Source organism: Pocillopora verrucosa, chromosome 8 (genome assembly GCF_036669915.1).
Source record: "Pocillopora verrucosa isolate sample1 chromosome 8, ASM3666991v2, whole genome shotgun sequence".
Classification (NCBI taxonomy): Eukaryota; Metazoa; Cnidaria; class Anthozoa; order Scleractinia; family Pocilloporidae; genus Pocillopora; species Pocillopora verrucosa.
Genome location: NC_089319.1, coordinates 3,604,697 through 3,664,774, shown reverse-complemented (window position 1 = coordinate 3,664,774; position 60,078 = coordinate 3,604,697). Strand labels below are relative to the sequence as shown.

At 38.8% G+C, this 60,078-nt stretch overlaps 7 protein-coding genes across 7 annotated transcripts; all 7 read right to left on the bottom strand.

Annotated features, from left to right (window-relative positions):
• Positions 1-1,842: 1,842 nt before the first annotated feature.
• On the bottom strand, positions 1,843-7,506 carry LOC131791033 (uncharacterized). The gene is made up of 8 exons (XM_066171589.1): positions 7,340-7,506; positions 7,017-7,234; positions 6,136-6,226; positions 5,408-5,560; positions 3,980-4,070; positions 3,318-3,550; positions 3,001-3,150; positions 1,843-2,871 (listed from the first exon to the last, which is right to left on the bottom strand). The coding sequence occupies exons 1-8, from the start codon at positions 7,452-7,454 to the stop codon at positions 2,339-2,341; spliced, it is 1,584 nt and encodes a 527-aa protein (XP_066027686.1). The 5' UTR covers positions 7,455-7,506; the 3' UTR covers positions 1,843-2,338.
• A 1,405-nt stretch (positions 7,507-8,911) lies between these two features.
• On the bottom strand, positions 8,912-10,483 carry LOC131791004 (uncharacterized). The gene is made up of 3 exons (XM_066170823.1): positions 10,338-10,483; positions 9,954-10,060; positions 8,912-9,831 (listed from the first exon to the last, which is right to left on the bottom strand). The coding sequence occupies exons 1-3, from the start codon at positions 10,481-10,483 to the stop codon at positions 9,290-9,292; spliced, it is 795 nt and encodes a 264-aa protein (XP_066026920.1). The 3' UTR covers positions 8,912-9,289.
• A 3,432-nt stretch (positions 10,484-13,915) lies between these two features.
• Positions 13,916-15,873, bottom strand: LOC136283180 (fibrinogen C domain-containing protein 1-like). The gene is made up of 5 exons (XM_066171594.1): positions 15,759-15,873; positions 15,434-15,651; positions 14,929-15,019; positions 14,537-14,686; positions 13,916-14,454 (listed from the first exon to the last, which is right to left on the bottom strand). Exons 1-5 carry the CDS (start codon positions 15,871-15,873, stop codon positions 13,916-13,918), a joined length of 1,113 nt encoding a protein of 370 aa, XP_066027691.1.
• Positions 15,874-18,891: 3,018 nt separating this feature from the next.
• Positions 18,892-19,684, bottom strand: LOC131791005 (uncharacterized). The gene is made up of 2 exons (XM_059108307.2): positions 19,588-19,684; positions 18,892-19,433 (listed from the first exon to the last, which is right to left on the bottom strand). The coding sequence occupies exons 1-2, from the start codon at positions 19,682-19,684 to the stop codon at positions 18,892-18,894; spliced, it is 639 nt and encodes a 212-aa protein (XP_058964290.2).
• Positions 19,685-20,312: 628 nt separating this feature from the next.
• On the bottom strand, positions 20,313-22,314 carry LOC136283179 (uncharacterized). Its single transcript, XM_066171593.1, has 5 exons — positions 22,200-22,314; positions 21,879-22,096; positions 21,368-21,458; positions 20,974-21,123; positions 20,313-20,851 (listed from the first exon to the last, which is right to left on the bottom strand). The coding sequence occupies exons 1-5, from the start codon at positions 22,312-22,314 to the stop codon at positions 20,313-20,315; spliced, it is 1,113 nt and encodes a 370-aa protein (XP_066027690.1).
• Positions 22,315-32,204: 9,890 nt separating this feature from the next.
• LOC131791032 (uncharacterized) lies at positions 32,205-38,046 on the bottom strand. Its single transcript, XM_059108337.2, has 8 exons — positions 37,891-38,046; positions 37,568-37,785; positions 36,835-36,925; positions 36,110-36,262; positions 34,481-34,571; positions 33,692-33,924; positions 33,375-33,524; positions 32,205-33,243 (listed from the first exon to the last, which is right to left on the bottom strand). Exons 1-8 carry the CDS (start codon positions 38,003-38,005, stop codon positions 32,711-32,713), a joined length of 1,584 nt encoding a protein of 527 aa, XP_058964320.2. The 5' UTR covers positions 38,006-38,046; the 3' UTR covers positions 32,205-32,710.
• A 6,941-nt stretch (positions 38,047-44,987) lies between these two features.
• On the bottom strand, positions 44,988-50,980 carry LOC136283175 (uncharacterized). The gene is made up of 8 exons (XM_066171590.1): positions 50,811-50,980; positions 50,488-50,705; positions 49,607-49,697; positions 48,862-49,014; positions 47,231-47,321; positions 46,475-46,707; positions 46,158-46,307; positions 44,988-46,026 (listed from the first exon to the last, which is right to left on the bottom strand). The coding sequence occupies exons 1-8, from the start codon at positions 50,923-50,925 to the stop codon at positions 45,494-45,496; spliced, it is 1,584 nt and encodes a 527-aa protein (XP_066027687.1). The 5' UTR covers positions 50,926-50,980; the 3' UTR covers positions 44,988-45,493.
• Between the last annotated feature and the right edge of the window lie 9,098 nt (positions 50,981-60,078).

Below are 60,078 nucleotides of genomic sequence, written 5' to 3'. Positions count from 1 at the left end.
CCGATTACTTAGGCCCCCTCGCTGACGACTTGGGCCAGCTTGCCGACATCCAATGCTAGGCCAGCTCGCTAACAACCCAAAGAAATTCACCGACAACCTCGGGCGGATGCCAGTGGTTTCGTGCCCAGCTAAGACCATTCGCACACAGTTAGTTAAGTCGTTCCGTACCCATACTAATGAAGTTTGGGTACGGAACGGGAATGAAAAGGTTGTGTGTGTCTGTGCGCATAATCACCTACATGTCAAATATTTACAAATAAATTGATTTAAAATCACTTTAGAAATAGTTTTACCTTGAGCTTTTTAAATATCAAAATGTACTGAAATTTATTATTTTTAAAATTTCATGTGTGAAATGGCTACGTCAACCCTGCTGTAATGTGTTTTTTTAACAATGTTATTGCTACTTACAACTACTAGTTTCAGTAGTGTTATTAGCTGCGAGGATCTTCTAATTTCATCTTTCCACCGCAGTGCAAATATGTGAATTTTCATATATCTAAATCTTCATTCACTCGGATGTTTATTTGTACCCAATTCATTGACCAGCTCCCAGTTGGCTTGTTAGCTCAATTGGTAGAGCGCTGCACCGGTATCGCAGAGGTCATGGGTTCAAATCCCGTACGGGCCTGAAATTTTTTTCAGGTCCTACTTACAACTACTAGTTTCAGTAGTGTTATTAGCTGCGAGGATCTTCTAATTTCATCTTTCCACCGCAGTGCAAATATGTGAATTTTCATATATCTAAATCTTCATTCACTCGGATGTTTATTTGTACCCAATTCATTGACCAGCTCCCAGTTGGCTTGTTAGCTCAATTGGTAGAGCGCTGCACCGGTATCGCAGAGGTCATGGGTTCAAATCCCGTACGGGCCTGAAATTTTTTTCAGGTCCTACTTACAACTACTAGTTTCAGTAGTGTTATTAGCTGCGAGGATCTTCTAATTTCATCTTTCCACCGCAGTGCAAATATGTGAATTTTCATATATCTAAATCTTCATTCACTCGGATGTTTATTTGTACCCAATTCATTGACCAGCTCCCAGTTGGCTTGTTAGCTCAATTGGTAGAGCGCTGCACCGGTATCGCAGAGGTCATGGGTTCAAATCCCGTACGGGCCTGAAATTTTTTTTCAGGTCCTACTTACAACTACTAGTTTCAGTAGTGTTATTAGCTGCGAGGATCTTCTAATTTCATCTTTCCACCGCAGTGCAAATATGTGAATTTTCATATATCTAAATCTTCAATGTTACTACATCTTCTAACAAATTTGTCTCAGCATTTCTATTCCAAGTTTTCCTAATGAAATTTGCATTTCTAAGTGAACTATTGTTATGAAATAACTTCGAACAACCAATTTGTCTAAAAGCAACGGTTGTAAAAACAAACTCAAACTAGCAAACCAACTGCAAACCAAAACAGAGCGATAAATTGAAATAGTCTTTAAGTTCTCCCTGAATGATTGTAGTAGGAGATTTTAAGGAGGCTTAACTCAACGTCAAAGCAAAGGTACCTCCAAGTGTTTTAAAGACTCGCTTGTCCGTACAAAGGGACCAATCATTTCTTATCTCCAGAAGGGGGAGGAGGGTTGGGGTAGAGATCGGTCGGAGGATTTTACAACACAATCTACTTAGTCCCCTAAGGCTCCGTAGTATATGAATACTTCCCCCCCCCTCCATCATTTGCAAACGATTATCTACAGTCCTTCCTTTATATATTATGTTACCAAAGACTAATATCATCTCAGGTTCGCCTGAAAACCATGCGATTCCCCAAAAATCCTCCGAACAGCCCCGCCTGACACCCTCCCTCCCCCCTCCTCCTTCGCGGCAATAAAATAATGACTTCCCGAAAAAAAGTAAAGGAAAAAAAACAGATAGATGAACAAATCTTTTGGGTCGGGTTCTTGAAAGATAAAAAGATTTTAACTCTTAACACCCTATCATCAGTATGGATGTTCACCATTCTGTTCTCTATACATTTCCTATAGTGCTGCCGAGGAGAATTTGTTTGACAGTTATGGACTTCCTAGGCTGGTGATCATTTCCTTTATTCCTATGACCACAATATTTAATTCAAGGGTGATACTGTATGGAGAAGTTATAAGTTAGTCACTATTATGGTATTTAAGAGGTGAAATACCGACTCCTCCGTGACGTTCAGGCCACAAACTAACACACGAAATATAAAAACGAAAACCTCGCAAATTGTTCGAATGATAAAAAACAAATAAAAAAAGTTTGAAAGCTCTTTACAGTTATCCGATGATCATCACGTCTTACTTTGCAGAGAAAAGTTTTACAGGAAAAGAGGAAGCGGATGTAGGTGTTTCCAGGCCTTAACGAACAAAGACTTTCCAGAAATCGCCAGAGGACAACGCAAAAAATCCGTCATAAATATAGTCGTCACACTCCCATCTTTGATTTCCAGGAGTCAACAACCAGTGATATTTTATAGGGACAAAAAAGGCGTGGTCGGTCAATGTCTCTTTTGCCGACGGTGAGTGACCCCACTGCTGGCCTTGCCATTGGTGGCAGACTCCAGCTATATTGGAGTTATCATCTTTCATTCTATTAAACGAGCCACACGCCAAAGGTCGATCATCCGTCTGACCGCTGAAGTACCGGACTACAGCTTTACCAGAGCTGTTTGCAGCTGTGGTCACGTGGATCATTCGTCCTTTTTGTTTGTTGCAGTGGAATCTCAGCTGAGTGAAAGACAAGTGTGTTCTCAGTTCTTTCATGGCATTTTCTGTGATGAACAACCTTTTGTTCCAGTGGCAGTTGCTGATTTCACGGTATGATGACGCAATCCAAAGCTGTCGCGAGGACGGGTCGTCTACCACAACGTTGGAAACAAGAAGCCAGCCTCCTGTGCAAAACAAAGCCAACATCAACCAACATGAACTAAATGTTTCAAACATCATGAAGTAGAATTCCAGAAACTCAAATCCAATTCAGTTCCTTTACTTTTTAACATGGTCGAGCATTTTCGTCTTACCTCCGTCAGTTGTCATGTCACAGTAGACCTTTAAAGGATTTCTGTTCTTCTCAGGGTCGATCCAGTACTCCCCATCTCCAACGGAATATCCGGAGTCCCGGATGTCCTTGCAGGAATGGCCAGGCTGATTGTAATATAAGCCTTTGATAGCTACAGGAGAAAATGTGGTTTTGTCTTGTTAATCAACACACACCGATATGAGTGCACGAGAGCCTGAAAATGCTTAGTCAATGCGTGGCTGGCTCGCTATGATGGGCCCGTTCACTTATTTAAAAGCTGAAATTCCGCTATAGGGTATCAATAGAACGAAGATATACCTTCTGATGATGGGATTGTCAGAGATATCTCACTGGGTCCCCTTTCTCGCTTGGCATTTTGTTGTGCAATCCAAGATGGTCTATTCACACCGGCGAATCCCACCAAAGCAAAAGATGCTCTGAACTCTGTCAGATTGAGTAGGTCATCGGTGGCGCCAACTCTTTTTAGAGCTTCAATCGCTGGTGATATGTGTGTCGAGCCTTGATCTTGAATGGCGACCAGAACGATTTTTCTGCAATTGGAACAAACATGATTTTTCCGTGAGAATGGCAAACAAATGCATTTTATTACAAATTACGAAAAAAGTGCAATAACGAAAACCTCTATGAGGCATTAATGTGCTAATATTTTGAAATAAGTTCCCCACGGAATTAACCGAATCTCGTTTTGTGAGTATATTTCTGATTCAGTTTCGGATAGGAGTTATTGCGACAAATTTTCATGCGTTTGACATTGGAAACAATCCCGAACGGTCGTTAGAAAGAGAAAAATATGTATCTTTTAAGAGATTATGAATTCTTTATATATATATATATATATATCTTCCAACCCTCCTTAGAGGGTTGGATGATCATTTCCTTCCTTTACATTTGTTTTATATCAGCTTTCGTTTTTTTTTGTTCTATGAACATATATAAAAGCACGTCAATGTGGCACATACTCTCCTTTGATTCCGTTAAGGTAATCTCTCAGGTGAATACCAGCGGAACTATTCGCATGAGTGTCAAATCCTTTGGCTCCTAGTACAGTACCTGCAAATGAAGAATGGTAACAAACGTTTCCCTTCCACTACAATCAAGCTTATAATGAAGACGTACATCTTCCAGATGACTGGTAGCTTAAAGAGATTATGATCATTCGAGCTGGAGCTAACCCCGCAGACTTTAAACTGAGCACATCGTTCTATTAAATAAAGACCATGGAGTCGATAGGGAGACAGCGGTGTTACCTTCTGGCGTATTCGCGGAAAACAAAAGCCCACACCGGTTTGCCTTTTTCGGGAAAGTCGTCAGAAGTAAGGTTTTACTACCTGCTTTTATTTCGCCCCAGATAAGCAACCCTTCATGATGATTTTGGGGTGCTCCAGCTGCTTCCTAAGTGCTTTACAACAGAATAGAGCACAGTCAAGGCTTCGCTATTTGTTTTATAAAAAAGAATCCTTTAAGTTTCCCACGCATTACTTTCAATTTTCAAAACAAACCTTGATTTCAAAGCAAACATCAATGTCGTCAGCATGCTCTATACTCTCATAAGCATGCTACAATAAGCCAATCAGAATCCTTGTTAGAATGGTTCAAATAATTTGATTGGTTGAACAAGACAAAAGCCGTCAAAAGTGTCAAACCCTCTCAGTTCACAATCTGCAATAGTTCATAACCTGAAATATTTCGGCAGGTCGAATTTAACACTTTCGCCAAAGGTTTCCAGTTTTAATACGGAATCTGAAAGTGAAATATTCAGTGAAATCCGGCCGAATTGTGGCTCATAAAAACCCGCAAGTTTTTTGTCATGACAATTAAAAAACAAACTTCTCAAGGCGTGTGTTTTACGTATGAAGGACAGCCGACTGATTCGCAGGAACATGAAGATTGCTCGAGATGACAGCGCCGTTAAACTCGGCTGCTGTGACTGATGTGGCCATCCACTCAATGCATCGGAAAGGATATCAGAGCAAGCTCTTAGTTGTTCACTCGAAGAGGGGCTGATGTAATTTCTGAGGCTTGCTTTACTGCGATGATCGGAGATCGCCATGATGAGCTAGCTGCGATGGACCTCAGCATGATTGCAATCGCTCTGAGACCGTCATGATTTGTATGAATTGTAACAGTTATGCCGATTTGGTTAATTTTTCATGGCATGGCATGGCATGTTTACAAACCTTTGCTTGGCTCTTCTGTTACTACTTGCCGGCTCGTTTGTTCCGAAATTTCACTTTAATTACCGAAAAAAAGCAAGAGAAAAGTACGGGAAATGGTGGAACATAGTACAAAGTAGTGGATGGCGTAACTCAACTCTATCTTTTGTACCCTGATAGAGCGCTCTTTCAACAAATGACAGCGCGCTTTATCTCCGATCTTGATTATAATACCTGTCATAGCGTTGATAACAACCACGTTATGGCCTCTGATGTGCGGAGAATAATCTTTTCCATTCACTTTGATGTAAGCAATGCCACAAGTGTTTGCTGTGATTCCCGGATCCTCGCAACCTTCACTGCGGATGAATACTCTCACCACGGGAGCTTATTATTAAAATCATGAAACAAAAATGAAAGCTAATTTTCCTTTTTTCAACCATAAATATAAATGAACTTATTATAAAGAACAGGAGTCTTAGTTTCACTCTGCTACAACATACAGTGAGTAGGAGTAATTTTTGTAATGTTACTTTATCGCCCAGTATTATTCATAATATTTATTTCTATATCTAGGTGGATATAAGGGCATGTCCGAGAAAAAAAATGTTTTGCCTAAAGGTGAAATATTTTGGTGACAGAGTTAATTTTGGATACTTTTGGAGTCGCAAATGTGTAATACTTTAATTAAACATCCAGCCGGCCGGACCGCAACAGAACAGTTTTATGCTTCACATACGCCTCCGTTTGTGAGATTCTGCTTGTGTTCTCTCGCCACTTTATGTTTTGTTTAAGTTTGTTCTAAACAAGTTCCGCTAACGTCATGACTCATTTATAACAAAGTCAGTAACATTATCCTAAGCCTCGAGCTGTCGAAAGGAGGCAACCAGCAATGATTATGCAGTTTAAATTTGTCTAAAAAGGTGTGAATACGTAACAGGCAAAATCTTCTGACCACTTACGCATTTGGCACCGTGTTCCTTGGTATCCCGGATGACACTGAGCGCTCTTAGTGGGTCGCCTTTGCTCACGAGAAATATCCATGCAGGAAGCCTGACACAATTAATACAAAAATAAGGAAAGTTGATTTGTTTCCCGTTGCTTTATTGACATTGCATCGAGACAAAAAGAAAATTTGCTTATCCATCTCATTCTTGGAGAATTTTTTCAATTGTGTCCTCTTTATACAGTACAAAGTGGATTACATCCATTTAGCTCTGGTCACGTTATAAACGTGAAAGTATTTTTGATGAAGAATAGCCGTTCAAAATAAAATATTTTTTCAAACTAAAGAACTAGTAAGGACGTTAATACAAATGCCGGGAACATACCAAAAACATTGTCAACCTAAGACTAACAGATGAAGGATACCTAATAATTTGAATCAGGCTCCAAAGTTATTATTAACAGGTGACATCATCAACTCGTGCTTCAACAAGTTATCTTCGCAGAAACACAGCGGTTATAGGTATATAACACATATGTTCAACTTATGTTCTACGTTACGTCTGTACAAATTAAGCAAATACTCTCTTGTTATTCTCAGCTCTCGGATAGATAAGGAGAATGAAAAAAACAATAAAGTTCTGAATTTCTCTGATTTGTAACATAAAAAAATAATCGAGAAGGTTTTATGCTCAAAACCGCAAGAAGAAATGAAGCTACTTATTTTTGTTTCGCCCTCAACAGCCAAATTCAATGGCTGTGTGAAATAAAGAGCTATGTTTTTTTTGCACTCAGGAGGCTAGAATTGTCATTCCAATCACGCTAAAAACTATTAATTTACCGAATATCTTCTGCATTTTGGCAATTAAATACGGTAAGCATAAAACTTAGTACCAACCTGAGCAGAGCTATAGTATGTAGATCCTTTCCTTTTTCTAAAATCTTCTGGCTTCATCTGCCGCGTTTTATTATTCAACTCACAGATACGTTGTCCAATGCTGTCACCGGGGTGAACATTGATCGACTTGCAACGGTTGTTTCCCATACATTTTAACTGACATTCAAACTCGTCCACAACAACAGTCGTATACACAACATGACCTGCTAATGCATGATCTGAAAGGCGAAGCAAAAGGACTAATGCTTTTTCGCCTGAATATATGTAAAACAACGCCTGATAATCAAGAAGGTCCTAATCGCTCAGTTTGAGTTTTAACTCACCCAGTTGAGTTTCGAAAACGCTTCCACAAAAGTCTCCTTTTGCCAGGGCAAACAGGATTCCGAGGACGATTTGAAGAGTCACAATGGAAAACTGGAGCAGCCATAAAACAGTCATTCTACTTTATTTCTGTATTATCGCTCTTCTTATCCAAGCGGAACTTCTTCACTTGAGAAACATGTTCTGCATTTAAATCAGCCTCCCTTGATTCGTCTTAATTTGTTTCCCTGTACAAATAGGGCCCCTCCTTATCGGACGACAATTTAAATTAAAAATAAGCATTATTTATTATTAAAAGCTGTTTTTCATTTTAGTTTAAGTCCTTTAATTGCTTTTGAGGGCTTATTTTCTCTCTTTTTAAAAAAAGGTGGCTTTTTTTCCATAAAATAAAATTGTGAGCTTTGAAGGAGTTAGCACACTTATCGAAATTTTCACATTTTGAAACAACCTTAATGGTTGGAAAAGTCCAAAGTATTTGATTGGCTATCGAGAAAACAGCTGTCAATCACAAAGTGAACTTCACCCATAATATCAATTTTAATTGGCTTTTGGAGTGGAGATCCTCTAATTTATAGTTCGTTTTTAATTAAAAGTTAAAAATTACGAAACTTAATGTCTCTTGTCCGGTGGCATGGAATCCAGCCAAGTTTTGGCTCGCGAAAACGTACACTTTTTTTGGTAAACAATTACGAAACAAAGAGCTAAAGACTTGCGGATGAAAAATGCAGCAAGTTTGACTGAACTTGCGACAAGTGGGAAGATTTGAAAGCTGCCTCCCTTATTTTAACTCGAGTACAATTGGAAATGTTAGAGCGACCCTTCAGTTGATAACTCGTTAGAAATTCAACTTGACAACATATGTAGATAATCCATAATTTATGACCATGATATAAAATTCATTAGGTATGACATATTGGCTATTTTGTAATAAGTTCAAACACAAATGATAAATGTGGCTTCCCGTGAAAACAATTTTTTCGGAGTAGAAAATGTTAGGAGAATCTTGTGCAGGACCAGTGGGGCTTCGACGTGAATGTGTTTAAAATTATGCTTGATGACAAATTCAGTGTATCAAGATATATGTTCCCGCAAGGTTAATTTTTCTTTTTCTTTCTGTTTTCTGAAAAATAATACATTGTTGCTTGTAGATATTGAATTTTCTTCTCGTGTTGAACTCGACATCTCACTCGTTCGCCGCGCTCGCTTGTGACCTATCGAGTTGAACACTCGAAGAGAAACTCCACATCTACGCGCTTATGTACTATTCGCTATATAACATTCATTTGAATTTTGGTCCTCTTTTACTTTCAGTCAGTATGATTGTGTTTTAGGCACAGACTAACTCTATAGCTATAATTCCGGCATACTATGAATTTGTGCCAGGGAAAATATGCACGTTGTACCTAAAACAGTACCACCAGCTCAGATGGTCTAAGTGGCTAAGTGTAGAGTAAATGAGATGTTGGACAACAGCTTTTAATTGATTTACCAACCGCAAAATAACCACAGTAAGTAACCTGGTGAACTCTACATGTTAAAGTTCAGGTTAATTTGTCAGTTATTGTAGCGTAAAAAAAAGACGCTATCCAAAGTCGAACTTAAAATGATAACAAACAATAATTCTTAACAGTAAACAGTTTGAGCCCCAAGGTGACATGTGATCGTGGTCGAACTGACTGTTGTTAATAGTAGTGACCGTCCTTCTCACTTATCTCCCCACTGGTAAGGTAATGAGCTAGACTGTAAATCTTCCAAAGAAAAGTGCAAGACATTTTCTAATGAAAAATGCCTTATTTGGGAAACACTGTTGATATTACAGATCTATAAATTTTAGTGTAATGCATGTAGATTTTCGAGAATATTTAACATTGCATAACTTCTCATGGTTAGCTAGTAGCTTAAAGGTTTGCAAGGCAGTGAAAGTAGGTGTAATTGACTGTCACCTTTAGGCCTTAGCGAACAAAGACTTTCCAAAAATCATCAGAGGACAGCGAAAAAAATTCTGTACGAGAGTTCTTCTTGAAGTCGTCGCACTCCCATCTTTGATCCCCATTTGGCAAATACCAGTGAGTAGCGCCCGGTAAATATAAAGGATGATCGTTTAACCTTTCCTGTACGACTTTTACTGATCCCCACTTCATGTCTTTCCATTGATGACAACTTGCAGTTGCTCTGGAGTTATCATCTTCCATTCTATTAAACGAGCCACAGCACAAGGGGCGGGAATCCGTCTGACCGCTGAAGAACTGGACGACAGCTTCACCAGAGCTGTTAGCAGCGGTAGTCACGTGGATTGTACGTCCATTTTGTTTATTGCGATGAAATCTCAGCTGAGTGAAGGACAAGTGTGTTCTCAGTTCTTTCATGGCATCCTTCGTGATGAACAGTGCCTTGTTGTCGTGATAGTTGCTGATTTCACGGTAAGAAGACTCAATCGAAAGCTGTCGCGAGGACGGGTCGTCCAGCACAACGTTGGAAACAAGAAGCCAACCTCCTGGAAAAAACGAATGAAATCTGGACATAAGACGCGATGCCTGTTCCAATTATTATTGCGGTATATACGTAACGTAACAACACCTTCATTGATTTTCTTTTATTTTCCAAAGTATTTTTTACCTCCGTCAGTTGTCATGTCACCGTAGACCTTTAGTGGCTTTCCGTTCTTCTCAGGGTCGATCCAGTACTCCCCGTCTTTTTGAAAGAAACCTGAGTCCCGGATGTCCCTTCAGGAATGACCAGGCTGATTGTAATATAGGCCTCTGGTAGCTGAAAGGAAATGAGGTCTGATCTTGATGGGTTTATTAATCTTCACACACCGGTTAAGACGCTGAAAAAAGTGGGAAAAAGCTACAGGGAAACTTGAACATGACTCTCTGCATTTATCTTCAGAAATTCGTTTTAAAAGAAGTCCCCAATTGAAAATTTAAACCATCTTCATAGCACTAGTCATGTATTTTGTTTGGCAACGTCTAAAATAGAACTTCTCTAGCACAGTCTCACCACTTACGTGTTTCACAATGTTTTCCGTTGTATCCTGGAATACAATGGCCGGTTTTGGTTGATTGTTTTCGCCCGCGGGAAACATCCATGAAGGAGGCCTGATTAGTGAAACAGAAAGGTGAACTTTTTTCTTCCTGTTCTGCCATCGATCGTTGTTAGACGCTTAATGTGCGATTTTTAAAAGGAAATTTGACGTTACCGTTACACTCTTGTCAACACTCAGAACATGCTATACAAGCAGAAATGAAACCATTTGGTTCGAGGGTTGTTGCAAAACAGGAATTGCAAAGTGATGGAGATAGTTAAGACTCGCTTGAAGAAACGTTTGCCCGAGATTTTTAACTGTCTGGTGTTCCGTTTACAAGGATGACGCCCACTTAAAAGCCAATAACAATTGATTCTCTCAGTTTTCCATTAGTATATAGCAGCAGTTCAATAAACATTGTTCTTGGCAGTGAATAAGATAGGAAAGTTATCAACAAATCTGTTTAACCCAAAACCCACCTGAACAGAGCTATAATATTTAGATCCTTTCTTCTTTTTAAAATGACCTGGCTTCATCTGCCGTGTTTTATTATTCAACTCACAGCTACGTTTTTCATTGCTATCACCGGGATGAACATTGATCGACTTACAGCTGTTATTTCCTATACATTTTAACTGGCATTCATTCATTCGTCTGGATAACATGACCTACTAAGGCATAGTCTTAAAGGCAAAAAAACGTTCTTTCTAGTGAGTATTAGCCGTAGAAAGAGAGTATAAGAATCGGTGTTTTCTTTTTTCTTTTTGTTTTTTTGAAGTATTTACTCACCAACTCGAGTTTCAAAAACACTTCCACAAAAGTCCTTGGTCGCCAGTACAAACAGGATTCCCAAAAGGATGTTTAGGCTAGCAATGAAAAAACTGGGTCAGCCCTAAAACGGCCACTCTAAAATTGGCCGTGTCATCTTTTCCAGGTGGAGCTCCTTAGTTTTCTTGTTGCATATCAGCTTTCTTATACTTGCCTTCCTCTGTAAGCAGAGCGCCATTGATTCACAATTGAAATACTTATTGTCTATAATTCATGATTCCTTTTTTTCATCGCTGTAATTGTTCTTCAGTTTGCATGAAAATTTCTTTTGCTCGTCGCAGTAATAGAAGAGTTTGTTTTTACTTTTATCATTGTCATTGATAATCTGATTCGCCAAATCAACTGGGTGGCTTTTGTTTTGAGGAATTTGCAATTAACGGGTCAACTTTGCTCACGAGAAACGTCCACACAGGAAGCCTGACGATACAATTTAAAAGAAAAGTGATTTTTTCGTTTTGTTTTTCTTGACATGACATCGAAAGGACAAAAACTCATCCATTTCATACTTTGAGTAACTTTTTTTCGCTTAATTAAGTACCAAGTGGATTACATCCGTTCAGCTCTGATCACCTTATATCGCGTGAAAGTTTTTATAATCACAAATAGCTGTTCAAAATAATAAACTCTTTTTTAACTAATAAGAACGTTAATATAGATGCCGAGAACATAAAACGTAATTATCTTGAGAGTTAGAGATAAAGCGAACCTACTAATTTGTATCAGGCTGCAAACTTTTTGTAAACAGGTGACATTACCAACTCTTTCAACACATTACTTTTGCAGAAACGAAGCGAATATATATAAATATATATGTATATGTATACATATACATATACATATATATACACATATGACACGTTAAAACGTTACGTCCGACCAAATGAACATTTTCTTTTTGTCATTCTTAGCTCTCAGATCGATAAATAGAAAACCGGTAAAGTTCCGGTTCCGAGAAATGGTCGGACAAGCGTTTTACCCCAACTTTATTATAAGAATTATTCACCTTCAAAACTGAAAATTATCCGAATATCTTCGGTATATTGGCAAGTACTTACGGTAACCATAAAACTTAGTATCAACCCGAGCAGACCTATAGCATGTAGATACTTTTCTTTGTTTAAAATCTTCTGGGTTCATCTACCGCGTTTTATTTTTCAACTCACTTTTACGTTGTCCGATACAGTCACCGGGAAGAACGTTGATCGCGGACTTGCAACGGTTAGTTCCCATACATTTTAACTGACATTCAAACTCGTCCATAGCAACAGTCGTATGCACAACATGACCTGCTAATGCATGTTCAGAAAGGTGAAAAAAAAAAAAGGATTAATGTTTTTTCACCTGAATATATATGAAACAAAGCATGAGATTTTGGTCCCTTTTTTTCAGTTTGAGTTTTAACTCACCCTCTTGAGTTTCGAAAACGCATCCACAAAAGCCTCTCTTTGCCAGGGCAAACAGGATTCCGAGGACGATTTGAAGAGCCCCTCCTCCATATTTTATGACCGTGATGAAAAATCCATCAGGTGTAATATATTGCCTGATTTTTTGTAGGTTCAAACACAAATGATAAATGTGGCCTCCCGTAAAATACGCATTACGGAGTAGAAAATGTAAGAAAAATCTTGTGCAGAATCAGGCTTCCTAGGAGCAGCTTGACGTGAATGTGTTTAAAAATATACCCGATGGCTACTATATTTTTTGGTAAAGCAAATTCAGTGTATCAAAATATATCTTCCCGCAAGGTTACTTTTTCTTTCTTTTTTTTCTGATCTGTAATGCTTGTTCAAAATAGTGGTAATGTCTGTACTTGAGCCATTTGAGCTAATCCCAGTTTCTGTCCCCTAACACTGTAGTTTATATGATAAGATCCGAGAACATTCCGACAAACGACTTTGGACTGAGAATGGTGAAGACTTTGCTGTTCATTCATCAACAAGTGACGTGAAAGGCGAGTGACGTGTCAGCAGCTGATTGGTTATATCAAACACACCTGAAAAATATCGTATTTTTCTACGTGTGTCGTTAGAGCTTTTCTCAGGGCGGGAAATCTTTTTATAACACCACAGTTTATATACGATAAAAGTATGCATCCACCAAAACTTTTGTCATATTATTTTTTTGAGTGTTTTTTTCTTTTGCACAGAATGGTAGGTACAAGTTTTCACACGTTTTCACGACTTGTCGTTTAATAAATTGTTGATGAAGTAAACGGTGCAAACTTTAGTTGTAGAGTAAATATGATGTTGTACAACAGCTTTAAATAAATTTGCCAATCACAAACTAACCACAGCAAGTAACTTGGTGAACTCTACATGTTCATGTTCATGTTAATTTTTCAATTATTGCAGCGTAAAAAAAAGACGCCATCCAAGGTCGAATTTGCAATGATAATGGACAATAGTTTGAGCCCGAGATGACAGAGTATCGTGGTCGTACTGACAGTTGTCAGTTGTAGTGACTGTCCTTCTCAGTTATCTCAACACTGGTAAGGTTGACTGTAGACTGTATTTCTCCCAAAGAAAACTGCAAGAGATTTTTTTCTACTAATGAAAACTGCCTATTATACGACCTACTTCAAATATTACAGATTTATAAATTTTAGTCTGGTGCAAGTAGATTTTTTGATAATATTAAGCATTTGATAACTTCTTATAGTAAGCTAGTAGCTAAAAGTTTTTCAAGGCTGTGAAAGTACACGTATTTGACTGTCGCAGTTTAGGCCTTAGCGAACAAAGACTTTCCAAAAATCATCAGATGACAGCGCAAAAAATTCTGAACCAGACTCCAGGTAGTCGTCGCACTCCCATCTTTGATTCCCATTTGTCAAAACCCAGTGATAATGTCCTGGTACAAATAAAAGAGGATCGTTTAACCTTTCCCGTGTGTTATAGAGGAATCCCCACTTCATATGGTACCATTGATGACAACTTGCCGTTGCTCTGGAGTTATCATTTTCCATTCTATTAAACGAGCCACAGCTCAAGGGGCGGGAATCCGTCTGACCACTGAAATACTGGACTACAGCTTCACCAGAGCTGTTAGCAGCGGTAGTCACGTGGATTGTACGTCCTTTTTGTTTACTGCAATGAAATCTCAGCTGAGTGAAGGACAAGTGTGTTCTCAGTTCTTTCATGGCATCCTTCGTGATGAACAGCGTCTTGTTGTCGTGACAGTTGCTGATTTCACGGTAAGAAGACTCAATCGAAAGCTGTCGCGAGGACGGGTCGTCTACCACAACGTTGGAAACAAGAAGCCAACCTCCTGGAAAAAATTATTATTGCAGTATATACTTAACGTAACAACAACTTCATTGATTTGCTTTTATTTTCCAAAGTATTTTTACCTCCGTCAGTTGTCATGTCACAGTAGACCTTTAGTGGTTTTCCGTTCTTCTCAGGGTCGATCCAGTACTCCCCGTCTTTTTGAAAGAAACCTGAGTCTCGGATTTCCTTACAGGAATGACCAGGCTGATTGTAATATAAGCCTCTGGTAGCTGAAAAGGAAATGAGGTCTGATCTTGATGGGTTTATTAATCTTCACACACCAGGTAAGACGCTGAAAAAAGTAAAAGCTATATGCAAACTTAAACACGACTGTCCGCATTCATCTTCAGAAATGGGTTATAAAAGGGTTTCTCAATTGAAAATTCCCAGCATCCTCATAGCACTTAATAGTCACGTATTTTGTTTGGCAACGTCTAAGACAGAACTTTTCTAGAACAGTCACACCGCTTACGTGTTTCACAATGTTTTCCTTTGTATCTTGGATGACACTGGCCGCTTTTGGTTGTTCGTTTTCGCCCGCGAGAAACATCCATGCAGGAGGCCTGAATAGTAAAACAGAAAGGTGAACTTTTTTCCTCCTGTTCTGCCATCAATCGTTGTTCAGAGTGAACAAAGCTTGTTTTCTTGTTTTCAGTATTCAGACGCTTAATGTACGATTTTTAAAAGGAAATTTGACGTTACCCTTACACTCTTGTCAACACTCAGAATACGCTATACAAGCAGAAATGAAACCTTTTGGTTCGAAGGTTGTTGCAAAACGGGAATTGCACAGTGATGGAGATAGTTAATACACGCATGGAGAAACGTTTGCCCGAGACTTTTAACAGCCCGATGTAAGTCAATAGCGAATGATTCTCTCAGTTTCCATTATTATACAGCAGTAGTTCCGAAACATTGTTCTTGGCGGTGAATAAGATAGAAAAGTTATCAACAAACCTGCTTAACCCAAAACCCACCTGAACAGAACTATAGTATGTAGATCCTTTCTTCTTTTTAAAATGACCTGGCTTCATCTGCCGTGTTGTATTATTCAACTCACAGCAACGTTTTCCATTGCTGTCACCGGGATGAACATTGATCGACATACAGCTGTTATTTCCCATACATTTTAACTGGCATTCAAACTCGTCCACAACAACAGTGGTCCGGATAACATGACCCACCAAGGCATGTTCTTAAAGGAAAAAAAACGTTCTTTCTAGTGAGTATTAGCCGTAGAAAGAGAGTGTGAGAATGGGTGTTTTCTTTTTTCTTTTTTTTTTTTTTTAACTATTTACTCACCGACTCGAGTTTCAAAAACGCTTCCACAAAAGTCTTTGTTTGCCAGGACAAACAGGATTCCCAAAAGGATGTTTAGTATAACAATGGCAAACTGGGTCAGCCATAAAACAGCCATACTAAAATTGGCCGTTTTATCTTTCTCAAATGGAGCTCCTTAGTTTTCTTGTTGTATGTCAGCTTTCTGATATTTGCCTTCCTCTGTAAGCAGAACGTCATTGACTCACAATTGAAATACTTATTATCTCTAATTCATGATTCCTTTTTATTCATCGCTATAATTGTTCTTCAGTTTGCATGAAAATTTCTTTTGTTCGTCGCAGTAAGAGAAGAGTTTGTTTGCCTACTTTATCATTACCATTGATAATCTAATTCGCCAAATCAACAGGGTGGCTTTTGTTTAGAGGAATTTCCAATTAACGTCCGTCCAAATTAACATTTTGTTTAGTCATTCTCAGCTCTCGGATCGATCAATCGAAAAAACCGGTAAAGTTCCGAATTTCTCTACCTAGTAACCTATAAAATTAACAAGATCGTTTTAAGCTCAATAAGAAAGGCAAAATGAAGACCCCCTATTTTTGCTTCGCCAAATTAGTCAGAGCCATATTTTTTTAGCGCTCAAGAACTAGAATTCCTTTCAGCCTCGCCATGAGCAACTCCTACGCTCTTCTCGGGAACGCATCTGTTGAATCATACTTAACAAATGGAGAAGCCTCGACTGTGCTCTGTTTTGTTGTAAAGCTCGCAGGAAGCGGCTAGAGCACGAGAGAAGTGGGGAGAAACACGAGACTTAGACAAGTGTTTCTCCCCACTTCTTGAGTGCTCTGGCCGCTTCCTAAGTTCTTTACAACAGCACACAGCACAATCGAGACTTCTCTATTTGTTTTATATATAAGGAATCCGTTAAATTCCCGATACATTACTTTCAATTTTCAAAACAAAATGTATTGCCAAAGCAAAGAACAGTGTCGTCGGCATGCTCCGTACTCTCATAATGCGCGCCACAATAAGTTGATAGGAATACTTGTTATAATGGTTCAAATAATCTGATTGGCTGAAAAAGACTAAAGCTGTCAAAAGTGTTAAGCCATCAAAGTTCACAATCCGCAGTAGGTCTGATCTGATCAAGGTTGAAGAACGGGGAATTCATTTTCCTGTTGTTGTTGTTGTTGTTTCATTTTAGAATGCAAATTATAAGCAGGTGGTCATAACAGCCTACTCCCCGAAAACTTATTACATAATATCTTTTGTCAATTAGGTCCGCGCTTTTTAAACAATAGCTTTGGATGAATCAATTTTAATAAAGTTGTCCGAGTTCCTACTTGAAGGAAACTGGTGTCAATTTTCTACTTACGGGCACTATTGCCAATTTAATAAATCGACGGCGGTTCAGGGTGGCCTCAACTCTTACTCACGAAGCGCAGCAAATAAAACGATTCTTTCAGTGCGTGACCGCCGAGATTGTGACACGCTGACTCGAGTAGCGTTAACTGTACTCTTATTAACAACGGCAATTTACCCAATCAGATTGCGACATTACTGCCAATTGTGGTAAAATTCCTTATTTACTTCCTAGTCAAACTTTTTTTTACTCATTTCCGTAGGCGGACGCTCGCGTGGGCGAACGTGAACACTTTTGGACTTTTGTTTTGTTTACACTCTCTCGTTAGCAGACATCCTATGGATAGTAATTGACTCTTAGCGATAAAATCTGTCTTAAATTTGCAATCAACAAAGTATGGTATCTTACAGGGCAAAAGAAAAGGGGGGATAGATTTTGCCAAATCTTCATTTGTCCACGGGAAAGCAAGCTCTCCGTTCGTTTGACTTGAATAAGAGTTAAACATAACGCTCTCCCGTAAGGGACATCGTCCTTTTTTTCTTCTTTAGTATCCGCGTCGGGGAATGATTCTCTTTGGCAGACACATCTACTGACGAACACCTTTTCCAATTCCCCGAGGGTATCCGTTTACGAGAGAGTTGACCGTATTCCTGCAAAGTTATGCTCTTGTTTCCTTTTTTCTAATCTGTAATGCTGCTTCAAAGAACGTAGTTATGTCTGTACTCGAGTCATGTGACCATTCCAGCCGGAGCCTCTCCCGGTTTCTGTCCTCTACCCTCCCCTCCCTCTTTCCATAGCATTTCCTCAAGCTTTACTGACAATTCACTTTTACCCATTTATACTCCTGGATGGAGAGAAGGCATGGTGAGAGTAAAGTGTCTTGCCTGGGAACAAAAAATACTAACCGGGCCAGTTCTTGAGCCCAGAGCTCCCGATCCACAATCGAGCGCGCTCATCGCTTATCAGGCCACAGCGCCTACAGTTTCAAAGCCACTATACATTAAATGGGTAATGCGAGGCCTTTTCCTTGTTGCAAGGTCAAACAGTGGCGGAATTATGTGTATTGAGTTAGTCTGTGCCCGAAAAATGGATACACGATGATCATTTGGCTGAAGCGGACCAAAAGAGGACCAAAATCACATGAATTTTACAAGAATGTAGCCGGAACAATATTCGTTGAATGATTTTTCGGAGCGTTTTTATGATGGTGCAAAGAATGGCAGGTACACACTTCCACACGTTTTCACAACTTGCTGTTTTATAAATTGTGATTCAAACGTACATAGCTACAAGCTTAAGATGTAGGCTAATTGAGATGTTGGACAGCAGGTTTAAATAAAAACTCCTGCTATGAGGTTACCAAGCCGCAAACTAACAAACATCGTGCGACCTGGTGAGCTCTACATGTTCATGTTCATGTTAATTTTTCAATTATAGCAGTCAAAAAAAAAAAAAAAGAAGACGCAGTCCTTGGTCAAAATTGTAATGTTCAAAAACAATAGTTCTTTTGTTTTTTAATCTCAACACTGGCAAGCTTATGAGCTTAGACAAGAGAATAGAAAAGTTTGTATTCTCTTTCCTTAGCGGTGTTTTTTACAGGGAAGAGTGCCCGTCATTTTCTACTGATGAAGGACGCCTCATTCAACACTCGGCACTAATATTATTAATCTGTAAATTTTAGTCTACTTTAAATAAACATTCAAGAACATTTAGCATCGCATAACGTTTGAGCCAGTAATTTCAAGTTTTTCAGGACCAAGTAAGCAGATGTAGGTGATTTGTCGCTCTTATTTCCTAACGAACAAAGACTCTCCAGAAATCATCAGAGGACAGCGCAAAAAATTCTGTATGAGAGTTCTTCTTGAAGTCGTCGCACTCCCATCTTTGATTCCCATTTGGCAAATACCAGTGATTAGCGCGTGGTAAATAAAAAGGATGATCGTTTAACCTTTCCTGTGCGACCTTTCTTGATCCCCACTTCATATCTTTCCATTCATGACAACTTGCAGTTGTTATGGAGTTATCATCTTTCATTCTTTTAAACGAGCCACAGCCCAAAGGGCGCGAATCCGTCTGACCGCTGAAGAACTGGACTACAGCTTCACCAGAGCTGTTAGCAGCGGTAGTCACGTGGATTGTACGTCCTTTTTGTTTACTGCAATGAAATCTCAGCTGAGTGAATGACAAGTGTGTTCTCAGTTCTTTCATGGCATCCTTCGTAATAAAGAGCGCCTTGTTGTCGGGAAAGTTGCTGATTTCACGGTAAGAAGACTCAATCGAAAGCTGTCGAGAGGACGGGTCGTCCACCACAACATTGGAAACAAGAAGCCAACCTCCTGAAACAAATTTATAATTTAAAATATCTTATAAAGAATATAAAGGTAAAGACTTTGCTGTTCATTCATCAACAAGTGACGTGAAAGGCGAGTGACGTGTCAGCAGCTGATTGGCTATATCAAACACACCTGAAAAAATATCGTATTTTTCTACGTGTGTCGTTAGAGCTTTTCTCAGGGCGGGATATCTTTTTATAACACCATAGTTTATATATGATAAAAGTATGCATCCACCAAAACTTTTGTCGCATTATTTTTTTGAGTGTTTTTTTCTTTTGCACAGAATGGTAGGTACAAGTTTCCACACGTTTTCACGACTTGTCGTTTAATAAATTGTTGATGAAGTAAACGGTGCAAACTTTAGGTGTAGAGTAAATATGATGTTGGACAACAGCTTTAAATAAATTTGCCAATCGCAAACTATCCACAGCAAGTAACTTGGTGAACTCTACATAATCATGTTCATGTTAATTTTTCAATTATTGCAGCGTAAAAAAAAGACGCTATCCAAGGTCGAATTTTCAATGAGAACAAACAATAGTTCTTAACAGTAAACGGTTTGAGTCCGGGATGACAGGTGATCGTGGTCGTACTGACAGTTGTCAGTTGTAGTGACTGTCCTTCTCAGCTATCTCAACACTGGTAAGGTTGACTGTAGACTGTATTTCTCCCAAAGAAAACTGCAAGAGATCTTTTTCTACTAATGAAAACTGCCTATTATACGACCTACTGCAAATATTACAGATTTATAAATTTTAGTCTGGTGCAAGTAGATTTTTTGATAATATTAAGCATTTGATAACTTCTTATAGTAAGCTAGTAGCTAAACGTTTTTCAAGGCTGTGAAAGTACACGTATTTGACTCTCGCAGTTTAGGCCTTAGCGAACAAAGACTTTCCAAAAATCATCAGATGACAGCGCAAAAAATTCTGAACCAGACTGCAGGTGGTCGTCGCACTCCCATCTTTGATTCCCATCTGTCAAAACCCAGTGATAATGTCCTGGTACATAAAAAAGATGATCGTTTAACCTTTCCCGTGTGTCATAGAGAGATCCCCACTTCATATCGTACCATTGATGACAACTTGCAGTTGCTCTGGAGTTATCATTTTCCATTCTATTAAACGAGCCGCAGCTCAAGGGGCGGGAATCCGTCTGACCACTGAAATACTGGACTACAGCTTCACCAGAGCTGTTAGCAGCGGTAGTCACGTGGATTGTACGTCCTTTTTGTTTACTGCAATGAAATCTCAGCTGAGTGAAGGACAAGTGTGTTCTCAGTTCTTTCATGGCATCCTTCGTGATGAACAGCGTCTTGTTGTCGTGACAGTTGCTGATTTCACGGTAAGAAGACTCAATCGAAAGCTGTCGCGAGGACGGGTCGTCTACCACAACGTTAGAAACAAGAAGCCAACCTCCTGGAAAAAACGAATAAAATTTGGATATAAGACGCGATGCCTGTTCCAATTATTATTGCGGTATATACGTAACGTAACAACAACTTCATTGATTTTCTTTTATTTTCCAAAGTATTTTTTACCTCCGTCGGTTGTCATGTCACAGTAGACCTTTAGTGGTTTTCCGTTCTTCTCAGGGTCGATCCAGTACTCCCCGTCTTTTTGAAAGAAACCTGAGTCTCGGATTTCCTTACAGGAATGACCAGGCTGATCGTAATATAAGCCTCTGGTAGCTGAAAAGGAAATGAGGTCTGATCTTGATGGGTTTATTAATCCTCACACACCGGTTAAGACGCTGAAAAAAAGGTAAAAGCTATACGCAAACTTAAACACGACTGTCCGCATTTGTCTTCAGAAATGGGTTTTAAAAGGGTTTCCCAATTGAAAATTCCCAGCATCCTCATAGCACTTAATAGTCATGTATTTTGTTTGGCAACGTCTAAGACAGAACTTTTCTAGAACAGTCACACTGCTTACGTGTTTCACAATGTTTTCCTTTGTATCTTGGATGACACTGGCCGCTTTCGGTTGTTTGTTTACGCCCGCGAGAAACATCCATGCAGGAGGCCTGAATAGTAAAACAGAAAGATGAACTTTTTTCCTCCTGCTCTGCCATCAATCGTTGTTCAGAGTGAACAAAGCTTGTTTTCTTGTTTTCAGTATTCAGACGCTTAATGTACGATTTTTAAAAGGAAATTTGACGTCACCCTTACACTCTTGTCAACACTCAGAATACGCTATACAAGCAGAAATGAAACCTTTTGGTTCGAAGGTTGTTGCAAAACGGGAATTGCACAGTGATGGAGATAGTTAAGACTCGCTTGTAGAAACGTTTGCCCGAGACTTTTAACAGCCCGATGTAAGCCAATAGCAAATGATTCTCTCAGTTTCCATTATTATACAGCAGTAGTTCCGAAACATTAATATTGTTCTTGGCAGTGAATAAGATAGGAAAGTTATCAACAAACCTGCTTAACCCACAACCCACCTGAACAGAACTATAGTATGTAGATCCTTTCTTCTTTTTAAAATGACCTGGCTTCATCTGCCGTGTTGTATTATTCAACTCACAGCAACGTTTTCCATTGCTGTCACCGGGATGAACATTGATCGACATACAGCTGTTATTTCCCATACATTTTAACTGGCATTCAAACTCGTCCACAACAACAGTGGTCCGGATAACATGACCCACCAAGGCATGTTCTTAAAGGAAAAAAAACGTTTTTTCTCGTGAGTATTAGCCGTAGAAAGAGAGTGTAAGAATGGGTGTTTTCTTTTTTCATTTTTTTTAAAACTATTTACTCACCAACTCGAGTTTCAAAAACGCTTCCACAAAAGTCTTTGTTTGCCAGGACAAACAGGATTCCCAAAAGGACGTTTAGGATAACAATGGCAAACTGGGTCAGCCATGAAACAGCCATAATAAAAATGGCCGTTTTATCTTTCTCAAATGGAGCTCCTTAGTTTTCTTGTTGTATGTCAGCTTTCTGATATTTGCCTTCCTCTGTAAGCAGAGCGTCATTGACTCACAATTGAAATACTTATTATCTATAATTCATGATTCCTTTTTATTCATCGCTGTAATTGTTCTTCAGTTTGCATGAAAATTTCTTTTGTTCGTCGCAGTAATAGAAGAGTTTGTTTTTACTTCTATCATTATCATTGATAATCTAATTCGCCAAATCAACAGGGTGGCTTTTGTTTTGAGGAATTTCCAATTAACGTCCGTCCAAATTAACATTTGTTTTGTCATTCTCAGCTCTCGGATCGATAAATGGAAAAAAACCGGTAAAGTTCCGAATTTCTCTGCCTTGTAGCCTATAAAATTAACAAGATCGTTTTATGCTCAATAAGAAAGGCAAAATGAAGACCCCCTATTTTTGTTTCGCCAAATTAGTCAGAGCCATATTTTTTAAGCGCTCAAGAACTAGAATTCCTTTCAGCCACGCCTTGAGCAACTCCTACGCTCTTCTCGGGAACGCATCTGTTGAATCATACTTAACAAATGGAGAAGCCTCGACTGTGCTCTGTTTTGTTGTAAAGCACGCAGGAAGCGGCCAGAGCACGAGAGAAGTGGGGAGAAACACGAGACTTAGACAAGTGTTTCTCCCCACTTCTTGAGTGCTCTGGCCGCTTCCTTAGTTCTTTACAACAGCACAGAGCACAATCAAGGCTTCTCTATTTGTTTTATAAATAAAGAATCCGTTAAATTCCCGACACATTACTTTCAATTTTCAAAACAAAATGTATTGCCAAAGCAAAGAATAGTGTCGTCGGCATGCTCCGTGCTCTCATAATGCACGCCACAATAAGTTGATAGGAATACTTGTTATAATGGTTCAAATAATCTGATGGCTGAAAAAGACTAAAGCTGTCAAAAGTGTTAAACCATCAAAGTTCACAATCTGCAGTAGGTCTGATCTGATTGAGGTTGAAGAACGGGGACTTCATTTTCCTGTTGTTGTCGCTGTTTTTGTTTCATTTTAGAATGCAAATTATAAGCAGGTGGTCATAACAGCCTACTCCCCGCAAACTTAGTACATAATATCTTTTTTTGTTTTTTGGTTTTTTTTTTTTTTTTTTTTTCAGGTCCTATTTACAACTACTCGTTTCAGTAGTGTTCTTAGCTGCGAGGATCTCCTAATTTCATCTCTCCACCGCAGTGCAAATATGTGAAATTTTCATATATCTAAAATCTTCATTCACTTGGATGTTTATTTGTACCCAATTCATTGACCAGCTCCCAGTTGGCTTGTTAGCTCAATTGGTAGAGCGCTGCACCGGTATCGCAGAGGTCATGGGTTCAAATCCCGTACGGGCCCGAATTTATTTCAGGTCCTATTTACAACTACTCGTTTCAGTAGTGTTCTTAGCTGCGAGGATCTCCTAATTTCATCTTTTGTCATCGCGAGTTCCTCACCGTTAGAAAAACATTATTTTAGTCAGGTTTTGTGGATCAAGTCATGGAAAAAAATCGAAAAAAGCCGTACGCTTAAAGCAAAGTGGCCAACTGGCAAAGAATCAAATCAGAACCGTTTTGGTTTTGCAAAATCACTAATTAGTTAAGTTACTTTTGATGGCATTATTCGAGCATTTTTTACATTCTATTTTGTATTTGCTATAATACCCCACAAGGTAGCAATTATAGCTGACAGGCCTCACAATATGACATATTTACATCACAAGGGGTGTCACTGGTATTGCACAAACAGCAGGCATCTTGAATAACGGCACGGTTTCTTCGAATTCTTAGCTTGCGTCAAATTTGTCCTATTTCATCGAAAAGCTTAGACCTCGCCAAAGTGACCAAATCTCGACCATTTTAATCTGCAAAAATACTTTATCTTACGCTTCAAGCTGTAAAATTGCAGCAGATGAAATCTAGGTATTTTTTTTTTTGGAACGGTCTCTCAATAAACTTTGCTAGAATCCTCTCGCCATCCAGGTGTTTGATACTGTGTTTTATGTATCCCGGATGAAACTTACCGACATCCAGGCAGGCGACCTAACAAAATAAATACATCATATCAACAATAGTACATCAAATCATTTCCCGTTAATTCTTAGATCGACATTTTTTACATGTTTTCAAGCCTGATATAATAGGTCCTGTTCAAAGTTTATAGCGGCTCTGCTATAAAAATTCAGCCCCGACGACCTAGTCATAACATAACTTTTACACTACCCACTCCCCCAGTGCAGCAAAATTTTCACTCCGATAATTTTCTCGATCAGTTACGAGCTTTTCCGCCTCCCTTCGGCCAAAGTCCCTCAGGACTACCAATTACTCAGGACAGAAAATGTTATGAGAATCTTGTGCAGGACCAGTGAGGCTTCGACGTGAATGTGTTTAAAATTATGCCTGATGACAAATTCAGTGTATCAAGATGTATGTTCCCGCAAGGTTACTTTTTTCTTTTTCTCTCTGTTTTCTGATCTGTAATGCTTTTTCAAAAAGAGTGGTAATGTCTGTACTTGAGTCATGTAGCCAATCAGACTGGAGCTTATCCCAGTTTCTGTTCTGTCCTCCCCCCCCCCCCCCTCTCTTTGTGAGGCATCCCTGACAGTTTGTTGTTACCTGTTTTACTCCTGGATGGAGATAGGCACAAAGAAAGAACACAATAACCCGGCTAGTTCTTAAGCCCAGAGCCCTCGGCCCGGAATCCAATGCGTCAACTATTTTACCACCGCCTGTGCAGGTTCAAAGCCACTTAGACTATCTGAGCTGGTGGTACTGTTTCAGGTACAACGTGCATATTTTCCCTGGCACAAATTCATAGTATGCCGGAATTAGAGCTACAGAGTTAGTCCGTGCCTAAAACACAATCATACTGACTGAAAGTAAAAGAGGACCAAAATTCAAATGAATGTTATGTCACGAATAGTACATAAGTGCGTAGATGTAGAGTTTCTCTTCGAGTGTTCAACTCGATAGGTTACAAGTAAGCGCGGCGAACGAGTGAGATGTCGAGTTCAACACGAGAAGAGAAATTCAATATCTACAAGCAACAATGTATTATTTTGTTTATCATATAAACACAGTAGCTCTCTACTGACAAGAAAAGTTGACTTTATTAACGAATGGAAATAAAAGAATTGACAATCTCCGAATAAAAATCGTTAAGTGCGTTGGCGCTAACTCTTAAGATGGAAAAATGCGTTGAATCATGATTACAAAAACAACAATGGTCGTAATTTCAATTTAAAAAAATTCTCATTTATTGGCTTTGTCCTTACCGACAGATGAAGTCTTTCAGGTAAACGGCCAAAATCTGCCTGTGGTAAAACTTCCAGTTGTCGATTTTCATTGTCAGCCACGAAAAATGCCAACACCAAAGCCACTGAATGCGTAGATTTCGGTTTTTATTTTTGTATATCGGTTTTTTTTCCTCGTCTAGGGAAGTTTGAACCTCACTGTCTGTCAGCGGTACGGATTTTTTAGAGTTTTAGCTGCCTAATTCGAGAAAGTTCGAAAAAAATCGAAAATTGTGTTGGCGCTAAAGCTCAAGATGAAAGAATGCGTTGAATCTTTCTAAAAGCAAAATTGGGCGTAATTTTCAATTTACAAAATTCTCAGTTATTGCCCTTGTCCTTACCGACTGAAGAAATCTTTCAGGTACACAGCAAAAGTTGACAAGTCTTCCAACAATCGATTTTCGTTCTCAGCGGTGAGAAATGCAATTACCAAGGGCACTGAATACGTAACTTTCGCTTTTTTCTTTTGGTATTTTGGTTTACTTCCTCTTTTAGGAAAATTTGAATGTCACTGATACGATACGGATTTTTCAGTTTTTTAGCAGCCATAATCCGAGAACATTCCGAGAAACGACCTTGAATTGAGAATGGTGAAGACTCGCCGTTCATTCATCAACAACAGACGTGAAAGGCGATTGACGTGTCAGCAGCTGATTGGCTATATCAAACACACCTGAAAAAATATGGTATTTTTCTGCGTGTGTTGTTAGAGCTTTTCAAGGCTGTGAAAGTAGGTGTATTTGACTGTCGCTTTTAGGTCTTAGCGAACAAAGACTTCCCAAAAATCATCAGAGGACAGCGAAAAAAATTCTGTATGAGAGTTCTTCTTGAAGTCGTCGCACTCCCATCTTTGATCCCCATTTGGCAAATACTAGTGATTAGCGCTTGGTAAATATAAAGTAGAATCGTTTAACCTTTCCTGTACAACTTTTATTGATCCCCACTTCATGTCTTTCCATTGATGACAACTTGCGGTTGTTTTGGAGGAAAACGCAGCTGTGAGTTGAATAATAAAACACGGCAGATGAAGCCAGGTCGTCTTCAAAAGAAGAAAGGATCTAAATATTATAGCTCTGTTCAGGTGGGTTGTGGGTTAAGCAGGTTTGTTGATAACTTTCCTATCTTATTTACTGCCAAGAACAATTTTTCGGAACTACTGCTATATACTAATGAAAACTGAGAGAATCATTTGTTATTCGCTTACATCAGACAGTTTAAAATCTCGGGCAAACATTTTTCAAGCGAGTCTTAACTATCTCCATCAATTTGCAATTCCTGTTTTGCAACAACCTTCGAACCAAAAGGTTTCATTTCCGCTTGTATAGCATGTTCTGAGTGTTGACAAGAGTGTAAAGGTAACGTCAAATTTGCTTTTAAAAATCGCACATTAAGCGTCTGAATACTGATAAAGAGAAAACAAGCTTTGTTTACTCTGAACAACAATCGATGGCAGAACGGGAAGAAAAAAGTTCACCTTTCTGTTTTACTAATCAGGCCTCCTGCATGGATGTTTCTCGCGGGCGAAAACAAACAACTAAAAACGGCCAGTGTCATCCAGGATACAAAGGAAAACATTGTGAAACACGTAAGCGATGAGACTGTTATAGAAAAGTTATATTGTAGACGTTGTCAAACAAAAAACATGACTATTAAGTGCAATGAGGATGGTGGAAATTTTCAATTGGCTCCTTTTTAAAACGCATTTCTGAAGATAAATGTGGACCGTCGTGTTCAAGTTTGCGTATAGCTTTCTCCCCTTTTTTCAGCGTCTTACCTGGTGTGTTAAGATTAATAAACCCATCATGATCAAACCTCATTTCTTTTTCAGCTACCAGAGGCTTATATTACAATCAGCCTGGTCATTCCTGTAAGGACATCCGAGACTCACGTTTCTTTCAAAAAACGGGAAGTACTGGATCGACCCTGAGAAGAACGGAAAGCCAATAAAGGTCTACTGTGACATGACAACTGACGGAGTTAAAAATACTTTGGAAAATAAAAGACAATCAATGAAGTTGTTGTTGAGTTAGGTACATACCGCAATAAAAATTGGAACAGGCATCGCGTCTAATATCCAGATTTCATTCGTTTTTTCCAGGAGGTTGGCTTCTTGTTTCCAACGTTTTGGTGGACGACCCGTCCTCGCGACAGCTTTGGATTAAATCTTCATACCGTGAAATCAGCAACGGTCACGAAAATAAAACGCTGTTTATCACGAAGGATGCCATGAAATAACTGAGAACACACTTGTCCTTCACTCAGCTGAGATTTCATTGCAGTAAACAAAAAAGAACGTACAATCCACGTGACTACCGTTGCTAACAGCTCTGGTGAAGCTGTTGTACAGTATTTCAGCGGTAAGACGGATTCCCGCCCCTTAGGCTATTGCTGTCACCGGGATGAACATTGATCGACTTACAGCTGCTATTTGCCATACATTTCAACTGGCATTCAAACTCGTCCACAACAACAGTCGTCTGAATAACATGACCCACCAAGGCATGGTCTGTAACGAAAAAAAACGTTCTTTCTAGTAACTACTAGCTATACAAAGAGAGTATAAGAATCGGTGTTTTCCTCTTTTCTTTTTTTATTTAGAAGTATTTACTCACCGACTCGAGTTTCAAAAACGCTTCCACAAAAGTCTTTGTCTGCTAGGACAAACAGAATTCCCAAAAGGATGTTTAGGCTAACAATGGCAAACTGGGTCAGCCATAAAACAGCCATACTGAAATTGGCCGGTTTATCTTTCCCAGGTGGAGCTCCTTAGTTTTTCTTGTTGCATATCAGCTTTCTTATATTTGCCTTCCTCTGAGGGTCATTGACTCACAATTGAAATACTTCCTATCTATAATTCATGATTCCTTTTTATTCATCGCTTTAATTGCTCTTCAGTTTGCACGAAAATATCTTTTGTTCGTCGCAGTAATAGAAGAGTTTGTTTCTACTTTTATCATTATCATTGATAATCTGATTTGCCAAATCAACAGAGTGACTTTTTTTTTGAGGAATTTGCAATTAAAGAGTCGACTTTCCTCACAAGAAACATCCACACAGGATGCATGACATAATTTATACAAAGTAAAAGAAAATTGATTTTTTCACTTTGTTTCCATTGACATGAAATCAAGAGGACAAAAACTCATCCATTTCATCCTTTGAATAACTTTTTTTCGCTTAGTTAAGTAACAAGTGGATTACATCCGTTTAGCTCTGATCACCTTATATCGCGTGAAAGTTTTCATAATCACTAATAGCCGTTCAAAATAATATACTCTGTTTAAAGTAAAGAACTACTGAGAACTTTGATACAGATGCCGAGAACATAAAACGTAATAAACCTGGGAGTTAAAGATAAAGCGAACCTACTAATTTGCATCAGGCTGCAAACTTTTTGTAAACAGGTTACACTACCAACTTGTGCTTCAACATGTTATCTTTGCAGAAACGAAACGAATATATATATATATAGTTTATATATACATAAGTTAAATAATTAAAGAGGACGCATCGATTCTCTGTGACTCTGAGTCTCGCGCCTAAGGGCTCGTCAAACAGAACTGAAAAGTTGAAAAGTTCTGTCTGTCTGCTCTGCTACCACAGCATTAAGCACTTTATGCCAAGGTAGACTCTACCCCCACATTCGTTTATATATATATATATATATATATATACATATATATATATATACATACGACACCTTAAAACGTTACGTCCGTCCAAATAAACATTATTTTGTCATTCTCAGCTCTCCGATCGATAAATCGAAAAAACTGGTAAAGTTCCGAATTTCTCTGCCTTGTAACCCATAAAATTAACAAGATCGTTTTATGCTCAATAAGAAAGGCGAAATGAAGACCCCCTATTTTTGCTTCGCCAAATTAGTTAGAGTTATATTTTTTTAGTACTCGAGAACTAAAATTCCTCTCGGCTTCGCCTTGAGCAGCTCTTACGCTTTTTTTCGAGAACGTATCTGTTGAATTATAATTAACAAATAGAGAAGCCTTGACTGTGCCCTGTTTTGTCGTAAAGCACGCATGAAGCGGCCACAGCACCAGAGAAGTGGGGAGAAACACGAGACGTAGACAATCTGAAAGTGAAATGTTCAGTGAAATCCGGCTAAATTGTGGCTCATAATATCACGCAAGTTTTTTCACATAACAATCAGAAAACAAACTGCTCAAGACGTGTGTTTTATGAAGGAACGACAGCCGAATTTACAGGAACACGAAGATTGTTTGAGATGACAGCGCCGTTAAACTCGGCTGCTGTGACTGATGTGGCCATCCACCCAGTGCATCAGAAAGGATATCAGAGCAAGCTCTTTGTTGTTCACTCGAAGGGCGGCCAATGTAATTTCTTAGGCTTTCTTCACTGTGATTATCGGAGATCACCATGATGGTTTAGCCGCGATGGACCTCAGCGTAATCGCAGTCGCTCTGGCACCTTCATGATTAGTATGAAATTTAACAGTTGTGCCAGTTTGGCTATATTTTTCATCGTTCCTGTTTTTTCTGTTTTGTTTTGAACACAAAACTTTGTATAGTATAGGAGTGTTAGCTGTGTTTGTTTTTATTACCGTACGTAAGCTTGCAATCTAACTGAGTGTGAAAACCTTCTGAACTCGGACTGTCCACTTCGGTTCTCTTTGAGGACTTTCGTCTCTACTCACGTTATAATAACGTAAATTACGGCACTTGGCATGTTTACAAACCTTTGTTAGTAAGGTCGATTTCTTGTAATCCTTAATAACAAAGAGAAAAAAAATCACACTCACCTTGAGCGTGGTACTAATTGGAAAGTCATAAGTTTAAACAATATACTGTTTTATGACAGATATGACATACAACTAATCGTTTGGCTGCACCCTCGTCAAACACGGTCTCTGTACACCTTGAGTTGCAGTGGTCGTATATTCCCCACCCACGGCACAGCCGACAATCAGCAGTTATGATTTGCTTCTTATTTCCCGTCACAATCGTCCTCGGCTTTGTCACTCGTTTTTACTGCTCGGTCGCCTGACGCTTCGGGGCGCACACAAAGCGTATCCCCGCAGGCGACTCACTGGGCTAATATAGGCAACAAAAACTGAAGACAATGTGGTTGATCAAGTCAAACCTAAGGTGTTCAATTTGATTGTAAGCTTTAACATGTTTAATTGGAATAATTTTGCGGATTATGTCTCGGACACAAAACTGAATTTTATAATGCCTTCATACTTTTACCAATCAAAGTCAGCGCTGACTTAAATCATTCCTTCTTTAGTCACCTCGAGTCAGTTGTATGTGGTTGATCAAATCAGATAGACTTTCGATCTATAATAATAGTAATAACTTTATTGGCTTCGTACAATGATGGTTTTTTCAGAAACCATTACAATGAGATCATGTAAAAACCAAAATGCAATATAAGCACTGCAAAGAATATCAGGAACACAGTATTATGTATTATGCTTATGTAATATGCTTAAACTCTATCGACTTATTGAAATATACGTTGATGTTGTGTTTGTGTCTGTGTCCTAGGCCCGTTTGCCGACGATTTAGGCCAGTGTGTCGACAACCAAGGCCAGTTTGCCGATTACTTAGGCCCCCTCGCTGACGACTTGGGCCAGCTTGCCGACATCCAATGCTAGGCCAGCTCGCTAACAACCCAAAGAAATTCACCGACAACCTCGGGCGGATGCCAGTGGTTTCGTGCCCAGCTAAGACCATTCGCACACAGTTAGTTAAGTCGTTCCGTACCCATACTAATGAAGTTTGGGTACGGAACGGGAATGAAAAGGTTGTGTGTGTCTGTGCGCATAATCACCTACATGTCAAATATTTACAAATAAATTGATTTAAAATCACTTTAGAAATAGTTTTACCTTGAGCTTTTTAAATATCAAAATGTACTGAAATTTATTATTTTTAAAATTTCATGTGTGAAATGGCTACGTCAACCCTGCTGTAATGTGTTTTTTTAACAATGTTACTACATCTTCTAACAAATTTGTCTCAGCATTTCTATTCCAAGTTTTCCTAATGAAATTTGCATTTCTAAGTGAACTATTGTTATGAAATTACCTTGAACAACCAATTTTTTCTAAAAGCAACGGTTGTAAAAAGAAACTCAAACTAGCAAACCAACTGCAAACCAAAACAGTGCGATAAATTGAAATAGTCTTTAAGTTCTCCCTGAATGATTGTAGTAGGATATTTTAAGAAGGCTTAACTCAACGTCAAAGCAAAGGTACCTCCAAGTGTTGTAAAGACTCGCTTGTCCGTACTAAGGGACCAATCATTTCTTATCTCCAGAAGGGGGAGGAGGGTTGGGGTAGAGATCGGTCGGAGAATTTTACAACACAATCTACCTAGTCCCCTAAGGCTCCGTAGTATATGGATACTTCCCCCCCCTCCATCATTTGCAAACGATTATCTACAGTCCTTCCTTTATATATTATGTTACCAAAGACTAATATCATCTCAGCTTCGCCTGAAAACCATGCGATTCCCCAAAAATCCTCTGAACAGCCCCGCCCGCCCCCTCCTTCCCCCCCTCCTCCTTCGCGGCAATAAAATTTTGACTTCCCGAAAAAAAGTAAAGAAAAAAAAGCAGATAGATGAACGAATCTTTTGGGTCGGGTTTACTTTGAAAGATGAAAAGATTTTAACTCTTAACACCCTATCATCAGTATGGATGTTCACCATTCTGTTCTCTATGCATTTCCTATGGTGCTGCCGAGGAGAATTTGTTTGACAGTTATGGACTTCCTAGGCTGGTGATCATTTCATTTATTCCTATGACCTCAATGTTTAATTCAAGGGTGATACTGTATGGAGAAGTTATAAGTTAGTCACTATTATGGTATTTAAGAGGTGAAATACCAACTCCTCCGTGACGTTCAGGCCACAAACTAACACACGAAATATAACAAACGAAAACCTCGCAAATTATTCGAATGATAAAAAACAAAAAAAGTTTGAAAGCTCTTTACAGTTATCCGATGATCATCACGTCTTACTTTGCAGAGAAAAGTTTTACAGGAAAAGAGGGAGCGGATGTAGGTGTTTCCAGGCCTTAACGAACAAAGACTTTCCAGAAATCGCCAGAGGACAGCGCAAAAAATCTTTTAGAAATATAGTCGTCACACTCCCATCTTTGATTTCCAGGAACCAACAACCAGTGATATTTGTAAGGGACATAAAAGGCGTGGTCGGTCAATGTCCCTTTTGCCGACGGTGGGTGACCCCACTGCTGGCCTTGCCATTGGTGACAGACTTCAGCTATATTGGAGTTATCATCTTTCATTCTATTGAACGAGCCACACGCCAAAGGTCGATCATCCGTCTGACCGCTGAAGTACCGGACTACAGCTTTACCAGAACTGTTTGCAGCTGTGGTCACGTGGATCATTCGTCCTTTTTGTTTGTTGCAGTGGAATCTCAGCTGAGTGAAAGACAAGTGTGTTCTCAGTTCTTTCATGGCATTTTCTGTGATGAACAACGTTTTGTTCCAGTGGCAGTTGCTGATTTCACGGTATGATGACGCAATCCAAAGCTGTCGCGAGGACGGGTCGTCTACCACAACGTTGGAAACAAGAAGCCAGCCTCCTGTGCAAAACGAGGCCAACATCAACCAACATGAACTAAATGTTTCAAACATCATGAAGTAGAATTTCAGAAACTCAAATCCAATTCAGTTCTTTTACTTTTTTTAACATGATCGAGCATTTGCATCTCACCTCCGTCAGTTGTCATGTCACAGTAGACCTTTAAAGGGTTTCCGTTCTTCTCAGGGTCGATCCAGTACTCCCCATCTCCAACGGAATATCCGGAGTCCCGGATGTCCTTGCAGGAATGGCCAGGCTGATTGTAATATAAGCCTTTGATAGCTACAGGAGAAAATGTGGTGTTGTCTTGTTAATCAACACACACCGATATGAGTGCACGAGAGCCTGAAAATGCTTAGTCAATACGTGGCTGGCTCGCTATGATGGGCCCGTTCACTTATTTGAAAGCTGAAATTCCGCTATAGGGTATCAATAGAACGAAGATATACCTTCTGATGATGGGATTGTCAGAGATATCTCACTGGGTCCCCTTTCTCGCTTGGCATTTTGTTGAGCAATCCAAGATGGTCTATTCACACCGGCGAATCCCACCAAAGCAAAAGATCCTCTGAACTCTGTCAGATTGAGTAGGTCATCGGTGGCGCCAACTCTTCTTAGAGCGTCAATCGCTGGTGATATGTATGTTGAGCCTTGATCTTGAATGGCGACCAGAACGATTTTTCTGCAATTGGAACAAACATGATTTTTCCGTGAGAATGGCAAACAAATGCATTTTATTACAAATTACGAAAAAAGTGCAATAACGAAAACCTCTATGAGGTATTAATGTGCTAATATTTTGAAATAAGTTCCCCACGGAATTAACCGAATCTCGTTTTGTGAGCATTTTTCTGATTCAGTTTCGGATAGGAGTTATTGCGACAAATTTTCATGCGTTTGACATTGGAAACAATCCCGAACGGTCGTTAGAAAGAGAAAAATATGTATCTTTTAAGAGATTATGAATTCTTTATATATATATATATATATATATATATATATATATATATATATATAAAAAGCTGGGGCAGATGTACTTAAAATGATGTGGGATCCATGATGTTTGTGCTCTGAACTATCATATGCTACATTTTATGGTAGTGAGATTACAGCGTAAAAGACCAGTTCCTCCTTAGAGGGTTGGATGATCATTCCCTTCTTTTACATCTGTTTTATATCAGCTTTCGTTTTGTTTTGTTCTATGAACATATATAAAAGCACGTCAATATGGCACATACTCTCCTTTGATTCCGTTAAGGTAATCTCTCAGGTGAATACCAGCGGAACTATTCGCATTAGTGTCAAATCCTTTGGCTCCTAGTACAGTACCTGCAAATGAAGAATGGTAACAAACGTTTCCCTTCCACTACAATCAAGCTTATAATGAAGACGCACATCTTCCAGATGACTGGTAGCTTAAAGAGATTAAGTTGTTCGAGCTGGAGCTAACCCCGCAGATTTTAAACTGAGCACATCGTTCTATTAAATTAAGACCATGGAGTCGATAGGGAGACAGCGGTGTTACCTTCTGGCGTATGCGCGGAAAACAAAAGCCCACACCGGTTTGCCTTTTTCGGGAAAGTCGTCAGAAGTAAGGTTTTACTACCTGCTTTTATTTCGCCCCAGATAAGTAACCCTTCATGATGATTTTGGAGTGCTCCAGCTGCTTCCTAAGTGCTTTACAACAGAATAGAGCACAGTCAAGGCTTCGCTGTTTGTTTTATAAAAAAGAATCCTTTAAATTTCCCACGCATTACTTTCAATTTTCAAAACAAAGCTCGATTTCAAAGCAAACATCAATGTCGTCAGCATGCTCTATACTCTCATAAGCATGCTACAATAGGCCAATCAGAATCCTTGTTAGAGTGGTTTAAATAATTTGATTGGTTGAACAAGACTAAAGCCGTCAAAAGTGTCAAACCATCTCAGTTCACAATCTGCAATAGTTCATAACCTGAAATATTTCGGCAGGTCGAATTTAACACTTTCGCCAAAGGTTTCCAGTTTTAATACGGAATCTGAAAGTGAAATATTCAGTGAAATTCGGCCGAATTGTGGCTCATAAAAACCCGCAAGTTTTTCGTCATGACAATTAGAAAACAAACTGCTCAAGGCGTGTGTTTTATGTATGAATGACAGCCGACTGATTCGCAGGAACATGAAGATTACTCGAGATGACAGCGCCGTTAAACTCAGCTGCTGTGACTGCTGTGGCCATCCACTCAATGCATCGGAAAGGATATCAGAGCAAGCTCTTAGTTGTTCACTCGAAGAGGGGCTGATGTAATTTCTGAGGCTTGCTTTACTGCGATGATCTGAGATCGCCATGATAAGGTAGCTGCGATGGACCTCAGCATGATCGGAATCGCTCTGAGACCGTCATGATTTGTATGAATTGTAACAGTTATGCCGATTTGGCTAATTTTTCATCATTCATGTTTTTTTTATGTATCGTTTTTAAACACGGAACTATATATCATATACGAGTATTCGCTGTGTTTGGTTTTTATCACCGCACGTAACTAAGCTTACGTATAATCTAACTGAGCGTGAAAACCTTCAAAACTCAGGCTGTCCCGATTTCGTTTTCTCTTTGAGGATTTGTCTCTGCTCAAGTTAAAATATCGTCAATTGCAGCGCCTGGCATGTTTACAAACCTTTGCTTGGCTCTTCTGTTGCTACTTGCCGGCTCTTTTGTTCCGAAATTCCACTTCAATTACCGAAAAAAAGCAAGAGAAAAGTACGGGAAATGGTGGAACATAGTACAAATTAGTGGATGGCGTGACTCAACTCTGTCTTTTGTACCCTGATAGAGCGCTCTTTGAACAAATGACAGCGCGCTTTATCTCCGATCTTGATTATAATACCTGTGATAGCGTTGATAACAACCACGTTATGGCCTCTGATGTGTGGAGAATAATCTTTTCCATTCACTTTGATGTAAGCAATACCACAAGTGTTTGCTGTGATTCCCAGATCCTCGCGACCTTCACTGCGGATGAATACTCTCACCACGGGAGCTTATTATTAAAATCATGAAACAAAAATGAAAGCTAATTTTCCTTTTTTTCAACCATAAATATAAATGAACTTATTATAAAGAACAGGAGTCTTGGTTTCACTCTGCCACAACATACAGTGAGTAGAAGTAATGTTTGTAATGTTACTTTATCGCCAAGTATTATTCATAATATTTATTTCTATATCTAGGTGGATATAAGGGCATGTCTGAGAAAAAAAATGTTTTGCTTAAAGGTGAAATATTTTGGTGACAGAGTTAATTTTGGATACTTTTGGAGTCGCAAATGTGTTATACTTTAATTAAACATCCAGCCGGCCGGACCGCAACACAACAGTTTTATGCTTCACATACGCCCCTGTTTGTGAGATTCTGCATGTGTTCTCTCGCCACTTTATGTTTCGTTTAACTTTGTTCTCGACAAGTTCCGCTAACTTCATGACTCATTTATAACAAAGTCAGTAACATTATCCTACGCCTCGAGCTGTCAAAAGGAGGCAACCAATGATTATGCAGTTTAATTTGTCTAAAAAGCTGTGAATACGTAACAGGCAAAATCTTCTGACCACTTACGCATTTGGCACCGTGTTCCTTGGTATCCCGGATGACACTGAGCGCTCTTAGTGGGTCGCCTTTGCTCACGAGAAATATCCATGCAGGAAGCCTGACACAATTAATACAAAAATAATGAAAGTTGATTTGTTTCCCGTTGCTTTATTCACATGGCATCGAGACGAAAAGAAAATTTGCTTATCCATCTCATTCTTGGAGAATTTTTTCAATTGTGTCCTCTTTATACAGTACAAGGTGGATTACATCCATTTAGCTCTGGTCACGTTATAAACGTGAAAGTATTTTTGATGAAGAATAGCCGTTCAAAATAAAATATTTTTTCAAACTAAAGAACTAGTAAGGACGTTAATACAAATGCCGGGAACATACCGAAAACATTGTCAACCTAAGACTAAGAGATGAAGGATACCTAATTATTTGAATCAGGCTCCAAAGTTATTATTGACAGGTGACATCATCAACTCGTACTTCAACAAGTTATCTTCGCAGAAACACAGCGGTTATAGGTATATAACACATATGTTTAACTTATGTTCTACGAAGAAATGAAACTACCCATTTTTGTTTCCCCCTCAACAGCCAAATTCAATGGCTGTGTGAAATAAAGAGCTATGTTTTTTTTGCACTCAGGAGGCTAGAATTGTCATTCCAATCACGCTAAAAACTATTAATTTACCGAAGATCTTCGGCATTTTGGCAATTAAATACGGTAACAATAAAACTTAGTACCAACCTGAGCAGAGCTATAGTATGTAGATCCTTTCCTTTTTCTAAAATCCTCTGGCTTCATCTGCCGCGTTTTATCATTCAACTCACAGATACGTTGTCCAATACTGTCACCGGGGTGAACATTGATGGACTTGCAACGGTTGTTTCCCATACATTTTAACTGACATTCAAACTCGTCCACAACAACAGTCGTATACATAACATGACCTGCTAATGCATGTTCTGAAAGGCGAAACAAATGGACTGATGCTTTTTCACCTGAATATATGTAAAACAAAGCCTAAGAATCAAGAAGATCCTTATCGTTCAGTTTGAGTTTTAACTCACCCAGTTGAGTTTCGAAAACGCTTCCACAAAAGTCTCCTTTTGCCAGGGCAAACAGGATTCCGAGGACGATTTGAAGAATCACAATGGAAAACTGGAGCAGCCATAGAACAGTCATTCTACTTTATTTCTGTATTATCACTCTTCTTATCCAAGCGGAACTTCTTCACTTGATAAACATATTTTGCATTTAAATCAGCCTCCCTTGATTCGTCTTAATTTGTTTCCCTGTAGAAATAGGGCCCCTTCTTATTGGACGACAATTTCAATTAAAAATAAACATTATTTATAATTCAAAGCTGTTTTTCATCTTAGTTTTGGTCCTTTAATTGCTTTTGGGGGCTTATTTTCTCTCTTTTTAAAAAAAGGTGGCTTTTTTTTCCATAAAATAAAATTGTGAGCTTTGAAGGAGTTAGCACACATCGAAATTTTCACATTTTGAAACAACCTTAATGGTTGGAAAGGTCCAAAGTATTTGATTGGCTATCGAGAAAACAGCTGTCAATCACAAAGTGAACTTCACCCATAATATCAATTTTAATTGGCTTTTGGAGTGGAGATCCATCAATTTATCGTTAGTTTTTACTTAAAAGTGAAAAATTAAGAAACTTAATGTCTCTTGTCCGGTGGGATGGAATCCAGCCAAGTTTTGACTCACGAAAACGTGCACTATTTTTGGTAAACAATTACGAAACAAAGAGCTAAAGACTTGCTGATGAAAAATGCAGCAAGATTGACCGAACCTGCGACAAGTGGGAAGATTTGAAAGCTGCCTCCCTGATTTTAACTCGAGTATAATAGGAAATGCTAGAGCGACCCTTCAGTTGATAACTCGTTAAAAATTCAACTTGACAACACATGTAGATAATCCATAATTTATGACCATGATATAAAATTCATTAGGTATGACATATTGGCTATTTTGTAATAAGTTCAAACACAAATGATAAATGTGGCTTCCCGTGAAAACAACTATTTCGGAGTAGAAAATGTTATGAGAATCTTGTGCAGGACCAGTGAGGCTTCGACGTGAATGTGTTTAAAATTATGCCTGATGACAAATTCAGTGTATCAAGATCTATGTTCCCGCAAGGTCACTTTTTTCTTTTTCTCTCTGTTTTTCTGATCTGTGTTGCTTTTTCAAAAAGAGTGGTAATGTCTGTACTTGAGTCATATAGCTAATCAGACTGGAGCTTATCCCAGTTTCTGTTCTGTCCTCTCCTTTGCCGTTCATTCATCAACAACAGACGTGAAAGGCGATTGACGTGTCAGCAGCTGATTGGCTATATCAAACACACCTGAAAAAATATCGTATTTTTCTGCGTGTGTTGTTAGAGCTTTTCAAAGCTATGAAAGTAGGTGTATTTGACTGTCGCTTTTAGGTCTTAGCGAACAAAGACTTTCCAAAAATCATCAAATGACAGCGAAAAAAATTCTGTATGAGAGTTCCTCTTGAAGTCGTCGCACTCCCATCTTTGATCCCCATTTGGAAAATACCAGTGATTAGCACCTGGTAAATATAAAGTAGAATCGTTTAACCTTTCCTGTACGACTTTTACTGATCCCCTCTTCATGTCTTTCCATTGATGACAACTTGCGGTTGTTTTGGAGGAAAACGCAGCTGTGAGTTGAATAATTAAACACGGCAGATGAAGCCAGGTCATCTTCAAAAGAAGAAAGGATCTAAATATTATAGCTCTGTTCAGGTGGGTTGTGGGTTAAGCAGGTTTGTTGATAACTTTCCTATCATACTCACTGCCAAGAACAATTTTTCGGAACTACTGCTATATACTAATGAAAACTGAGAGAATCATTTGTTATTGGCTTACATCAGGCAGTTTAAAAAATCTCGGGCAAACGTTTTTCCAGCGAGTCTTAACTATCTCCATCACTTTGCAATTCCTGTTTTGCAACAACCTTCGAACCAAAAGGTTTCATTTCCGCTTGTATAGCATGTTCTGAGTGTTGACAAGAGTGTAAAGGTAACGTCAAATTTGCTTTTAAAAATCGCACATTAAGCGTCTGAATACTGATAACGAGAAAACAAGCTTTGTTTACTCTGAACAACAATCGATTGCAGAACGGGAAGAAAAAAGTTCACCTTTCTGTTTTACTAATCAGGCCTCCTGCATGAGTGTTTCTCGCGGGCAAAAACAAACAACTAAAAACGGCCAGTGTCATCCAGGATACAAAGGAAAACATTGTGAAACACGTAAGTGATGAGACTGTTATAGGAAAGTTATATTGTAGACGTTGTCACAAAAAAAAACATGACTATTAAGTGCAATGAGGATGGTGGAAATTTTCAATTGGGGACTCCTTTTTAAAACGCATTTCTGAAGATAAATGTGGACCGTCGTGTTCAAGTTTGCGTATAGCTTTCTCCCCTTTTTTCAGCGTCTTACCTGGTGTGTGAAGATTAATAAACCCATCATGATCAAACCTCATTTCCTTTTCAGCTACCAGAGGCTTATATTACAATCAGCCTGGTCATTCCTGTAAGGACATCCGAGACTCACGTTTCTTTCAAAAACGGGAAGTACTGGATCGACCCTGAGAAGAACGGAAAGCCATTAAAGGTCTATGACATGACAACTGACGGAGTTAAAAATACTTTGGAAAATAAAAGACAATCAATGAAGTTGTTGTTGAGTTAGGTACATACTGCAATAAAAATTGGAACAGGCATCGCGTCTAATGTCCAGATTTCATTCGTTTTTTCCAGGAGGTTGGCTTCTTGTTTCCAACGTTTTGGTGGACGACCCGTCCTCGCGACAGCTTTGGATTAAATCTTCATACCGTGAAGCAACCAGCAACGGTCACGAAAATAAAACGCTGTTTATCACGAAGGATGCCATGAAATAACTGAGAACACACTTGTCCTTCACTCAGCTGAGATTTCATTGCAGTAAACAAAAAAGAACGTACAATCCACGTGACTACCGTTGCTAACAGCTCTGGTGAAGCTGTTGTACAGTATTTCAGCGGTAAGACGGATTCCCGCCCCTTGGGCTATTGCTGTCACCAGGATGAACATTGATCGACTTACAGCTGTTATTTGCTATACATTTTAACTGGCATTCAAACTCGTCCACAACAACAGTCGTCTGAATAACATGACCCACCAAGGCATGGTCTGAAAGGAAAAAAACGTTCTTTCTAGGTGTTTTCCTCTTTTATTTTTTTATTTGGAAGTATTTACTCACCGACTCGAGTTTCAAAAACGCTTCCACAAAAGTCTTTGTCTGCTAGGACAAACAAAATTCCCAAAAGGATGTTTAGGCTAACAATGGCAAACTTGGTCAGCCATAAAACAGCCATACTGAAATTGGTCGTTTTATCTTTCCCAGGTGGAGCTCCTTAGTTTTCTTGTTGCATATCAGCTTTCTTATATTTGCCTTCCTCTGAGAGTCATTGACTCACAATTGAAATACTTCTTATCTATAATTCATGATTCCTTTTTATTCATCGCTTTAATTGCTCTTCAGTTTGCACGAAAATTTCTTTTGTTCGTCGCAGTAATAGAAGAGTTCGTTTCTACTTTTATCATTATCATTGATAATCTGATTCGCCAAATCAACAGGGTGACTTTTGTTTTGAGGAATTTGCAATTAAAGAGTCGACTTTGCTCACAAGAAACATCCGCACAGGATGCATGACATAATTTATACAAAGTAAAGGAAAATGGATTTTTTCACTTTGTTTTCATTGACATGAAATCGAGAGGACAAAAACTCATCCATTTCATCCTTTGAATAACTTTTTTTCGCTTAGTTAGGTAACAAGTGGATTACATCCGTTTAGCTCTGATCACCTTATATCGCGTGAAAGTTTTCATAATCACTAATAGCCGTTCAAAATAATATACTCTGTTTAAAGTAAAGAGCTACTGAGAACGTTGATACAGATGCCGAGAACATAAAACGTAATAAACCTGGGAGTTAAAGATAAAGCGAACCTACTAATTTGCATCAGGCTGCAAACTTTTTGTAAACAGGTTACACTACCAACTTGTGCTTCAACATGTTATCTTTGCAGAAACGAAACGAATGTATATATATAGTTTATATATACATAAGTTAAATAATTAAAGAGGACGCATCGATTCTCTGTGACTCTGAGTCTCGCGCCTAAGGGCTCGTCAGACAGAACTGAAAAGTTGAAAAGTTCTGTCTGTCTGCTCTGCTACCACAGCATTAAGCACTTTATGCCAAGGTAGACTCTACCCCCACATTCGTTTATATATATATATATATATATATATATATATATATATACATATGACACCTTAAAACGTTACGTCCGTCCAAATAAACATTATTTTGTCATTCTCAGCTCTCCGATCGATAAATCGAAAAAACCGGTAAAGTTCCGAATTTCTCTGCCTTGTAACCCATAAAATTAACAAGATCGTTTTATGCTCTATAGGAAAGGCGAAATGAAGACCCACTATTTTTTGCTTCGCCAAATTAGTTAGAGTTATATTTTTTTAGTACTCGAGAACTAAAATTCCTCTCGGCTTCGCCTTGAGCAGCTCTTACGCTTTTTTTCGAGAACGTATCTGTTGAATTATAATTAACAAATAGAAAAGCCTTGACTGTGCCCTGTTTTGTCGTAAAGCACGCAGGAAGCGGCCACAGCACCAGAGAAGTGGGGAGAAACACGAGACGTAGACAATCTGAAAGTGAAATGTTCAGTGAAATCCGGCTGAATTGTGGTTCATAATATCACGCAAGTTTTTTCACATAACAATCAGAAAACAAACTGCTCAAGACGTGTGTTTTATGAAGGAACGACAGCCGAATTTACAGGAACACGAAGATTGTTTGAGATGACAGCGCCGTTAAACTCGGCTGCTGTGACTGATGTGGCCATCCACCCAGTGCATCAGAAAGGATATCAGAGCAAGCTCTTTGTTGTTCACTCGAAGGGCGGCCAATGTAATTTCTTAGGCTTTCTTCACTGTGATTATCGGAGATCACCATGATGGTTTAGCCGCGATGGACCTCAGCGTAATCGCAGTCGCTCTGGCACCTTCATGATTAGTATGAAATTTAACAGTTGTGCCAGTTTGGCTATATTTTTCATCGTTCCTGTTTTTTCTGTTTTGTTTTGAACACAAAACTTTGTATAGTATAGGAGTGTTAGCTGTGTTTGTTTTTATTACCGTACGTAAGCTTGCAATCTAACTGAGTGTGAAAACCTTCTGAACTCGGACTGTCCACTTCGGTTCTCTTTGAGGACTTTCGTCTCTACTCGCGTTATAATAACGTAAATTACGGCGCTTGGCATGTTTACAAACCTTTGTTAGTAAGGTCGATTTCTTGTAATCCTTAATAACAAAGGGAAAAAAAATCACACTCACCTTGAGCGTGGTACTAATTGGAAAGTCATAAGTTTAAACAATATACTGTTTTATGACAGATATGACATACAACTAATCGTTTGGCTGCACCCTCGTCAAACACGGTCTCTGTACACCTTGAGTTGCAGTGGTCGTATATTCCTCACCCACGGCACAGCCGACAATCAGCAGTTATGATTTGCTTCTTATTTCCCGTCACAATCGTCCTCGGCTTTGTCACTCGTTTTTACTGCTCGGTCGCCTGACGCTTCGGGGCGCACACAAAGCGTATCCCCGCAGGCGACTCACTGGGCTAATATAGGCAACAAAAACTGAAGACAATGTGGTTGATCAAGTCAAACCTAAGGTGTTCAATTTGATTGTAAGCTTTAACATGTTTAATTGGAATAATTTTGCGGATTATGTCTCGGACACAAAACTGAATTTTATAATGCCTTTTACCAATCAAGGTCAGCGCTGACTTAAATCATTCCTTCTTTAGTCACCTCGAGTCAGTTGTATGTGGTTGATCAAATCAGATAGACTTTCGATCTATAATAATAGTAATAACTTTATTGGCTTCGTACAATGATGGTTTTTTCAGAAACCATTACAATGAGATTATGTAAAAACCAAAATGCAATATAAGCACTGCAAAGAATATCAGGAACACAGTATTATGTATTATGCTTATGTAATATGCTTAAACTCTATCGACTTATTGAAATATACGTTGATGTTGTGTTTGTGTCTGTGTCCTAGGCCAGTTTGCCGACGATTTAGGCCAGTGTGTCGACAACCAAGGCCAGTTTGCCGACATCCAATGCTAGGCCAGCTCGCTAACAACCCAAAGAAATTCACCGACAACCTCGGGCGGATGCCAGTGGTTTCGTACCCAGCTAAGACCATTCGCACACAGTTAGTTAAGTCGTTCCGTACCCATACTAATGAAGTTTGGGTACGGAACGGGAATGAAAAGGTTGTGTGTGTCTGTGCGCATAATCACCTACATGTCAAATATTTACAAATAAATTGATTTAAAATCACTTTAGAAATAGTTTTACCTTGAGCTTTTTAAATATCAAAATGTACTGAAATTTATTATTTTGAAAATTTCATGTGTGAAATGGCTACGTCAACCCTGCTGTAATGTGTTTTTTTAACAATGTTACTACATCTTCTAACAAATTTGTCTCAGCATTTCTATTCCAAGTTTTCCTAATGAAATTTGCATTTCTAAGTGAACTATTGTTATGAAATTACCTTGAACAACCAATTTTTTCTAAAAGCAACGGTTGTAAAAAGAAACTCAAACTAGCAAACCAACTGCAAACCAAAACAGTGCGATAAATTGAAATAGTCTTTAAGTTCTCCCTGAATGATTGTAGTAGGAGATTTTAAGAAGGCTTAACTCAACGTCAAAGCAAAGGTACCTCCAAGTGTTGTAAAGACTCGCTTGTCCGTACTAAGGGACCAATCATTTCTTATCTCCAGAAGGGGGAGGAGGGTTGGGGTAGAGATCCGTCGGAGGATTTTACAACACAATCTACCTAGTCCCCTAAGGCACCGTAGTATATGGATACTTCCCCCCCCTCCATCATTTGCAAACGATTATCTACAGTCCTTCCTTTATATATTATGTTACCAAAGACTAATATCATCTCAGCTTCGCCTGAAAACCATGCTATTCCCCAAAAATCCTCCGAACAGCCCCGCCTGAGACCCTCCCTCCCTCCCCCCTCCTCCTTCGCGGCAATAAAATAATGACTTCCCGAAAAAAAGGAAGGAAAAAAAGCAGATAGATGAACAAATCTTTTGGGTCGGGTTTCCTTGAAAGATGAAAAGGTTTTAACTCTTAACACCCTATCATCAGTATGAATGTTCACCATTCTGTTCTCTCTACATTTCCTATAATGCTGCCGAGGAGAATTTGTTTGACAGTTATGGACCTCCTAGGCTGGTGATCATTTCCTTTATTCCTATGACCTCAATATTTAATTCAAGGGTGATACTGTATGGAGAAGTTATAAGTTAGTCACTACTATGGTATTTAAGAGATGAAATACCAACGCCTCCGTGACGTTCAGGCCACAAACTAACATACGAAATATGAGAACGAAAACCTCGCAAATTGTTCGAATGATAAAAAACAAATAAAAAAAGTTTGAGGGCTTGTTAGAGTTATCCGATGATCATGACGTCTTACTTTGCAGAGAAAAGTTTTGCAGGAAAAGTGGAAGCGGATGTAGGTGTTTCCAGGCCTTAACGGACAAAGACTTTCCAGAAATCGCCAGAGGACAGCGCAAAAAATCCGTTAGAAATATAGTCGTCACACTCCCATCTTTGATTTCCAGGAACCAACAACCAGTGATATTTGTTAGGGACATAAAAGGCGTGGTAGGTCAATGTCCCTTTTGCCGACGGTGGGTGACCCCACTGCTGGCCCTGCCATTGGTGACAGACTCCAGTTATATTGGAGTTATCATCTTTCATTCTATTAAACGAGCCACACGCCAAAGGTCGCCCATCCGTCTGACCGCTGAAGTACTGAACTACAGCTTCACCAGAGCTGTTTGCAGCTGTGGTCACGTGGATCATTCGTCCTTTTTGTTTGTTGCAGTGGAATCTCAGCTGAGTGAAAGACAAGTGTGTTCTCAGTTCTTTCATGGCATTTTCTGTGATGAACAACGTTTTGTTCCTGTGGCAGTTGCGGATTTCAAGGTATGATGACGCAATCCAAAGCTGTGGCGAGGACGGGTTGTCTACCACAACGTTGGAAACAAGAAGCCAGCCTCCTGTGCAAAACGAAGCCAACATCAACCAACATGAACTAAATGTTTCAAACATCATGAAGTAGAATTTCAGAAACTCAAATCCAATTCAGTTCCTTTACTTTTTTTAACATGATCGAGCATTCGCATCTCACCTCCGTCAGTTGTCATGTCACAGTAGACCTTTAAAGGGTTTCCGTTCTTCTCAGGGTCGATCCAGTACTCCCCATCTCCAACGGAATATCCGGAGTCCCGGATGTCCTTGCAGGAATGGCCAGGCTGATTGTAATATAAGCCTTTGATAGCTGCAGGAGGAAAGGCAGTGTTGTCTCGTTAATCAACACACACCAATATGAGTACACGAGAGCCTGAAAATGCTTAGTCAATGCGTGGCTGGCTCGTTATGATGGACCCGTTCACTTATTTAAAAGCTGAAATTCCGCTATAAGGTATCAATAGAACGAAGATATACCTTCTGATGATGGGATTGTCAGAGATATCTCACTGGGTCCCCTTTCTCGCTTGGCATTTTGTTGTGCAATCCAAGATGGTCTATTTACACCGGCGAATCCCACCAAAGCAAAAGATCCTCTGAACTCTGTCAGATTGAGTAGGTCATCGGTGGCGCCAACTCTTTTTAGAGCGTCAATCGCTGGTGATATGTATGTCGAGCCTTCATCTTGAATGGCGACCAAAACGATTTTTCTGCAATTGGAACAAACACGATATTTCCGTGAGAATGGCAAACAAATGCATTTATTACGAATTACGAAAAAAGTGCAAGAACGAAAACCTCTATGAGGCATTAATGTGCTAATATTTTGAAATAAGTTCCCCACGGAATTAACCGAATCTCGTTTTCTGAGCATATTTCTGATTCAGTTTCGGATAGGAGTTATTGCGACAAATTTTCATGCGTTTGACATTGGAAACAATCCCGAACGGTCGTTAGAAAGAGAAAAATATGTATCTTTTAGGAGATTATGAATTCTTTATATATATATATAAAAAGCTGGGGCAGATGTACTTAAAATGATGTGGGATCCATGATGTTTGTGCTCTGAACTATCATATGCTACATTTTATGGTAGTGAGATTACAGCGTAAAAGACCAGTTCCTCTTTAGAGGGTTGGATGATCATTCTCTTCCTTTACATTTGTTTTATATCAGCTTTCGTTTTGTTTTGTTCTATGAACATATCTAAAAGCACGTCAATGTGGCACATACTCTCCTTTGATTTCGTTAAGGTAATCTCTCAGGTGAATACCAGCGAAACTATTCGCATGAGTGTCAAATCCTTTGGCTCCTAGAACAGTACCTGCAAATGAAAAATGGTAATAAACCTTTCCTTCGACTACAATCAAGCTTATAATGAAGACGTACATCTTCCAGATGACTGGTAGCTTAGAGAAATTATAATTATTCGAGCTGGAGTTAACCCCGCAGCTTTAAAACCGAGCACCTCGTTCTATTAAATTAGGACTATGAAGTCGATAGGGAGATAGCGGTGTTACCTTCTGGCGTATGCGCGGAAAATAAAAGCCTACACCAGGTTGCCTTTTTCGGGAAAGTCGTCAGAAGTAAGGTTTTAGTACCTGCTTTTATTTCGCCCCAGATAAGCAACCCTTCATGATGATTTTGGGGTGCTCCAGTTGCTTCCTAAGTGCTTTACAACAGAATAGAGCACAGTCAAGGCTTCTCTATTTGTTTCATAAAAAGAATCCTTTAAGTTTCCCACGCATTACTTTCAATTTTCAAAACAAACCTTGATTTCAAAGCAAACATCAATGTCGTCAGTATGCTCTATACTCTCATAAGCATGCTACAATAAGCCAATCAGAATCCTTGTTAGAATGGTTCAAATAATTTGAGTGGTTGAACAAGACAAAAGCCGTCAAAAGTGTCAAACCCTCTCAGTTCACAATCTGCAATAGTTCATAACCTGAAATATTTCGGCAGGTCGAATTTAACACTTTCGCCAAAGGTTTCCAGTTTTAATACGGAATCTGAAAGTGAAATATTCAGTGAAATCCGGCCGAATTGTGGCTCATAAAAACCCGTAAGTTTTTTGTCATGACAATTAGAAAACAAACTGCTCAAGGCGTGTGTTTTATGTATGAACGACAGCCGACTGATTCGCAGGAACATGAAGATTGCTCGAGATGACAGCGCCGTTAAACTCGGCTGCTGTGACTGATGCATGTGGCCATCCACTTAATGCATCGGAAAGGATATTAGAGCAAGCTCTTAGTTGTTCACTCGAAGAGGGGCTGATGTAATTTCTGAGGCTTGCTTTACTGCGATGATCGGAGATCGCCATGATGAGCTAGCTGCTATGGACCACAGCATGATCGCAATCGCTCTGAGACCGTCATGAATTGTATGAATTGTAACAGTTATGCCGATTTGGTTAAATTTTCATCATTCTTGTTTTTTTATGTATCATTTTTAAACACGGAACTATATATCATATACGAGTGTTAGCTGTGTTTGGTTTTTATCACCGCACGTAACTAAGCTTACGTGTAATCTAACTGAGCGTGAAAACCTTCAAAACTCAGGCTGTCCCGATTTCGTTTTCTCTTTGACGATTTGTCTCTGCTCACGTTAAAATTACGTCAATTGCAGCGCCTGGCATGTTTACAAACCTTTGCTTGGCTCTTCTGTTGCTACTTGCCGGCTCGTTTGCTCCGAAATTTAACTTCAATTACCGGAAAAAAGCAAGAGAAAAGTACGGGAAATGGTGGAACATAGTACAAATTAGTGGATGGCGTGACTCAACTCTGTCTTTTGTACCCTGATAGAGCGCTCTTTCAACAAATGACAGCGCGCTTTATCTCCGATCTTGATTATAATACCTGTGGTAGCGTTGATAACAACCACGTTATGGCCTCTGATGTGTGGAGAATAATCTTTTCCATTCACTTTGATGTAAGCAATGCCACAAGTGTTTGCTGTAATTCCCAGATCGTCGCAACCTTCGCTGCGGATGAATACTCTCATCACGGGAGCTTATTATTAAAATCATGAAACAAAAATGAAAGCTAATTTTCCTTTTTTCAACCATAAATATAAATGAACTTATTATAAAGTACAGGAGTCTTGGTTTCACTCTGCTACAACATACAGTGAGTAGAAGTAATGTTTGTAATGTTACTTTATCGCCCAGTATTATTCATAATATTTATTTCTATATCTAGGTGGATATAAGGGCATGTCTGAGAAAAAAAATGTTTTGCCCAGAGGTGAAATATTTTGGTCACAGAATTAATTTTGGATACTTTTGGAGTCGCAATGTGTTATACTTTAATTAAACATCCAGCAAAAACATCTGTTGCTGTCCATCCGGACAGCAACAGAACAGTTTTATGCTTCACATACACTTCCGTTTGTGAGATTCTGCATGTGTTCTCTCGCCACTTTATGTTTTGTTTAAGTTTGTTCTCGACAAGTTCCGCTAACGTCATGACTCATTTATAACAAAGTCAGTAACATTATCCTAAGCCTGGAGCTGTCAAAAGGAGGCAACCGGTAATGATTATGCAGTTTAATTTGTCTAAAAAGTTGTGAATACGTAACAGGCAAAATCTTCTGACCACTTACGCATTTGGCACCGTGTTCTTTGGTATCCCGGATGACAGTGAGCGCTCTTAGTGGGTCGCCTTTGCTCACGAGAAATATCCATGCAGGAAGCCTGACACAATTAATACAAAAATAAGGAAAGTTGATTTGTTTCCCGTTGCTTTATTGACATGGCATCGAGACAAAAAGAAAATTTGCTTATCCATCTCATTCTTGGAGAATTTTTTCAATTGTGTTCTCTTTATACAGTACAAAGTGGATTACATCCATTTAGCTCTGGTCACGTTATAAACGTGAAAGTATTTTTGATGAAGAATAGCCGTTCAAAATAAAATATTTTTTCAAACTAAAGAACTAGTAAGGACGTTAATACAAATGCCGGGAACATACCAAAAACATTGTCAACCTAAGACTAACAGATGAAGGATACCTAATAATTTGAATCAGGCTCCAAAGTTATTATTGACGGGTGACATCATCAACTCGTACTTCAACAAGTTATCTTCGCAGAAACACAGCGGTTATAGGTATATAACACATATGTTTAACTTATGTTCTACGTTACGTCTGTACAAATTAAGCAAATACTCTCTTGTTATTCTCAGCTCTCAGATAGATAAGGAGAATGAAAAAAAACAATAAAGTTCTGAATTTCTCTGGTTTGTAACCTAAAAAAATAATCGAGAAGGTTTTATGCTCAAAACCGCAAGAAGAAATGAAGCTACTTATTTTTGTTTCGCCCTCAACAGCCAAATTCAATGGCTGTGTGAAATAAAGAGCTATGTTTTTTTGCACTCAGGAGGCTAGAATTGTCATTCCAATCACGCTAAAAACTATTAATTTACCGAATATCTTCGGCATTTTGGCAATTAAATACGGTAACCATAAAACTTAGAACCAACCTGAGCAGAGCTATAGTATGCAGATCCTTTCCTTTTTCTAAAATCCTCTGGCTTCATCTGCCGCGTTTTATTATTCAACTCACAGATACGTTGTCCAATACTGTCACCGGGGTGAACATTGATCGACTTGCAACGGTTGTTTCCCATACATTTTAACTGACATTCAAATTCGTCCACAACAACAGTCGTATATACAACATGACCTGCTAATACATGGTCTGAAAGGCGAAACAAATGGACTGATGCTTTTTCACCTGAATATATGTAAAACAAAGCTTAAGAATCAAGGAGATCCTAATCGTTCAGTTTGAGTTTTTACTCACGCAGTTGAGTTTCGAAAACGCTTCCACAAAAGTCTCCTTTTGCCAGGGCAAACAGGATTCCGAGGACGATTTGAAGAGTCACAATGGAAAACTGGAGCAGCCATAAAACAGTCATTCTACTTTATTTCTGTATTATCGCTCTTCTTATCCAAGCGGAACTTCTTCACTTGATAAACATATTCTGCATTTAAATCAGCCTCCCTTAATTCGTCTTAATTTGTTTCCCTGTACAAATAGGGCCCCTCCTTGTTAGACGACAATTTAAATTAAAAATAAACATTATTTATTATTAAAAGCTGTTTTTCATCTAAGTTTAAGTCCTTTAAGAGGCGATCTCTGTAAGAGCGGTCCAAGGTATTTCGCATCGGAAAAAAGTTTTCCCTCAAACTTTGCCCAATAAACTATCTTTAGTAGCAAGTAAATGAAACCACATTAGTTTCTGGAAATACGTTAAAATAAAATTTTTAGAGCTCTCAAAAGTCAAAGCTGCTAAAGGCCCTTTTTTTGACCTCTTGCGACATCGAAAATTTCAAAAGTTGAATACCCTGGTCCTCGTATCACAACGCATGCAGCAAAAAATATTTTGTTTTTTTAAACTGTGTGATATGTTAGGTGAATAAAAAGTATTTCAATTTTGATATTTGTTTATTTAGGGGTTCGTCATAATTTATTTAAAAACACTAGTTAGACAGCTTTCTGAAATTGGTCAAAAGTACTCTTTCCTTCTTGGTTGATATTGCTCAAGTCCAGACCAGACCATTAAAAACTCCGCTTGATTTCTTCTAATAAGATGTTTGGCTGTAGAAAAATATAGAAACATCTTGCACTTATTAATTTTGTTCGCTGCGGTGACTTCAAACTTTCAGCGATTTTGCTAGCGTGACAGCCGATTATGCTAATTATCATTGAACAAACTCCGACCGTTTTATATAGGTAGCTCAATAAATCCTAGATTTTACCATTTTAAGTTGAAAAGATAGTAGGAAAGAGCTTTTAGACTACACCGATTGATACTCTAAACATTTCAAAAGGCCAGAATTTGACAAATTTTACCTTCTCGTGACGCAAGACGTCAACAACAACAATCATAATTTGATTAGCGCTCGCCTAACATTTTAATGGCAAACTCTTTTTTAAAAATTTGGCTTCTGCTATTTGGAAAGGAGCATTTTTCCCAACAATCTACTTGGGATTCCGAATGTGTAATCCTAGGCTTTTGTGCAACATCGGCGAGGCTATCAATATATGCATATTAGACTTGAATTGGATCTATGCTAAAGTTCTGAATAGAACTGTCTTAGAGACAGGTGTGCAGACAAACTTTCTCTTATTCCTACCGACTAGAATTCTGATCCAAAAAATGATGTTATCGCTGCTTTATTTAGAAAGGAGAAGCAATTCAGGATAATTACACAATTCAATTACGTGACAGAGTCACTGGTCAAGATGTCTTTCAGTGTGTGCTGTTTAATCGCCGGTTACACTAAATAGAATCCTTTTGTTTGGTTCTGAAATTTTCGAACAGGTTTGAATAGCATAACCTGTCAGAACTCAAATATGCATGAAATAGCAGAAACCAAATTTTTAAAAAAGAGTTTGCCATTAAAATGTTAAGCGAGCGCTAATCAAATTATGATATTCGATGAATTGTTGTTGACGTCTTGCGTCACGAGAGGGTAAAATTTGTCAAATTCTGGCCTTTTGAAATGTTTAGAGTATCAATCGGTGTAGTCTAAAAGCTCTGTCCTACTATCTTTTCAACTTAAAATGGTTAAAATCTAAGATTTATTGAGCTACCTATATAAAACGGTCGGAGTTTCTTCAATGAACTAATTTGCATAATCGGCTGTCACGCTAGCAAAGTTGCTGAAAGTTTGAAGTCACCGCGGCGAACAAATTAATAAGTGCAAGATGTTTCTATATTTTTCTACAGCCAAACATCTTATTAGAAGAAATCAAGCGGAGTTTTTAATGGTCTGGTCTGAACTCGAGCAATATCAACCAGGAAGGAAAGAGTACTTTTGACCAATTTCAGAAAGCTGTCTAACGAGTGTTTTTAAATAAATTATGACGAACCCCTAAATAAACAAATATCAAAATTGAAATACCTTTTATTCACCTAAAATATCACACAGTTTAAAAATACAAAATATTTTTTGCTGCATGCGTTGTGATACGAGGACCAGGGTATTCAACTTTTGAAATTTTCGATGTCGCAAGAGGTCAAAAAAGGGCCTTTAGCAGCTTTGACTTTTGAGAGCTCTAAAAATTTTATTTTAACGTATTTCCAGAAACTAATGTGGTTTCATTTACTTGCTACCAAAGATAGTTTATTGGGCAAAGTTTGAGGAAAACTTTTTTCCAATGCGAAATACCTTGGACCGCTCTTACAGAGATCGCCTCTTAATTGCTTTTGAGGGCTTATTTTCTCACTTTTTAAAAAAAGGTGGCTTTTTTTTCCATAATATAAAATTGTGAGCTTTGAAGGAGTTAGCACACATCGAAATTTTTACATTTTGAAACAACCTTAATGGTTGGAAAGGTCCAAAGCATTTGATTGGCTATCGAGAAAACACGAGAAAACAGCTGTTAATCACAAAGTGAACTTCACCCATAATATCAATTTCAATTGGCTTTTGGAGTGGAGATCCATCAATTTATAGTTAGTTTTTACTTAAAAGTGAAAAATTAAGAAACTTAATGCCTCTTGACCGGTGTCATGGAATCCAGCCAAGTTTTGGCTCACGAAAACGTGCACTTTTTTGTTAAACAATTACGAAACAAAGAGCTAAAGACTTGCGGATGAAAAATGCAGCACGATTGACCGAACTTGCGACAAGTGGGAAGATTTGAAAGCTGCCTCCCTGATTTTAACTCGAGTATAATAGGAAATGTTAGAGCGACCCTTCAGTTGATAACTCGTTAGAAATTCAACTTGACAACACATGTAGATAATCCATAATTTATGACCATGATATAAAATTCATTAGGTATGACATATTGGCTATTTTGTAATAAGTTCAAACACAAATGATAAATGTGGCTTCCCGTGAAAACAATTATTTCGGAGTAGAAAATGTTATGAGAATCTTGTGCAGGACCAGTGAGGCTTCGACGTGAATGTGTTTAAAATTATTCCTGATGACAAATTCAGTGTATCAAGATGTATGTTCCCGCAAGGTTACTTTTTTCTTTTTCTCTCTGTTTTTCTGATCTGTAATGCTTTTTCAAAAAGAGTGGTAATGTCTGTACTTGAGTCATGTAGCCAATCAGACTGGAGCTTATCCCAGTTTCTGTTCTGTCCTTTCCCCCCTTACTTTGTGAGGCATCCCTGACAGTTCGTTGTTACCTGTTTTACTCCTGGATGGAGATAGGCACAAAGAAAGAACACAATAACCCGGCTAGTTCTTAAGCCCAGACCCCTCGGCCCGGATTCCAATGCGTCAACTATTTTACCACCGCCTGTGCAGGTTCAAAGCCACTTAGACTATCTGAGCTGGTGGTACTGTTTCAGGTACAACGTGCATATTTTCCCTGGCACAAATTTATAGTATGCCGGAATTAGAGCTATAGAGTTAGTCTGTGCCTAAAACACAATCATACTGACTGAAAATAAAAGAGGACCAAAATTCAAATGAATGTTATATAGCGAATAGTACATAAGTGCGTAGATGTAGAGTTTCTCTTCGAGTGTTCAACTCGATAGCTCACAAGTAAGCGCGGCGAACGAGTGAGATGTCGAGTTCAACACGAGTAGAGAAATTCAATATCTACAAGCAACAATGTATTATTTTGTTTATCATATAAACACAATAGCTCTTTACTGACAAGAAAAGTTGACTTTATTAACGAATGGAAATAAAAGAATTGACAATCTCCGAATAAAAATGGTAAAGTGCGTTGGCGCTAACTCTTAAGATGGAAAAATGCGTTGAATCATGATTACAAAAACAACAATAGTCGTAATTTCAATTTAAAAAAATTCTCATTTATTGGCTTTGTCCTTACCGACAGATGAAGTCTTTCAGGTAAACGGCCAAAATCTGCCTGTGGTAAATCTTCCAGTTGTCAATTTTCATTGTCAGCCGCGAAAAATGCCAATACCAAAGCCACTGAATGCGTAGCTTTCGGTTTTTATTTTTGTATATTGGTTTTTTTTCCTCTTCTAGGGAAGTTTGAACCTCACTGTCTGTCAGCGGTACGGATTTTTTTCAGAGTTTTAGCTGCCTAATTCGAGAAAGTTCGAAAAAATCGAAAATTGCGTTGGCGCTAAAGCTCAAGATGAAAGAATGCGTTGAATCTTTCTAAAAGCAAAATTGGGCGTAATTTTCAATTTAAAAAATTCTCAGTTATTGACCTTGTCCTTACCGACTGAAGAACTCTTTCAGGTACACAGCAAAAGTTGACAAGTCTTCCAACAATCGATTTTCGTTCTCAGCGGTGAGAAATGCCATTACCAAGGGCACTGAATACGTAACTTTCGCTTTTTTCTTTTGGTATTTTGGTTTACTTCCTCTTTTAGGAAAATTTGAATGTCACTGATACGATACGGATTTTTCAGTTTTTTAGCAGCCATAATCCGAGAACATTCCGACAAACGACCTTGAATTGAGAATGGTGAAGACTCGCCGTTCATTCATCAACAACAGACGTGAAAGGCGATTGACGTGTCAGCAGCTGATTGGCTATATCAAACACACCTGAAAAAATATCGTATTTTTCTGCGTGTGTTGTTAGAGCTTTTCGAGGCTGTGAAAGTAGATGTATCTGACTGTCGCTTTTAGGTCTTAGCGAACAAAGACTTTCCAAAAATCATCAGAGGACAGCGAAAAAAATTCTGTATGAGAGTTCCTCTTGAAGTCGTCGCACTCCCATCTTTGATCCCCATTTGGCAAATACTAGTGATTAGCGCCCGGTAAATATAAAGTAGAATCGTTTAACCTTTCCTGTACGACTTTTACTGATCCCCACTTCATGTCTTTCCATTAATGACAACTTGCGGTTGTTTTGGAGGAAAACGCAGCTGTGAGTTGAATAATAAAACACGGCAGATGAAGCCAGGTCATCTTCAAAAGAAGAAAGGATCTAAATATTATAGCTCTGTTCAGGGGGGTTGTGGGTTAAGCAGGTTTGTTGATAACTTTCCTATCTTATTTACTGCCAAGAACAATTTTTCGGAACTACTGCTATATACTAATGAAATCTGAGAGAATCATTTGTTATTCGCTTACATCAGACAGTTTAAAATCTCGGGCAAACATTTTTCAAGCGAGTCTTAACTATCTCCATCAATTTGCAATTCCTGTTTTGCAACAACCTTCGAACCAAAAGGTTTCATTTCCGCTTGTAAAGCATGTTCTGAGTGTTGACAAGAGTGTAAAGGTAACGTCAAATTTCATTTTAAAAATCGCACATTAAGCGTCTGAATACTGATAAAGAGAAAACAAGCTTTGTTTACTCTGAACAACAATCGATGGCAGAACGGGAAGAAAAAAGTTCACCTTTCTGTTTTACTAATCAGGCCTCCTGCATGGATGTTTCTCGCGGGCGAAAACAAACAACTAAAAACGGCCAGTGTCATCCAGGATACAAAGGAAAACATTGTGAAACACGTAAGCGATGAGACTGTTATAGAAAAGTTATATTGTAGACGTTGTCAAACAAAATACATGACTATTAAGTGCAATGAGGATGGTGGAAATTTTCAATTGGCTCCTTTTTAAAACGCATTTCTGAAGATAAATGTGGACCGTCGTGTTCAAGTTTGCGTATAGCTTTCTCCCCTTTTTTCAGCGTCTTACCTGGTGTGTTAAGATTAATAAACCCATCATGATCAAACCTCATTTCTTTTTCAGCTACCATAGGCTTATATTACAATCAGCCTGGTCATTCCTGTAAGGACATCCGAGACTCACGTTTCTTTCAAAAAACGGGAAGTACTGGATCGACCCTGAGAAGAACGGAAAGCCAATAAAGGTCTACTGTGACACGACAACTGACGGAGTTAAAAATACTTTGGAAAATAAAAGACAATCAATGAAGTTGTTGTTGAGTTAGGTACATACCGCAATAAAAATTGGAACAGGCATCGCGTCTAATATCCAGATTTCATTCGTTTTTTCCAGGAGGTTGGCTTCTTGTTTCCAACGTTTTGGTGGACGACCCGTCCTCGCGACAGCTTTGGATTAAATCTTCATACCGTGAAATCAGCAACGGTCACGAAAATAAAACGCTGTTTATCACGAAGGATGCCATGAAATAACTGAGAACACACTTGTCCTTCACTCAGCTGAGATTTCATTGCAGTAAACAAAAAAGAACGTACAATCCACGTGACTACCGTTGCTAACAGCTCTGGTGAAGCTGTTGTACAGTATTTCAGCGGTAAGACGGATTCCCACCCCTTAGGCTATTGCTGTCACCGGGTTGAACATTGATCGACTTACAGCTGCTATTTGCCATACATTTCAACTGGCATTCAAACTCGTCCACAACAACAGTCGTCTGAATAACATGACCCACCAAGGCATGGTCTGTAACGAAAAAAAACGTTCTTTCTAGTAACTACTAGCTATACAAAGAGAGTATAAGAATCGGTGTTTTCCTCTTTTCTTTTTTTATTTAGAAGTATTTACTCACCGACTCGAGTTTCAAAAACGCTTCCACAAAAGTCTTTGTCTGCTAGGACAAACAGAATTCCCAAAAGGATGTTTAGGCTAACAATGGCAAACTGGGTCAGCCATAAAACAGCCATACTGAAATTGGCCGGTTTATCTTTCCCAGGTGGAGCTCCTTAGTTTTTCTTGTTGCATATCAGCTTTCTTATATTTGCCTTCCTCTGAGGGTCATTGACTCACAATTGAAATACTTCCTATCTATAATTCATGATTCCTTTTTATTCATCGCTTTAATTGCTCTTCAGTTTGCACGAAAATTTCTTTTGTTCGTCGCAGTAATAGAAGAGTTTGTTTCTACTTTTATCATTATCATTGATAATCTGATTTGCCAAATCAACAGAGTGACTTTTGTTTTGAGGAATTTGCAATTAAAGAGTCGACTTTCCTCACAAGAAACATCCACACAGGATGCATGACATAATTTATACAAAGTAAAAGAAAATTGATTTTTTCACTTTGTTTCCATTGACATGAAATCGAGAGGACAAAAACTCATCCATTTCATCCTTTGAATAACTTTTTTTCGCTTAGTTAAGTAACAAGTGGATTACATCCGTTTAGCTCTGATCACCTTATATCGCGTGAAAGTTTTCATAATCACTAATAGCCGTTCAAAATAATATACTCTGTTTAAAGTAAAGAACTACTGAGAACGTTGATACAGATGCCGAGAACATAAAACGTAATAAACCTGGGAGTTAAAGATAAAGCGAACCTACTAATTTGCATCAGGCTGCAAACTTTTTGTAAACAGGTTACACTACCAACTTGTGCTTCAACATGTTATCTTTGCAGAAACGAAACGAATATATATATATAGTTTATATATACATAAGTTAAATAATTAAAGAGGACGCATCGATTCTCTGTGACTCTGAGTCTCGCGCCTAAGGGCTCGTCAGACAGAACTGAAAAGTTGAAAAGTTCTGTCTGTCTGCTCTGCTACCACAGCATTAAGCACTTTATGCCAAGGTAGACTCTACCCCCACATTCGTTTATATATATATATATATATATATATATACATACGACACCTTAAAACGTTACGTCCGTCCAAATAAACATTATTTTGTCATTCTCAGCTCTCCGATCGATAAATCGAAAAAACCGGTAAAGTTCCGAATTTCTCTGCCTTGTAACCCATAAAATTAACAAGATCGTTTTATGCTCAATAAGAAAGGCGAAATGAAGACCCCCTATTTTTGCTTCGCCAAATTAGTTAGAGTTATATTTTTTTAGTACTCGAGAACTAAAATTCCTCTCGGCTTCGCCTTGAGCAGCTCTTACGCTTTTTTTCGAGAACGTATCTGTTGAATTATAATTAACAAATAGAGAAGCCTTGACTGTGCCCTGTTTTGTCGTAAAGCACGCATGAAGCGGCCACAGCACCAGAGAAGTGGTGAGAAACACGAGACGTAGACAATCTGAAAGTGAAATGTTCAGTGAAATCCGGCTAAATTGTGGCTCATAATATCACGCAAGTTTTTTCACATAACAATCAGAAAACAAACTGCTCAAGACGTGTGTTTTATGAAGGAACGACAGCCGAATTTACAGGAACACGAAGATTGTTTGAGATGACAGCGCCGTTAAACTCGGCTGCTGTGACTGATGTGGCCATCCACCCAGTGCATCAGAAAGGATATCAGAGCAAGCTCTTTGTTGTTCACTCGAAGGGCGGCCAATGTAATTTCTTAGGCTTTCTTCACTGTGATTATCGGAGATCACCATGATGGTTTAGCCGCGATGGACCTCAGCGTAATCGCAGTCGCTCTGGCACCTTCATGATTAGTATGAAATTTAACAGTTGTGCCAGTTTGGCTATATTTTTCATCGTTCCTGTCTGTTTTGTTTTGAACACAAAACTTTGTATAGTATAGGAGTGTTAGCTGTGTTTGTTTTTATTACCGTACGTAAGCTTGCAATCTAACTGAGTGTGAAAACCTTCTGAACTCGGACTGTCCATTTTGTTTCTCTTTGAGGACTTTCGTCTCTACTCGCGTTATAACAACGTAAATTACGGCGCTTGGCATGTTTACAAACCTTTGTTTGTATGGTCGATTTCTTGTAATCCTTAATAACAAAGGGAAAAAAATCACACTCACCTTGAGCGTGGTACTAATTGGAAAGTCATAAGTTTAAACAATATACTGTTTTATGACAGATATGACATACAACTAATCGTTTGGCTGCACCCTCGTCAAACACGGTCTCTGTACACCTTGTGTTGCAGTGGTCGTATATTCCCCACCCACGGCAAAGCCGACAGCCAGCAGTTATGATTTGCTTCTTATTTCCCGTCATAATCGTCCTCGGCTTTGTCACTCGTTTTTACTGCTCGGTCGCCTGACGCTTCGGGGCGCACACAAAGCGTATCCCCGCAGGCGACTCACTGGGCTAATATAGGCAACAAAAACTGAAGACAATGTGGTTGATCAAGTCAAATCTAAGGTGTTCAATTTGACTGTAAGCTTTAACATGTTTAATTGGAATAATTTTGCTGATTATGTCTCGGACACAAAACTGAATTTTATAATGCCTTCATACTTTTCTAATCAAAGTCAGCGCTGACTTAAATCATTCCTTCTTTA

Excerpts from the sequence above, each read along its gene's own strand:
- LOC136283179 (XM_066171593.1), bottom strand. The coding sequence starts at position 22,314 with ATGGCTGTTTCATGGCTGACCCAGTTTGCCATTGTTATCCTAAACGTC. Across the intron at positions 21,459-21,878 it reads CATACTATAGTTCTGTTCAG|GCCTCCTGCATGGATGTTTC; the intron begins GTGGGTTGTGGG and ends TTTACTATTCAG. Across the intron at positions 20,852-20,973 it reads TGACATGACAACCGACGGAG|GAGGTTGGCTTCTTGTTTCT; the intron begins GTAAAAAATACT and ends CGTTTTTTCCAG.
- LOC131791004 (XM_066170823.1), bottom strand. The coding sequence starts at position 10,483 with ATGGCAGAACAGGAAGAAAAAAGTTCACCTTTCTGTTTCACTAATCAG. Across the intron at positions 10,061-10,337 it reads CATTGTGAAACACGTAAGTG|GGACATCCGGGACTCAGGTT; the intron begins GTGAGACTGTGC and ends TCATTCCTGAAG. Across the intron at positions 9,832-9,953 it reads TGACATGACAACTGACGGAG|GAGGTTGGCTTCTTGTTTCC; the intron begins GTAAAAAATACT and ends CGTTTTTTCCAG.
- LOC136283175 (XM_066171590.1), bottom strand. The coding sequence starts at position 50,925 with ATGACTGTTTTATGGCTGCTCCAGTTTTCCATTGTGACTCTTCAAATC. Across the intron at positions 50,706-50,810 it reads CGTTTTCGAAACTCAACTGC|ACCATGTATTAGCAGGTCAT; the intron begins GTGAGTAAAAAC and ends TTCGCCTTTCAG. Across the intron at positions 49,015-49,606 it reads AAGAACACGGTGCCAAATGC|CTCCCGTGATGAGAGTATTC; the intron begins GTAAGTGGTCAG and ends TTTAATAATAAG.
- LOC131791005 (XM_059108307.2), bottom strand. The coding sequence starts at position 19,684 with ATGCGACAAAAGTTTTGGTGGATGCATACTTTTATCATATATAAACTA. Across the intron at positions 19,434-19,587 it reads GAAAAGCTCTAACGACACAC|GAGGTTGGCTTCTTGTTTCC; the intron begins GTAGAAAAATAC and ends AATTTGTTTCAG.
- LOC131791032 (XM_059108337.2), bottom strand. The coding sequence starts at position 38,005 with ATGACTGTTCTATGGCTGCTCCAGTTTTCCATTGTGATTCTTCAAATC. Across the intron at positions 36,926-37,567 it reads CATACTATAGCTCTGCTCAG|GCTTCCTGCATGGATATTTC; the intron begins GTTGGTACTAAG and ends TAATTGTGTCAG. Across the intron at positions 36,263-36,834 it reads AGGAACACGGTGCCAAATGC|CTCCCGTGGTGAGAGTATTC; the intron begins GTAAGTGGTCAG and ends TTTAATAATAAG.
- LOC131791033 (XM_066171589.1), bottom strand. The coding sequence starts at position 7,454 with ATGACTGTTTTATGGCTGCTCCAGTTTTCCATTGTGACTCTTCAAATC. Across the intron at positions 6,227-7,016 it reads CATACTATAGCTCTGCTCAG|GCTTCCTGCATGGATATTTC; the intron begins GTTGGTACTAAG and ends TAATTGTGTCAG. Across the intron at positions 2,872-3,000 it reads TGACATGACAACTGACGGAG|GAGGCTGGCTTCTTGTTTCC; the intron begins GTAAGACGAAAA and ends TGTTTTGCACAG.
- LOC136283180 (XM_066171594.1), bottom strand. The coding sequence starts at position 15,873 with ATGGCTGTTTTATGGCTGACCCAGTTTGCCATTGTTATACTAAACATC. Across the intron at positions 15,652-15,758 it reads CGTTTTTGAAACTCGAGTCG|AACATGCCTTGGTGGGTCAT; the intron begins GTGAGTAAATAG and ends TTTTCCTTTAAG. Across the intron at positions 15,020-15,433 it reads CATACTATAGTTCTGTTCAG|GCCTCCTGCATGGATGTTTC; the intron begins GTGGGTTTTGGG and ends TTTACTATTCAG.